Raw genomic sequence first — 70,917 nt, forward strand, 5'->3', positions numbered from 1 at the left:
CTCCCAGGTACTTGTAGACCTCCACAACTGCCACATCCTCTCCTAGAATGCACAGGGGCAGAGGAGGAGACGTCCTCACCCTCCTGAAATCAATGACCATCTCTCTGGTCTTGGCCACATTCAGAAGCAGATGATTTCTTCCAGTCCACTCAACAAAATCACCCACCAGCGCTCTGTACTCCTCCTCCCGTCCATCCCTTATACACCCTACCACTGCAGAGTCATCCGAAAACTTCTGCAGGTGGCATGACTCTGAGTTGTATAGAAAGTCAGAGGTGTACAAGGTGAACAGGAAAGGAGACAGCACAGTCCCCTGTGGGGCTCCAATACTACCAACCACCACATCAGACAGCACACTGCCCAGCCGGACGTACTGTGGTCTGTCCGTGAGGTAGTTGGTAATCCAGGAGATGGTGGACGAGTTTACCCTCATAGCCTGCAGCTTGTCACTCAGTAGCCGAGGCTGGATCGTGTTGAATGCACTGGAGAAATCAAAAAAGGTGATTCTCACAGTGCGACCCGATCCATTCAGGTATGAGTGTGCACGCTGCAGCAGGTAAATAATGGCATCGTCCACCCCCAGGTGAGGCTGGTAGGCAAATTGCAGAGGGTCTACACTGTAAAAACAGTTCCGATGGTGAAGTCAACAAAACTCAATTTATTAATGTAATTTACTTGCCCTAAATTAGTTTTTTTTCAATGTGCGTTTAAATAAGTAACACGTAAGCAACAATGAGAACATGTTTTAAGAACTCATTAATTTGTAAATTAACATCACATTTTCTGAACTTTCTTTAAAAATACGTTTTGGAAAACTTAATAAAAATGCTTTTGTCAACGCCACGGTCATGCCACGCCCTCAAACGAGAATACCGCGGTGTGAGACTTCCTGTTCCTCTTTGCAGCGGTTCTTCAGCAGTTGGACACGTGTTTGCGTTGGATCCTCCTCAAACCATCGTAAAACAAGTAAGCATGCCACCTGAGTTATTAATTACTGCTTTTTAACTAGCAAGTGTTATTTACTTTTCTTGTATTCACTGTTTTGAACGAAACATCGACATTTTAATGCATGCCAGCGCCATTACTGCTGTTAAAGTTAGACTCAGCCCTGTCGTGCTCATGTAGTCTATTTCTTCACGCAAAGTTGTTGGGCAAAGTTTGCATCAAGTGCTTACCGACGCAATTCTGTTAAAAGTGGTTAAGTTAAGAGTACGTATTAAGAATCAACTCCGCAAACTGTTCCCCTATGCCGCTCTAAGCGTTGGGCCGGGCACCGTGATGCGGCCGCGGGGCTCAGAGGCTCTCCTGCCGTGCGGTAAAATACCTCCGCCAAAGCTATTCCCTACTACTTTATAACCCAGCGGTTATGTAAGAGTAAGTTACTAATGCGCCTATTTGATATTAATTCCTCTATATGTATTTCGCCATTTGTTTTACTGTGAGCAATGAATTATCTTTCTACAATCTTAGTGTACCCAATTTAAACTCATAGTCTGCAGTTACAGCATCGAGTTGTTATTATACAAAATGAAGTGCAAACTATATTGTTCATGCTTATGCAACGCTATAGATGCATCTGCAGGAGAGTTAACGTTAGCCAGAGATGGAGTACTCGAGTCCTGGACTTGGACTCGAGTCGGACTCGAGTGCCGATTTTCGGGACTCGTGACTCGACTCGGACTCCCGCACTGATTGACGCGACTCGGACTCGTGAATTCTCGCGCACGATGACTTGGACTCGGACTCGGACTCGTGAATTATCGCGTACGCTGACTTGGACTCGGACTCGTGAATTTTTCCCCCCATGATGACTCGGACTCGACTTGTACATTGACGCTCCGACTTGGACTCGGACTCGAGCAAGTTTTCTATGGAGTCTGATGTCCTCTATCCTGGCGTGTGCACCGGCTGCGAGGCGAGTTCACGTACTGGGCCCCGCTATTCCAGTCTAAAGATGTCTAGAGACACACCCCGCATCGTGCTGTATGCTTTCACACATTCTGCTTCCACATTGGAAAAGAGCAGCGCAAAATGCTCTATGTGGAAACAATATTGAAGAGAAGGCTCCGTAACACATTACTCTAAACATCGAGTTCAGACATATAGGCTGTCTTGAACACTATCATCAGAGTAACGTCATCTAATCAATACATAAAGATTCAGCCGATAACACGAAAGCATATGGCTACTTAACATGCAGAATGACGTCATTTTGCATGCTAAGTAGCCATGTGCTTTCTGGGGCTAAATCTTTATCAGTAAACCGATTTAACCGGTAAAAGTTCCTTCAAAATAAGAGTCCCGATCTTATTACTATCAAAATAAAAGTGCAAAACGAAAACTTTACCATAGGAAAATATTGGCATACAAATATAATCACTTCTCTAAAAGGTAACTCATTTTAAACATAGTTTATATATAATAATAATAATATTAGTAATAAGCTTTATATTTGTATAGCACCTATTACAAGAATTGTAGCCAAACTCGCTTCACAGCAGTTCAATAGACAGATTAGTATAACATGACAGGATAAAAGCAATGTAGAGGAGCAGCTACATTTCAACACATATATCCATGAAGATTAATACATGAAGACTTGTGACTCGGACTTGACTTGGACTCTTCTTAGGTGACTCGGACTTGGACTCGGACTCGAACACAGGTAATGATGACTCGGACTTGACTCGGACACTCCTTGGGTGACTCGGACTTGGACTCGGACTCGAACACAGGTAATGATGACTCGGACTCGGACTCGACCACTCCTTGGGTGACTCGGACTTGGACTCGGACTCGACTACGACTCTCCCTTGGTGACTCGGACTTGGACTCGGACTCGAAGAGTGGTGACTCGAGAGTGACTTGGACTCGTGAATTGGTGACTTGACTACAACACTGACGTTAGCTCTCAGTAGAAAGTTAGACCCTCCAGAAAAACGTGATTATGCGATCGCATAATTTACCGCATAATCAGAAAAATGGCGCAGATTTTTAAAAGGGCACATTTATTAAAAGGTTGCATAATCCCCGCATTTTTCCACATGGGCCGGCAGCAACACACAGCAAAGGAGAATTATCGAAACAAAACAAAGTGTTTTTATTTAAATTATAACTACAATCCGAAAAAACAGGGGAAGCCTGGATTCCCTTGGCCTCCGGGAGAAAACGCCACTGGTCTCTTACAGTGCAAATAAGTAACTTACTCACACTAAAGTTATTTATTAGTAGTAAGTGTACACTACAGTTTACCTGTTTCTGACTAAAAACATCAGCCACTACTCTATACTTGCAAATATTATATTGTGTAGAAGGGACATTTCATATCTTCCTCTTGTCGCCCCCCGGCGGGCTTTCCTTGACATGTCCCTGACACAGCGGACTGCGGGTGTAGAGTGAGTGTAGCGTGCAATACTGTGTTTCACCACACATTAATTAAGAGGGGCGCTGTTTCAGTCTTTGTAAAATACTCACTGACAACAGCGGAGAGATGTTTTTTTATACAAATAAAAAATATAAAGAAATACCCAGCCTCCAGGAGAAAACGCCACTGGAGGCTGAGCAGAATCTCCCCTGTGCTTCTCTAGAAGTTGTCTTTATGGGTGAAGTTAATTCACTTAAAATTACCATACTGCTTATAATTTATATAAGGTGTGTATTAATGGGTTTAACTAGAAGATGATAGATGATGGCATTTAATTTAATCTGGCATAACATGATCAGTCAACATCAGGATGAATTTGTCTTTTTCTTATAATTACAGGAAGCGGGAATGAGCAGCAGGAATTTGTTAAAGTCCTAGCAATTTCATTTAAGAATGGAAAGGAAATTAAAAGAAAAATCTACAGTGTCCAAAGCACAAACCATCTCCTGGAAGTAACAGGTGAATTTGGATTTGTCCTTGATAGGATTTTAAAATACAACACAGACTTCCAAGAGTTTATAGATATTGATAGAAGTGAGAACATCAGTAACTTTGACAGATTCCAAGTGTACTTTTCTGAAGCACCTTCACTTCAGCCTGTCCTAGAGAAGTCTGTCAAACTCAGGTATATTTACCATGCTTGTTAAATTGTGTTTCAAAAAAATCCCACAGGCCAGAACTTTACTTTGTGCTTTGCTTGCTCTTATTGTTTTGTTCAGCCTACACAATAACTAGTTCTTCTGAATGGCCTAACTGATCTACTTAAGAAGAAAATTCCAGAAGTATTTGATGAACTGCAAACTAATGGCATTCTTACCGAGAAGACCAGGCTCAAACTTGTCAAAGTTTGCATCTCTGACTTGGTAGAGAGGCATGGGTTGTAAGTATGTGTATGTATATATGTATGTATGTGTATATATATAATAGAGTAGAGAGAGACAGACATAGAGAGGACAGAGATAGCATAGAAGTAGGAGAGTACAGAATAGAGAGAGAGTAGAGAGAGAGACAGAGAGAGACAGAGAGAGAGACATGAGAGAGATACGAGTAGAGGGAGGTGGGGAGGAGAGAGATATATACATATATGATGTTGTAGTATATATATATATATATACACATACATATATATATATTATATACATATACACTACATATATATATATATATCCATATACATATACTATACATAGATATGTACACATATACATATATACACATATACATATATATATATACATATACATATATATACATACACATATACATATATATACATATATATACATATACATATATATATACATATACATATACATATACATATACATATACATATACATATACATATACATATACATATACATATACATATATATATATATATATATACATACATATACATACATATATATATATATATATATATACATATACATACATATATATATATATATACATACATATATATATATATTATACTATACATTATACAACAATATATATATATATATATATATATATACATATACATACATATATATATATATATATATATATAGGTTGGGACACGTTTCCCCTTAATTCCATTGCCCAACATTTTCTGTTTCGGGCCTGAAATTGTTCTTGTCAATTTTTTACATTTAAGTTATTCATATTCATATTCTGTGAACAATGTATTTTATTTTGTTAATAAAGTCCCTATCTTTCAAATTGAAACTGCTCTGCTTGCTAATTTTTATTTGTTGATACCATACTTACTATAGGGATGACTACATCATTATTAAAGCTAATTAACTATAGATTCACTATAAGATCACCATAGCCAACTCTATAGTATTACTATAGTAATTTTCTATAGTGTGTTCCAAAAGACCATAGAAATAATATAGAAAGCACTATAGTGATACTACATAAAACTCAATAGTATAACTATAGTAATTTCCTATAGTGGCCGAAAAACCATAGAAATACTACAGGAAACACTATAGTATAACTGTAACTTCACTATAAGATCACCATAGCCAACTCTATAGTATTACTAAAGTAATTCTCTATAGTGTGTCCCAAAACACCATAGAAATACTATAGCAGTTTTTTGTGGTATTTCTATAGTAATTCTTAATAGTAATACTATAGTGTTTTTTCGTAAGGGTAGTTTGAACTAGCTAGCATTAGCAATACATAGCGGTATACAGTAGGTACCCTTTGAAGAGTACGGTCACATGTGACCATACTCTTCAAAGGGTTCACGAAATATGACTACTAATCTTACTGTTGAAACCAACGGTAACTAAAGTGACTGTGCTTGTACTCGCTGCCATAAATAAATTCCCCGTGCATTAACTTTACTTTACATTGAGCATGGCGACACAACAAAACAACTGCTTCACCTATCATACCGAAACTGCAAAGCACTTACCCTCGTCCCGCTACTCCCAAACAATCAGCCGCACTAAGCGACAACAGCTGTGCGTAGTCCGTCCCCAACCACGGACATCCATTCACCAAACGTTTTCCCAGGTTCAAAGCAACGAGCCCCCATGTGTTACGGTCCGGCTCAGGGGCTATACCATAAACCGGAGAGTCGAGACGAGGTTTGACAATGTAACAAACAAGTACTGATGTAACGAACGAAGCCAGCAACAGGTCCCCCGAGGCTGGCACGGAGAGAGTGCCCAGAGGAATGAGAGAGCCCCTCCCGAGACGCGATGGGCTGTCTCATAGCGGCTGCTCAGGTGCAGCTCGTCAGTCCTCAATCAATCAATCAATCACCCCACAGCACTGGAACCTGCAAACAGAGAGAGAGAGAGACCACGGAACGCCTAGTGGTGTGGAGGGGTCGTCACACAAGTAATACAAATAAAATAGTGAAATACAATTTTTTTTTTAGATTTCATAACAACACAATTTCCCGATTTTGGATCAACAAAGTACATCTTATTATCTTATACTAACAGAACTACGCAGATAATGCGTACAGCGCCCATAAACTATGGCGCACCCCCCCCCCCCCCCCCCCCCCCCCAAAAATCAAGTTGAACTGCTCCAGCCCCAGTAAAAACCAGAGGTTTATGTGAAATAGTAATTTTTTTGAGATTAAACACCTCACAGGCGGGTTTCTATTCGAGCCCCAAACAATACCTGGAATGAGACAAAACAGATGCATCGAAATTAAATAGGAAGAGATGAGGAGAGACAGGAAGGAATAAAGGGTTGAAGGGATGTGGCAAGGGATGTAGTGATGGAGGAATTAATAGATGAAGGGAAATGTGGAGGGAGCAGTGGCGACTGGTCATTAGGGGCAGGTGGGGCACAGCCCCACCTAGTGTCAGCAGAAAGTATTACAAATAATGATTACAAAAATGCAAAAAAAAAAATAAAAAAAAATATAAAATATATTTTAAGATCATGTTTGATTCTGATCTGATTCGTCTGTACATTGCTGTTTTAGTCTGTGTTCTTCTAATTAGTGTGTCTACAGTCACAGTGTGTGCCTATTGAGCTGTTTAGAGCCATGTGGGACAAAACCTGATTATGCCCCTTCCTCTCGCTGTGAAGTCAACGGTGACTGTAAAAACTTCACTGCGCATGCTCAGAGTATTTTGTAATGAAATGTGTGTGGCAAAAAAATAATGACCAGAGGGGCACGGAGCTACCATCCCCACCATACGTCATCTCAAATCATTCAGAGCTGATTGGCTGTAAGTACGTGTGCCGCGAAAAGTGTGCTGTGTGAAGAGGAGACGAGAGAGCTGCAGTGGCGCGTCCTAAAACCAGGAAGTAAGCACAAAAAAGCAATGAGATTTCTCCAGAGGATTTTAGAAAATAGCTCGAAATAAGATCTGTGGGAAACGTACCTGTTAGATAAATGCACGTTTTGATTAGCCGGATAACATCCACATGTCTACCCTACTTATATAATTTTTTTATCATAAATCTATGGATTAGATTTATGATAGACTTTTGAAACTACAAGAACATAAGGAGGACTTTTACAAAAAAGTAATAGAAATGTTTGTCCAGAAGGATAGGCAAATGGACTTCATCTTCAAGTCAAGGTAAGACCGCCATTTTATTGAAAATGGGATCTTACTAAGAGAGAACAATTCAATATTTAAATGATAAAATGACATTTTTTGGGTATCCTTTTGTTGAACTGTCTGTTTAAAATTAATCGAAGCATCAGACAAAAAAAGCTTTTGAAAATAATATTATATTTTGGTTTAGGTCAAAATATAATATTTGTAAACCTGAAGAGTCAGTGCCAGTGCCTCACCAGCCATGAACCTCACTGCACGTCACTGCAGAAGCTTATATATAGACATCTAAGTTTTTTGTGCCCCACCACTTTTGTACATATAAAAACGCCACTGGGAGGGAGGGTCTATTATGAATGGAATTAGAATAAGGAATTAGGGATGTAGGGAGGAAGGGATGAATGGAAGAAGGGTCAAAAGATGTAGGGAGGGAGGGAAAAAAGTGTTTCAGGCATTTGCAGTAGCGTGGCGTCGGGAAAAATTTAGGGGAAGCCCATTTTTTTGGGTTGGTTGGGGGGGGGTGGTCAATAACGTAACCAGATGAGTGATTACAGCGCCCGGTATCATTTTACACACATTTGTATCACACAGATGCAGGACTTGCACACGCCTGTTATCTAACCGACAGGTCCGCACGCACTCTCCAGCCGAAACTCTCGTTTTATTAATTTAAGCATTTTCTTATTAATTTATGCAGACACACCCCCCCCCCCCCCCCCCCCCAAAATGCAATACCAGCCGCTCAATGCGCAGTGCAGATTCGGTAATGAATAAAAAAGAAGCATTCATTCACAAAGTAAATCAGGAGACCTTTAAAGTTGTATGTACACATCAAAGTATCAGTAGGCGTGTATGAAACACATGAATTCAAAAACAATTATGTACAGAAACATTTGCATGCGAGAGTCCACCTTCTCTTCCCTTCCCTTTCTAACACACGGCAAGTGCAGCAACAGTCCTCGTCTCTGTAATTAGCTCAGTCCGTAGTCCAAAAGTAACTAACAAATATAAACAATCTCATCTATTCAGGTGAAATCGCCATCCGCTTCTGAAGGGATGATGAATTGGAAATGGGGGACCCTGATGTAAACAAGACGAAAGTCTTTCTCTGGTCTGCATCCCCTTAACAATTGTATGTTTTGAGCTGTACTGTACTGTACCCAATATACAAGCTGTTAATAAACTTTTCAATCAATCAAGGGAAGCCAGAGAAAGCTGGCTTCCCTTCGCATGGCCCTGACCAATCACAGGTTGGCAGGGGCATCACGTGGGCCTCATCTGATTGGTCAATCCCTCAATTTTTTTCACCAAGGGAAGCCTGATCCGACTGTCCTCCTCTCGCAACAGTGAATGCAATCTACTGTTTCACCATAACATCTAGAGGGGCGCTGTTTGTTTCACTCTTTGTAAAATACTCAATGAGAGTGGAGGAGAGACGGGCCGGCAGCAACACACAGCAAGGAGAATTATCGAAACAAAACAAAGTGTTTTTATTTATTTATTTAAATTATAACTACAATCCGAAAAAACAGGGGAAGCCTGGCTTCCCTTGGCCTCCGGGAGAAAACGCCACTGGGCATTTGGGGAAGGAGGGATGAAGAATGTAAGGGATGAACAGAGGGTCGTTATATATTACATCACTTCGTTACTCTCTACATAAAGTAACGCGTTACTTTACTCTCTGTTAGTAGTACGTGAGGCCATATGTACAGACATGTACATGGGACATGAAAACAGTGCATCTAATATAGACAAAAATAAACCTCGCTAACCGAGCTTTCCAAATCACTCTACAAATAAGCCGTTGTGATACACGTGTAGACAACGTCTGCAGAATCATAAATGATCATTACATTGGGGTCATTAAACCATTTTTTCGCTAAGATAAAAAACATTAAAGTTTTGGATTTTAGTGTAATTCACAAATGTTCCACCAGATGGTGCCACACACACCCAGGGGGAAAAGATGAAATATTAACCCAGGAATAAGTGGGCAAAATATGGGTACATTAGTGTTTAAAGTCGGGGGAACTGTTTTAATTCAGGACCAGGGTGAAAAGATAACACATTTACCCAGGAATAATTGTCTGAATCATGGGTATATTGGTGTTTTAAAGCCGTGGGAAATGTTTTAATTCAACAGGAGAGGGTAATTCAATTGTTACCCAGGGAACAGGGCTGCAAACATGGCTACATGAGTGTTAAAATGCTGTCAAACTGTTTTAATTCAGTCATAATTGTCGTTTTTAGACGGTGTACATTGGACTCAATAAACATACAGAGTTATGGACATAAATGTGTCAGTATAGACGGGATAATGTACATATTAATCATATTTAATTAGTTAAATGTACAATGAGCTAAAAACAGCAGAATCACTGCTGTTAGCAGGGTCTCAGAGACCCATAGACCCAAAGACCCAGGGTACAGCACCTCGCTGTCTTACCCAGAAAACAGGGCTCTGATCAGGGCTAAAGTCATGTTATAAACTGGTGAATCTGTTTAAATGCAGGAGACCTCCAGCATGAGTCCCTAACAGTGGCACTCCTCCATAACCTTGCACACCATGAGTCCCCGGGCCCCCGCAGTTAAGCACTCCCCCACGAACTAAACCCAGATATTCACACCCTCCAGAAACTCGTGCCCCTGGTAAGACTAACAAGGGGTGGATTTTGTGGTGGTCTACCGTCCGCCCTTAAGCATCCAACTGCGGACTCCTGACACTCAGACACTTTTCATATTTTTAGGTTACCAAGGGCACGCTTGTCTGGCAGTTATGCACATGGGGTTTTGTCCAAGGCAGTGTGCTTAAGTCAGGGGGCCTCATTTTAGTAACACATCATGGTCTGAGTTATATTCTTGTGAAGTAACAGCTGGTGGCAACGTGCAGACCTTCAGTCTTCAGTCCGCAGGTGAGAACATGTTGAGCCAATCAAAGTGACTTAATTAACTCATTTATTTGTACTTATTTAATTATTTGAAGTTTTAATATCACAATATAAATTGCCCATAAGACAGTTTGCAAGTGAAACATTTGTTGATCTTTGTTCATCTGTTCAGGTGAGGACACAGCAGCAGCAGCAGCAGTGAGGGACATCAGATCAGGTTTCACTAAGACAGCTTCTGTGATCACTGAAGATGCAAAAGGTTATTCTTTGTTTTCTTAATGGAAATTAGTTTAATTAACTCACTTTTATAACGACACTCGTCTTAAATTAAAGTAAATGCATATTGATGTATTGATTTATATATGAATATTGATTGATTACAAATATTTCTCTTAAATCAAATACTTTAAATTGGTTTGTCTTAAGCTGCTTTTTTTAAATGAGGAAATACATTTTCACGAGAAATAACATCACATCTTTGAACTGATTTGCGTTCAACGTGATTACATTTAGATAACGTTCAGCCTTCAGTCCTCAGGTGAGAACATGTTGAGCTACTAAAGATTTGTTGAGTTTTGTTAATCCGTTACACAAACACCTGAAAAACTGTATCATCAACAAAAAGTACTTTTTTATTCAAATCTCAATGTTATGATTTGAATTCCTCTTCCAGGTTGGTGGTGGTGGATCATCGTTGGGATCGTGGGGGTTGCAGCACTCATAATCATCATCACATTATCAACATCCCATCGTTTCAAAGTTTCACCCTCATTCCTTCAAGATTTATTCTCTTGCCTCTTCAGTACAGAGACCTCAGACGAATGAAAACATTGTAAGTTTTATGGATAAGAACACAAACGTTTTGACAGTAAACAGTTGAATCAGATCAAACTTAAATAGAAAGAGATGAGGGGAGACTGGGAGAGAGGATGAAGGGATGTTCAAAGAGAGGGACTAAGGGATGAAGGGAGAAGTTTTCAAATAATTGAGGGGTGGTTGAAGGGATGAAGGTATAGTGAGGGATAAAAGGAGGAAGGGACAAAGGGAATTAGGGATGAAAGGTTTGAAGGGATGAGGGGGTGGGATGAAGGGATTTAGGGAAATATGGATATAGGGAAGGAGGGAGGGATGAAGATTTGAAGGCATCAATGGATTACAGAGAGAAGGGATGAATGTATTAAGGGATTTAGAGAAGGAAGGATGAAGAATCTAAGCGATGTATAAAGGGATGAAAGATTGAAGGGATGTTTAAAGGGATGTCAGGAAGGAGGGATGTAGTGATAGACGGATGAATGGAAGAAGGGAAGTGGGCAATGAAGGATGAAGCGTTCAAGGGTTTTTGGGAGGAAGGGATGAACTGATGGTGCGTTCAGGGTCTGCTGACTAAACTGTAAACTGTGTTTACTTTTAAATCATTTTACGTGCTTAAACCAAGTCAGAGTTGTTGTTGTTTTCCTCAGGTGCGTTATGATGTAGATGGTGGTACAGTGAACTATGACAACATCAGACCTCCTGATGGAGTTTGAGCAACACTTCTGCCTCCATCAGACTCCACTGATCAACAACGTCTACATCTATCATCGTGTTTCACATCAGGAGTGGAAGATTATACAATCATTTTCAGTTATCTATTGTATAATTTATGACATTACGCAGCTGGATTTTAACTCAGTTTAACAGGAATGAGTTTTTAACGCTTGTTTACTTTCTTATGTTTCAGAGCTGATTTTAAGATGTATTGCTTGTTGTTGAAGCTACAGCAGATTTAGCTCAGTTTAATATTTCTGTGTGCAGAATAACTTATTTTAATCCACTTTCATTTAGCGTTGCTGTTAACATAACATATTAGTTTTCAGCATTAATTGAGTCTAATCTAATTGAGTCCTGTTTTCTATACTGTATATGTGCCAGTAAAGACATGTTTATCTTAGACCTACACTGTGTTCTGTGATTCCTTCATGTACTAACTAAGTTTTAAAAATAAATTATTACTATGAATATCATGCCTTTACTTATAAAACAACCTCCCTCCTCTTCTCCACTTCTAGTAGTGAGCCTTCCCTCTGTTGGATATAAAAGCAAAGCAAAGAAATGCACCAAAAGTGACACGAGAATGCACAGAAACATAACTCAGGTTACCCTTAGATGCCCGAGTGACTGGACCCTACACTCTTCCATAAGTGGGTCAAAAAGGACCCGTATTAGAATAATATGTGTTTTTATGCCACTTTTGTCATTTTGGTTAAGAAAAATCACTTGTATAATATTTAGTATTATATTTTGGTTCACACTAGAAATATTTAATTTTTAATTTTTCACTATTTATAATTTTAGACATTCTTTTTACATTTTGAAAAAAAAAAATCGAAATTCCATAGATAATGCATGCGGGTCATTTTTGACCCACTTATGGAAGCTTGGGGTAGTAATACAAAAACTTCAATTTCTTAAAGTGTACATTTAAAATGTGAATGTCATGATATCCAAAACATGTTTTTTGAGGAATAGCTGGAATATTAAATGATAAAAAAATGCAATTACAAAGATACTTCAAGAAAACCACCTCACCGGGTCAAAAAATACCCACTTATGGAAGCTTGGGGTAGTAATACGAAAACTACAATTTCTTAAAATGTATAGAATGTAAATTAAACATTTGAATGGCGTGATATCCAAAACATGTTTTTTGAGGAATAGCTGGAATATGAAATGATAAAAAAATGTAATTACAAAGATACTCTAAGAAAACCACCTCACCGGGTCAAAAAAGACACACTTATGCATCTAAGGGTTATCTCTTCTCCTGTCTGTTCATGTGTGCTGTAAAACACCCACATGAATCACGTCTAAATTGTAAATCAAGTTGCGTTACTGCAAACGGTAATCTTAGCTAACAATCTTCACACCTGCACCTTCCTCAGTCCTTTAGTTCTTTTTTTGTTGGTTTGACCAGCAGTGCATTGTCGGACTGGAAACATTTAAGACTCAAATTGAGCCTTAAAATACTTTGATTGTTTGGGGATTATATTCAATCTAGACGTTGAGAATTATAGAAAAAAAAGCTTTAAAAAGATGTTAGGCTGTTTGGAGATCAACAAGAAATGAAGGCAAACAAACATCCCAAATATTCTAAATGTAACAGTTGTAAATATGCAGTGGTGTTTGTGTTAAATATTTATTTATAAATCATTTAGTATAATCACACAAATTCTCTGTTTTGTATTTCCAAAATTCAGTCACTGTACACAGAAGATTATTTTTCATAGCGTGTCCCTCACGTTCTCCTCTTCCCTTTTTTGTGAATGTTCCACATGAGAAGAGTTGGTGAGAGGGAAAAAAACAATTTAATAACGACTGATTTTGTTTTATATTGTCAGGTACGTTCTACGTTTCCTCTTCCCTTTTTGTGAATGTGTTTCACGTGAGAGCAGTCAGTGTGAGGGATAACTAATTGAACACTAATTTGTTGTATATTGTCAGGTACGTTCTACGTTTCCTCTTCCCTTTTTGTGAATGTTCTGCGTGAGAGCAGTCATTGTGAGGGATAACTAATTGAACACTGACAGTATATTGTCAGTGACTAAACGGAGATCGCCTCGACTGTATGCTGGCTCGGGTCTCATCCATCAACAACATCAACACAACGCAGACACCGCTAATCAACACCGGTTACATAAATTCACTTTGAGGAGGAGGCATCATACTTAGCACAGGAAGGAGTTGCAGCATCTTTCAGCTAAAGCATTGTTTCAGGAACATTTCATCAACATTTCATCAGAACAAGAGATAGAGGAAGCAGAGAGACGGAGAATCACGATGGATGAGTTCCAACAGATTAAAATGTCTGTATTTCTCATTCTGCTGCTTCAGTTTACAGGTAAGGATTCCTACAACATGTACTGTATATGACATTTAGAAACAAAAAGGTAATTTATTCATCATTTATATTACTTTATTACCTAACCTCCTTTTAACCAAGACAGAGAAGTGGTCTGTTTGTCTTCCAACGAGGGGAAGGCAACTTTTAGACACATAGGGAAACTTTTGTTGTGTCTTAAATGAACATTTGTATTCCTCTGTATTCTTTATAATTACCTCTTGTTTATGCAGGAGCTGCAATTGGACATCATGTCCTCTACCTCTCTGTCAGAGTTGGAGATGAAGCAACTTTTCAGTGTAAGTATGTGGCACATGATCAGGATGAATGTGAGAGTACTACCCGGATTTTCAGAGATTCAGGAAGCTCAGTAATACTGGTTAGACATGGGCAGATTGGTGAAGAAGCTAGAGCTAAATCAGACAGACTGAGAGTTACAGAGAATTGTTCTCTGGTTGTAAAGAAGGTCACAGAGGAGGATGCTGGTAGTTACTACTGCATACAGATCAACAAAGCAAAGGTCCAGAGTCTCAGGTTGATCTGTCTGTTGTTACCAGTGAGTATTTACATCATAATGTTTCCAAACTTTCTCTGTAGAGCAAAATACTAAAACATTACAATTATTATTATTACAGTGGTGAAGTTAATTATTATCTTTCTCTCACATATCTCCATCTTCAGTGACTGAGCATCAGGTCAATGATGAGGTGACGTTACGCTGCTCTGTGTCGAGATATGGAGGGTGTAGACACAAAGTGAAGTGGCTGCTTCAGGGTCGAGATGTGGATAAAGACAACAATGATATAAGGACAACACAGTCTGTGTGCTCTGCTTCTCTGACATTTTGGACTTCTCATTTTAGTAACACACAAAGGTCTGAGTTATTTACTTGTGCAGTGATGACAGTTGGTGGCAAAGTGCAGACCTTCAGCCTTCAGTACTCAGGTGAGAACCAGCTGTTTAAACGTAATTCACTTATATCTTTTTACTTATTTAATGATTTGAAGTTGTATTATTACATCACAATATAAATTACCCATAAGACAGTTTGCTAGTGAAACATTTGTTGATCTTTGTTCATCTGTTCAGGTGAGGACACAGCAGCAACAACAGAGAGCGACACCAGATCAGGTTTCACTACGACAGCTTCTGTGATCACTGAAGATTCAGCAGGTTATTCTTTGTTTTCTTAATGGAAATTAGTTTAATTAACTCACTTTTGTAACGACACTAGTCTTAAATTAAAGTAAATGATTATTGATTTATATATGAATATTGATTGATTAAAAGTCTTTCTCTTAAATCAATTACTTTTAATTGGTTTGTCTTAAGCTGCTTTTTTTAAATGAGGAAATACATTTTCACGAGAAATAACATCACATCTTTGCACTGATTTGCGTTCAACGTGATTAAATGTAGATAACGTTCAGCCTTCAGTCCTCAGGTGAGAACATGTTGAGCCATTCAAAGTGACTTAATTAACTCATATATTTTTACTTATTTAATGATTTGAAGTTTTATTATTACATCACAATATATTTTACCCATGAAACAGTTTCAAGTGAAACTTTTGTTGATCTTTTTTCATTTGTTCAGGTGAGGACACAGCAGCAGCAACAACAGAGAGCGACTCCAGATCAGGTTTCACTAAGACAGCTTCTGTGATCACTGAAGATGCAACAGGTTATTCTTTGTTTTCTTAATGGAAATTAGTTTAATTAACTCGCTTTTATAACGACACTAGTCTTAAATTAAAGTAAATGCATATTGATGTATTTATTTATATATGAATATTGATTGATTAAAAATCTTTCTCTTAAATCAAAGACTTTTAATTGGTTTGTCTTAAGCTGCTTTTTTTAATGAAGAAATACATTTTCACGAGAAATAACATCACATCTTTGCACTGATTTGCATTCAACGTGATTACATTTAGATAACGTTCAGCCTTCAGTCCTCAGGTGAGAACATGTTTAGCTACTAAAGATTTGTTGAGTTTTGTTAATCCGTTACACAAACACCTGAAAAACTGAATCATCAACAAAAAATACTTTTTTATTAAATTCTAAATGTTATGATTTTAATTCCTCTTCCAGGTTGGTGGTGGTGGATCATCGTTGTGATCGTGGGTGTTGCAGCACTCACAATAATCACTGTGGCTGTCATCAGACGGAAGAGGACTCAATGTGAGGACATTCACACATTATACTTTACAAACAAGAAGCTTTTGATGAACTTGGATTTTAACTATGGAAGATTACATTGATGCTCTTTTGCCTCTGCAGGACAGAGACCTCAGACGGATGAAAACATTGTAAGTTTTATGGATAAGAAGACAAACGTTTTGACAGTAAACAGTTGAATCAGATCAAACTTAAATAGAAAGAGATGAGGGGAGACTGGGAGAGAGGATGAAGGGATGTTCAGAGAGAGGGATTAAGGGATGAAGGGATGTAGTGTAGGAGTCGGGAGGGCTGATCATTTATTCTGGCAAATTACTCAGACCTACTAATTGACCTAACAGAAGTCATTGATTCTATGTAAGTTTGCTGCTTGGCTCAGATCCACCAACGTCAGCAAGATCTCACCTCTATTAACTCCCTGAAGAACCAGGTTCAATTAACTGCTGTTTCAATTCAGACGACCCCCTAAATCTGTTTAAGCGATCCCGAAGGATTTTGATATCAGTAAATGAGGTGTGGCCCTACCTAATTGTGAGTGTGGCAGTGTGCAATCTTAACTTTGAAGCAGGAGAGGAGAGCGCAGATGTCTTTTAAGTTGTCCCAGTCCAAAAGGTGGGATCAGTTTATTTGAAGAAAAATGGTCCAAACTTATATAGGGTTTTTACCTTCTCTCCTTACAACATTATAATCATTCTAAACATATCATGCTGGGGTCATTTTCTAATCTAAAACCTTAATTCATAGTTTAGACATTAAAGTCTTCCGACATAATCCAAAGGAATTTCCTCACAGATCGCCGGGGTAACATCCACACCCTATGGCCTGACACATTCACTGGCAGTTCCTCAAAATGATCAGATTGAATTCCGACATAATCCAAAGGAATCTCCTCATGGATCGAAGGTTCTAACATCCACAACCTATAGCCTGACACATTAAGAGGGAGCTCCTCAGAATGATCAGTTAGAATTCTAGTTTTTTAAACTTTCATCCAACCATTCACTCAGCATTCAATACACAGAGATGTAAGCAATAGTTACCAAGTTTGAGAGAACCTTACCGAGGCGAAAACCCAGCTCTCCAGGGAGAGAGCTTACTGGGAGAGAGTATACCAGGGGAACCCCCGCCCCCCCCTCTCTCTCTCTCTCTCTCTCTCTCTCTCTCTCTCTCTCTCTCTCTCTCTCTCTCTCTCTCTCGTTTGCTCCCTCTCCACCAGTGTCTTTATGCTCAAAAACAGGATAGAAAAACCGAAAGACACCTCCTCCATACCCATATTTGTGGAAACTGGGCATGGCCTCTGATGTAAAGAACTGGACATGACCGGACATATTCTATGGCTATGGCATAAGAAACACCTTCCCATGTTTGTGTAAAAAGGTCATGACCCCTACTCTGCAGGACTTGCAAAATATTATTCTCGGCTATGACACAAACACCTTTTTGGGGCCTCAGTCTATTTCTCCTTAAGTCAGGAGCCCCCCTCCCTGTGTACTGCTGTGAGGTAAGAGGGAAGAAACTGCCTCTTCTCTCTTATCAGTGACACCCATAAACCATAATAGGCCTTACACACTCAATTTAACAAACCACTTGTGTTTTGTTTATACTGTAAATATAGAAAATCATAAAATATGAAGCATTTTCATTGTGGGTTATACAAGAATATAATTGATTATATTTGATTATAATTAACTTTCATTTTAATTATTCAACCTAATATGGAGATCTCAACAGTAGGGAGAAGTTTTCAAAGAATTGAGGGGTGGTTGAAGGGATGTAGGTATAGTGAGGGATAAAAGGATGAAGGGACAAAGGGAATTAGGGATGAAAGGTTTAAAGGGATGAGGGGTGGGATGAAGGGATGAAAGGATTTAGGGAAAGATGGATATAGGGAAGGAGGGAGGGATGAAGAGTCGAAGGTATGTAGGGAGGAAGGGTTGAAGGGATCAATGGATTACGGAGAGAATGGATGGATATAGAGAGAGGAGGGATGAAGAATCTAAGAGATGTTTAAAGGGATGAAGGGAAGGAAGGAATGTTTAAAGGGATGTCAGGAAGGAGGGATGTAGTGATAGACGGATGAATGGAAGAAGGGAAGTGGGCAATGAAGGATGAAGCGTTCAAGGGTTTTTGGGAGGAAGGGATGAACTGATGGTGCATTCAGGGTCTGCTGACTAAACTGTGAACTGTGTTTACTTTTAAATCATTTTACGTGCTTAAACCAAGTCAGAGTTGTTGTTGTTTTCCTCAGGTGCGTTATGATGTAGATAATGGTACAGTGAACTATGACAACATCAGACCTCCTGATGGAGTTTAAGCAACACTTCTTTCTCCATCAGACTCCACTGATCAACAACGTCTACATCTATCATCGTGTTTCACATCAGGAGTGGAAGATTATACAATCATTTTCAGTTATCTATTGTATAATTTATGACATTACGCAGCTGGATTTTAACTCAGTTTAACAGGAATGAGTTTTTAACGCTTGTTTACTTTCTTATATTGTCTTCCAGCTGAAAATGTCAGAGCTGATTTTAAGATGTATTGCTTGTTGTTGAAGCTACAGCAGATTTAGCTCAGTTTAATATTTCTGTGTGCAGAATAACTTACTTTAATCCACTTTCATTTAGCGTTGCTGTTAACATAACATATTAGTTGTCAGCATTAATTGAGTCCTAATTACTATACTGTATATGTGCAAATAAATAAATATTTTTCTTAGACCTACACTGTGTTCTGTGATTCCTTAACTAAGTTTTAAAGGAAAGTAAATACAATGAATATAGTGCCTCTACTTATAAAACAACCTCCTTCCTCTTCTCCACTTCTAGTAGTGAGCCTTCCCTCTGTTGGGTATAAAAGCTCTGTTGTCACCAAGCACTCAAATGTGTACGAATACAGACAGAAGTGCACCAGAAGTGACCCGAGAAAGCACAGAAACATTACTCAGGTTACTTTATCTCTTCTCCTGTCTGTTCATGTGTGCTGTAAAACACCCCCATGAATCACCTCTAAATTGTAAATCAAGTTGCTACTAACAATCTTCACACCTGCACCTTCCTCAGTCCTTTAGTTATTTTTTCGTTGGTTTGACCTGCAGTGCATTGTGGGACTGGAAACAGTGTAAACTTAAGACTCAAATTGAGCCTTAAAATAATTTGATTGTTTTGGGATTATATTGAATCTAGACGTTGGGAAACATTTGAATTATAGAAAAAACGCTTTTAAAAGGTGTTAGGCTGTTTGGAGATCGACAAGAAATGAAGACAAACATCCCAAATAGTCTAAATGTAACAGTTGTAAATATGCAGTGGTATTTAGTGTTAAATATTTCTTTATAAATTATTTAGTATAATCACACAAATTCTGTGTTTTGTATTTAATAATTCTGTGTTATTCATTTATTAAACGTTCAATACCTGACTGGTCTAGAATCAGTGGGCTGAACCTCCAAAATGCAGTCACTGTACACAGAAGATTATGTTTGTGGGGACTTCCCCCCCTTCATAGCGTGTCCCTCACGTTCTCCTCTTCCCTTTTTGTGAATGTTCCACATGAGAAGAGTTGGTGAGAGGGAAAAAAACAATTTAATAACGACTGATTTGGTTGTATATTGTCAGGTACGTTCTACGTTTCCTCTTCCCTTTTTGTGAATGTGTTTCACGTGAGAGCAGTCATTGTGAGGGATGACTAATTGAACACTAATTTGTTGTATATTGTCAGGTACGTTCTACGTTTCCTCTTCCCTTTTTGTGAATGTGTTTCACGTGAGAGCAGTCATTGTGAGGGATAACTAATTGAACACTGATGTGTTGAATATTGTCAGTGACTAAACGGAGATCGCCTCGACTGTATGCTGGCTCGGGTCTCATCCATCTACAACATCAACACAACGCAGACACCGCTAATCAACACCGGTTACATGAATTCACTTTGAGGAGGAGGCATCATACTTAACACAGGAAGGAGTTGCAGCATCTCTCAGCTAAAGCATTGTTTCAGGAACATTTCATCAACATTTCATCAGAACAAGAGATAGAGGAAGCAGAGAGATGGAGAATCACGATGGATGAGTTCAAACAGATTAAAATGTCTGTATTTCTCATTCTGCTGCTTCAGTTTACAGGTAAGGATTCCTATTAAGATTTCCAACATGTGTGTATGACTAACAAAAACATTTAAAAAAAACGAGTGTTCTATTATCATTACCATCACTTTATTTATAACTAACCCTCAGCAGACAGACTAGTAGTCTGTTTGTCTTCTAACGAGGGGAAGGCGACTTTACACCTACGAAAACTTTTGTTGTGTCTTTAATGATCTTCACACTTTGCATGTCTCTCTCATTTATTCAGGCGCTGCAACCGGACAGTTTTTCCTCTCCCGCTCGGTCAGAGTTGGTGATGAAGCCATTTTGTCGTGTAACTATGTGAAACCTTTTAAGCTCCAATGTTACGGTACTACTTGGACCTTTGCTGATTCAGCAAGCACTGTAGAGCTGGTTAAAGGTGGGCAGATCAGATCAGACAGACTGAGAGTTACAGAGAATTGTTCTCTGGTTATAAAGAAGGTCACAGAGGAGGATGCTGGTACTTACACCTGCAGACAGATTAGATCAGAGAAAGATGGTCCAAACTGTCAGGTTTATCTGTCTGTTGTTACCAGTGAGTATTCAAATCATAACGTTTTCAAACTCTATGGTTAGACGTATACACTGATTACACTGAAACATTACAATAATTATGATTACAGTGATGATGTTTTTTGGACTATTGTTGTCTTTCTCTCATTTGAAGTTTTATTATTATATCACAATATATTTTACCAATAAGACAGATTGCAAGTGAAACATTTGTTGAGTTTTTTTCATCTGTTCAGGTGAGGATACAACAGCAGCAGCAACAGAGAGCGACACCAGATCAGGTTTCACTACGACAGCTTCTGTGATCACTGAAGATGCAACAGGTTATTCTTTGTTTTCTTAATGGAAATTAGTTTAATTAACTCACTTTTATAACGACACTAGTCTTAAATTAAAGTAAATTAATATTGATTTATATATTTATATATGAATATTGATTGATTAAAAATCTTTCTCTTAAATCAAATACTTTAATTGGTTTGTCTTAAGCTGCTTTTTTTAAATGAGGAAATACATTTTCACGAGAAATAACATCACATCTTTGCACTAATTTGCGTTCAACGTGATTACATTTAGATAACGTTCAGCCTTCAGTCCTCAGGTGAGAACATGTTTAGCTACTAAAGATTTGTTGAGTTTTGTTAATCCGTTACACAAACACCTGAAAAACTGTATCATCAACAAAAAGTACTTTTTTATTAAATTCTAAATGTTATGATTTGAATTCCTCTTCCAGGTTGGTGGTGGTGGATCATCGTTGTGATCGTGGGTGTTGCAGCACTCACAATAATCACTGTGGCTGTCATCAGACGGAAGAGGACTCAAGGTGAGGACATTCACACATTATACTTTACAAACAAGAAGCTTTTGATGAACTTGGATTTTAACTATGGAAGATTACATTGATGCTCTTTTGCCTCTTCAGGACAGAGACCTCAGACGGATGAAAACATTGTAAGTTTTATGGATAAGAAGACAAACGTTTTGACAGTAAACAGTTGAATCAGATCAAACTTAAATAGAAAGAGATGAGGGGAGACTGGGAGAGAGGATGAAGGGATGTTCAGAGAGAGGGATTAAGGGATGAAGGGATGTAGTGTAGGAGTCGGGAGGGCTGATCATTTATTCTGGCAAATTACTCAGACCTACTAATTGACCTAACAGAAGTCATTGATTCTATGTAAGTTTGCTGCTTGTCTCAGATCCACCAACGTCAGCAAGATCTCACCTCTATTAACTCCCTGAAGAACCAGGTTCAATTAACTGCTGTTTCAATTCAGACGACCCGCTAAATCTGTTTAAGCGATCCCGAAGGATTTTGATATCAGTAAATGAGGTGTGGCCCTACCTAATTGTGAGTGTGGCAGTGTGCGATCTTACCTTTGAAGCAGCAGAGGAGAGCGTATGAAGGGATGTAGAGAGAGGGAGGGATGAAGAATCTAAGCAACCTGATCTCACCAGAATGCGCGACTCCACCACGACTCCTTAACACTGCATTGCGTGGTGGAGTCACGAACTTTGTTACATTTACGTGTCTGCACCACGCAAACAACGCCAATGTAAAGTGAATGAGGCTCCTTTGTCGTGGTGCACACACGCATTTCTACAACGTCCAGCAGTGAGCTTTTATTCTATAATACGTTTTTAAAATCTACTGTATAGCTTGTAGTAACTCACAGGAGGCTTCTTTTATTTTATTTGTATTCATAATAATTTTTATTTTTCGTCAGAATGTATTATGGTGCATTATTCACCAATGTTTGTTCTCAAAAAACAATGTATTGTAAGTAATACAACTGTGATTTTTATTAAATTAGTTCGTTTTTAAGGAAGGCCAGAGCTTCAGCTGTGTCAAAGAGATTGTTCCCTTTAGTTAACGTTATTTAAAAGATAATTATATTCCTATTTGATTAAGTACCCTTTATTGTATTACGGACCCAAAGAGCTGAGCGTCCATTCCCATTGGATAACAGAGCATTTTACACCCGGAAGTAAGTATTCTCCTTACTGTCCATTGATTTTATTTACAGTGATATCTGCACTACTCATCAACTCAAAAACACCAGATTATCCTTGTTAATTACACAACATTGATTGGTTTAAATTGTGTACAATGCTTTTGGATTTTCCCCTTTCGATTCGGAGAAAACAAATATGTTTTCGGAGTGTGTGGATGGTAGAAGACACTACACTACCCAGAATCCTCAGCTATTGTTCCGTTTTGCCTCAAGCTCTGTGATTGGTTGACCTCCAACTGCATTCCAATGAAAAAAACGTTTCGTCAAAGATCAAATCATACTTTATTCTGCAGTGCTTGCTTTACTCTTTGAAAGTCATCACATGAATGCATTGTAATGAATGGTTTGGCTGCATTTAAACATTACACATCTGTCGTAGTTCTTTATTTATCTACAGAGATCGGGCCTCAGAATGGACCGGAAACTATTCTTTTACCGTTCTATTTTAATTTCACAATAAAGTTAGTAGTAATAATTTGTTTTGATATTATTGTTTTTTATTAACTACTAGACCGCTGGGTCATGTTAAGACCATCTTTTCTGTGTTGCTGTGGGTTTTTTACATCGCTTTGTGTTACAAATATCAAAACAATAACAGAATATATCCGTCGTAAACTAAACCAGAAAACAGCAGTATATTTTATTTTGTTAACACTGTAAACTTGACCAGCTTTTTATACCCGCACCTCCTACTGGTTAAAGCACGTTATTACACGTTTAGAGTAATGCAATGCAGGTAGATTGGGTTGCTTTTTATTGACTGTTTTAAAATGCCTTTTTTCTTAATGTCTTTCATTTTTGTAAAGCACTTTTGAATGTGTTATATTTGATGAAAACATTTCAATATTAAGAGTACATACTCTTAATATAGTGGAAAGTGGAAGGTCAATGATATAAATAATATAGAATAGAAAATATCAAGAAGATACTGTAAGTGATCTCTACAATAAAACAGTTTAGTGCCTGATAGGAGGATGTGCAACACAGACAAACTTATAAGGCTTTATTTAAACATTAAAGAATACTTTAGGTTAAGGTCTTCTTTTAAATAAGAAAAAAGCTTTGGGGGTATCTACAGATATTAAGCCTGACAAAGTACTTAACGTTTAATATATTGCATGGTTTGTTTTGGAACTTGACAATCAACTTTCCTTCAATGTTAACTATGTTGAAGCACTTATTTTAACTGATATTATACATATTAATTATACTCTTATAAGATGTATGTAGATAGTATAAGAAATGTGCAGAATATGTTTAATGGTGGAGGTACACAGATATCGATAGATGTCTTGTGATGCACTGTTGATGAACCTGTGACCCAGTGTTTCATTCATTGCATAACTACACCGTAGTTGTGTATATGATATGTCAATAAACCTTAGAAAATCTTGAAATCTTGAAAGGGATGTGCAAATAGCCATTATATACAGTTTTTTAATGAACTATTAGTAGAGAATAACGAGTAATGAATATGCTTTAGGGATCTGCAGATACATATTTAGTCTTCTCAAGCACCCACTACCAATATCTCGCCTGATTGTTGGCTGAATTCACTGAATTTTACTCCGGTGTAACTAAAGTCTGATTTAAGGGTTGTTTATATTTCACATCATTAATCCAAATCTGTAAAGTAACTAAAATAAATGTAGTGGAGTAAAAATACCAGGTTAACCTTAAAGAAAGCCCCTCAGGATTATAAAAGACCCCCATCACCCCACAAACTGTTCTGTCTGCTGCCGTCTGGCAGGCGGGTACCGCAGCATCCGGACTAAAACCACCAGACTCAGGGACAGTTTCATCCCACAGGCCATAAGACTATTAAACACCTGAACTTAGAAACAACATCCATAACATTCATCTGGCTGCTACTTAGAAATTATTTATCTAATATATCATATTCCAATCACTTGTATATAGACTCTTATTGCACTATTTCACTTTTTACTATTTTACTATTTTTCTTTTTGTATTTACTTGCACTATTTGTTCTGTGTAGCCTATCTGTTTTATTGTGTTGCACTGAGGAGCCTGTGACCTAAGGGGGGGTAGGACACGTTCTAAGCACATGGTGTAGTCCTATAGCTGAGGATTCTGGGTAGTGTAGTGCCTTCTGCCATCCACACACTACGAACAAATATTTGTTTCTCCGAATCGAAAGGGGAAAATACAAAAGCATTGTACACAATTTAAACCAATCAATGTTGTGTAATTAACAAGGATAATCTGGTGTTTTGAGTTGATGAGTAGTGCAGATATCACTGTAAATAAAATCAATGGACAGTAAGGAGAATACTTACTTCCGGGTGTAAATGCTCTGTTATCCAATGGAATGGACGCTCAGCTCTTTGGGTCCGTAATACAATAAAGGGGACTTAATCAAATAGGAATATAATTATCTTTTAAATAACGTTAACTAAAGGGAACAATCTCTTTGACACAGCTGAAGCTCTGGCCTTCCTTAAAAACGAACTAATTTAATAAAAATCACAGTTGTATTACACACAATGCATTGTTTTTTTGAGAACAAACATTGGTGAATAATGAACCATAATACATTCTGACGAAAAATAAAAATGATTATGAATACAAATAAAATAAAAGAAGCCTCCTGTGAGTTACTACAAGCTATACAGTAGATTTTAAAAACGTTTTATAGAATAAAAGCTCACTGCTGGACGTTGTAGAAATGCGTGTGTGCACCACGACAAAGGAACCTCATTCACTTTACATTGGGGTTGTTTGCGTGGTGCAGACACGTAAATGTAGCAAAGTTCGTGACTCCACCACGCAATGCAGTGTTAAGGAGTCGTGGTGGAGTCACGCATTCTGGTGAGACCAGGTTGAATCTAAGGGATGTTTAAAGGGATGTCAGGAAGGCAGGATGTAGTGATAGACGGATGAATGGAAGAAGGGAAGTGGGCAATGAAGGATGAAGCGTGCAAGGGTTTTTGGGAGGAAGGGATGAACTGATGGTGCATTCAGGGTCTGCTGACTAAACTGTAAACTGTGTTTACTTTTAAATCATTTTACGTGCTTAAACCAAGTCAGAGTTGTTGTTGTTTTCCTCAGGTGCGTTATGATGTAGATGATGGTACAGTGAACTATGACAACATCAGACCTCCTGATGGAGTTTGAGCAACACTTCTGCCTCCATCAGACTCCACTGATCAACAACGTCTACATCTATCATCGTGTTTCACATCAGGAGTGGAAGATTATACAATCATTTTCAGTTATCTATTGTATAATTTATGACATTACGCAGCTGGATTTTATCTCAGTTTAACAGGAATGAGTTTTTAACGCTTGTTTACTTTCTTATATTGTCTTCCAGCTGAAAATGTCAGAGCTGATTTTAAGATGTATTGCTTGTTGTTGAAGCTACTGCAGATTTAGCTCAGTTTAATATTTCTGTGTGCAGAGTAACTTACTTTAATCCACTTTCATTTAGCGTTGCTGTTAACATAACATATGAGTTTTCAGCATGAATTGAGTCCTAATTACTATACTGTAAATGTGCAAATAAATAAATATTTTTCTTAGACCTACACTGTGTTCTGTGATTCCTTAACTAAGTTTTAAAGGAAAGTAAATACTATGAATATCATGCCTCTACTTATAAAACAACCTCCTTCCTCTTCTCCACTTCTAGTAGTGAGCCTTCCCTCTGTTGGGTATAAAAGCTCTGTTGTCACCAAGCACTCAAATGTGTACGAATACAGACAGAAGTGCACCAGAAGTGACCCGAGAAAGCACAGAAACATTACTCAGGTTACTTTATCTCTTCTCCTGTCTGTTCATGTGTGCTGTAAAACACCCCCATGAATCACCTCTAAATTGTAAATCAAGTTGCTACTAACAATCTTCACACCTGCACCTTCCTCAGTCCTTTAGTTATTTTTTCGTTGTTTGACCTGCAGTGCATTGTGGGACTGGAAACAGTGTAAACTTAAGACTCAAATTGAGCCTTAAAATAATTTGATTGTTTTGGGATTATATTGAATCTAGACGTTGAGAAACATTTGAATTATAGAAAAAACGCTTTAAAAGGTGTTAGGCTGTTTGGAGATCGACAAGAAATGAAGACAAACATCCCCAAATAGTCTAAATGTAACAGTTGTAAATATGCAGTGGTATTTAGTGTTAAATATTTCTTTATAAATCATTTAGTATAATCACACAAATTCTGTGTTTTGTATTTAATAATTCTGTGTTATTCATTTATTAAACGTTCAATACCTGACTGGTCTAGAATCAGTGGGCTGAACCTCCAAAATTCAGTCACTGTACACAGAAGATTATGTTTGTGGGGACTTCCCCCCCTTCATAGCGTGTCCCTCACGTTCTCCTCTTCCCTTTTTGTGAATGTTCCACATGAGAAGAGTTGGTGATGAACATTTTTTTTTTTAATAACGACTGATTTTGTTTTATATTGTCAGGTACGTTCTAAGTTTCTCTTCCCTTTTGTGAATGTGTTTCACGTGAGAGCAGTCAGTGTGAGGGATAACTAATTGAACACTAATTTGTTGTATATTGTCAGGTACGTTCTACGTTTCCTCTTCCCTTTTTGTGAATGTTCTGCGTGAGAGCAGTCATTGTGAGGGATAACTAATTTAACACTGACAGTATATTGTCAGTGACTAAACGGAGATCGCCTCGACTGTATGCTGGCTCGGGTCTCATCCATCTACAACATCAACACAACGCAGACACCGCTAATCGACACCGGTTACATAAATTCACTTTGAGGAGGAGGCATCATACTTAGCACAGGAAGGAGTTGCAGCATCTCTCAGCTAAAGCATTGTTTCAGGAACATTTCATCAACATTTCATCAGAACAAGAGATAGAGGAAGCAAAGAGACGGAGAATCACGATGGATGAGTTCAAACAGATTAAAATGTCTTGTATTCTCATTCTGCTGCTTCAGTTTACAGGTAAGGATTCCTATTAAGATTTCCAACATGTGTGTATGACTAACAAAAACATTTAAAAAAACGAGTGTTCTATTATCATTACCATCACTTTATTTATAACTAACCCTCAGCAGACAGACTAGTAGTCTGTTTGTCTTCTAACGAGGGGAAGGCGACTTTACACCTACGAAAACTTTTGTTGTGCCTTTAATGATCTTCACACTTTGCATGTCTCTCTCGTTTATTCAGGCGCTGCAACCGGACAGCGTTTCCTCTCCCTCTCCGTCAGAGTTGGTGATGAAGCCACTTTGCCTTGTAACGATGTGAAACATTTTAAGCGCCAATGTTACGATACTACTTGGAACTTTACTGATTCAGCAAGCACTGTAGAGCTGGTTAAAGGTGGGCAGATTGGTAAAAATGCTAAATCAGACAGACTGAGAGTTACAGAGAATTGTTCTCTGGTTATAAAGAAGGTCACAGAGGAGGATGCTGGAGATTACACCGGCAGACAGATCAGACCAGGACCAGAACAACAAGATTCAGTGTCTGTGGTTGTTCTGTCTGTTGTTACCAGTGAGTATTCCAATCATAATGTTTCCAAACTCTATGGTTAGACGTATACACTGATTACACTGAAACATTACAATAATTATGATTACAGTGATGATGTTTTTTGTACTCTTGTTGTCTTTCTCTCACAATATCTCCATCTTCAGTGACTGAAGATCAGGACAATGATGAGGTGACATTAAACTGCTCTGTGACGACACATAGACGGTGTGAACACTCAGTGAAGTGGCTGCTTCAGGGTCGAGATGTGGATAAAGATCAGAGAGATATAAAGACATCACAGTCTGTGACATTTCCGAGTTCTCATTTTAGTAACACATCATGGTCTGAGTTATATTCTTGTGAAGTAACAGCTGGTGGCAACGTGCAGACCTTCAGTCTTCAGTCCGCAGGTGAGAACATGTTGAGCCAATCAAAGTGACTTAATTAACTCATTTATTTGTACTTATTTAATTATTTGAAGTTTTAATATCACAATATAAATTGCCCATAAGACAGTTTGCAAGTGAAACATTTGTTGATCTTTGTTCATCTGTTCAGGTGAGGACACAGCAGCAGCAGCAGCAGTGAGGGACACCAGATCAGGTTTCACTAAGACAGCTTCTGTGATCACTGAAGATGCAAAAGGTTATTCTTTGTTTTCTTAATGGAAATTAGTTTAATTAACTCACTTTTATAACGACACTAGTCTTAAATTAAAGTAAATGCATATTGATGTATTGATTTATATATGAATATTGATTGATTACAAATATTTCTCTTAAATCAAATACTTTAAATTGGTTTGTCTTAAGCTGCTTTTTTTAAATGAGGAAATACATTTTCACGAGAAATAACATCACATCTTTGCACTGATTTGCGTTCAACGTGATTACATTTAGATAACGTTCAGCCTTCAGTCCTCAGGTGAGAACATGTTGAGCTACTAAAGATTTGTTGAGTTTTGTTAATCCGTTACACAAACACCTGAAAAACTGTATCATCAACAAAAAGTACTCTTTTATTCAAATCTAAATGTTATGATTTGAATTCCTCTTCCAGGTTGGTGGTGGTGGATCATCGTTGGGATCGTGGGGGTTGCAGCACTCATAATCATCATCACATTATACACATCCCATCGTTTCAAAGTTTCACCCTCATTCCTTCAAGATTTATTCTCTTGCCTCTTCAGTACAGAGACCTCAGACGAATGAAAACATTGTAAGTTTTATGGATAAGAACACAAACGTTTTGACAGTAAACAGTTGAATCAGATCAAACTTAAATAGAAAGAGATGAGGGGAGACTGGGAGAGAGGATGAAGGGATGTTCAGAGAGAGGGACTAAGGGATGTAGGGATGAAGGGGTGAAGGGATGAAGGGATGTAGGGAGGGATGGATGTTCAGAGAGAGGGACTAAGGGATGAAGGGAGGAGTTTTCAAATAATTGAGGGGTGGTTGAAGGGATGAAGGTATAGTGAGGGATAAAATGATGAAGGGACAAAGGGAATTAGGGATGAAAGGTTTGAAGGGATGAGGGGGTGGGATGAAGGGATTTAAGGAAAGATGGATATAGGGAAGGAGAGAGGGATGAAGAGTTGAAGGCATCAATGGATTACAGAGAGAAGGGATGAATGTATTAAGGGATTTAGAGAAGGAAGGATGAAGAATCTAAGCGATGTATAAAGGGATGAAAGATTGAAGGGATGTTTAAAGGGATGTCAGGAAGGAGGGATGTAGTGATAGACGGATGAATGGAAGAAGGGAAGTGGGCAATGAAGGATGAAGCGTTCAAGGGTTTTTGGGAGGAAGGGATGAACTGATGGTGCGTTCAGGGTCTGCTGACTAAACTGTAAACTGTGTTTACTTTAAAATCATTTTACGTGCTTAAACCAAGTCAGAGTTGTTGTTGTTTTCCTCAGGTGCGTTATGATGTAGATGGTGGTACAGTGAACTATGACAACATCAGACCTCCTGATGGAGTTTGAGCAACACTTCTGCCTCCATCAGACTCCACTGATCAACAACGTCTACATCTATCATCGTGTTTCACATCAGGAGTGGAAGATTATACAATCATTTTCAGTTATCTATTGTATAAATTATGACATTACGCAGCTGGATTTTAACTCAGTTTAACAGGAATGAGTTTTTAACGCTTGTTTACTTTCTTATGTTTCAGAGCTGATTTTAAGATGTATTGCTTGTTGTTGAAGCTACAGCAGATTTAGCTCAGTTTAATATTTCTGTGTGCAGAATAACTTATTTTAGTCCACTTTCATTTAGCGTTGCTGTTAACATAACATATTAGTTTTCAGCATTAATTGAGTCTAATCTAATTGAGTCCTGTTTTCTATACTGTATATGTGCCAATAAAGACATGTTTATCTTAGACCTACACTGTGTTCTGTGATTCCTTCATGTACTAACTAAGTTTTAAAACTATATTATTACTATGAATATCATGCTTTTACTTATAAAACAACCTCCCTCCTCTTCTAGTAGTGAGCCTTCCCTCTGTTGGGTATAAAAGCCAAGCAAAGAAATGCACCAAAAGTGACACGAGAATGCACAGAAACATAACTCAGGTAACCCTTAGATGCCCGAGTGACTGGACCCTACACTCTTCCATAAGTGGGTCAAAAAGGAACCGTATTAGAATAATATGTGTTTTTATGCCACTTTTGTCATTTTGGTTAAGAAAAATCACTTGTATAATATTTAGTATTATATTTTGGTTCACACTAGAAATATTCTATATTTAATTTTTCACTATTTATAATTTTAGACATTTTCTTTACATTTTGAAAAAAAAACGAAATTCCATAGAAAATGCATGCGGGTCATTTTTGACCCACTTGTGGAAGCTTGGGGTAGTAATACAAAAACTACAATTTCTTAAAGTGTACATTTAAAATTCTAACGGCGTGATATCCAAAACATGTTTTTTGAGGAATAGCTGGAATATGAAATGATAAAAAAATGTAATTACAAAGATACTCTAAGAAAACCACCTCACCGGGTCAAAAAAGACACACTTATGCATCTAAGGGTTATCTCTTCTCCTGTCTGTTCATGTGTGCTGTAAAACACCCACATGAATCACGTCTAAATTGTAAATCAAGTTGCGTTACCGCAAACGGTAATCTTAGCTAAAAATCTTCACACCTGCACCTTCCTCAGTCCTTTAGTTCTTTTTTTGTTGGTTTGACCAGCAGTGCATTGTGGGACTGGAAACATTTAAGACTCAAATTGAGCCTTAAAATACTTTGATTGTTATTGAATCTAGACGTTGAGAATTATAGAAAAAAAAGCTTTAAAAATATGTTAGGCTGTTTGGAGATCAACAAGAAATGAAGACAAACAAACATCCCAAATAGTCTAAATGTAACAGTTGTAAATATGCAGTGGTGTTTGTGTTAAATATTTATTTATAAATCATTTAGTATAATCACACAAATTCTCTGTTTTGTATTTAATAATTCTGTGTTCTTTATTTATTAAACGTTGGTGGGCGGGACATCCAAAATGCAGTCACTGTACACAGAAGATTATTTTTCATATCGTGTCCCTCACGTTCTCCTCTTCCCTTTTTTGTGAATGTTCCACATGAGAAGAGTTGGTGAGAGGAAAAAAAACAATTTAATACGACTGATTTTGTTTTATATTGTCAGGTACGTTCTACGTTTCCTCTTCCCTTTTTGTGAATGTGTTTCACGTGAGAGCAGTCATTGTGAGGGATGACTAATTGAACACTAATTTGTTGTATATTGTCAGGTACGTTCTACATTTCCTCTTCCCTTTTTGTGAATGTTCTGCGTGAGAGCAGTCATTGTGAGGGATAACTAATTTAACACTGACAGTATATTGTCAGTGACTAAACGGAGATCGCCTCGACTGTATGCTGGCTCGGGTCTCATCCTTCAACAACATCAACACAACGCAGACACCGCTAATCGACACCGGTTCCATAAATTCACTTTGAGGAGGAGGCATCATACTTAACACAGGAAGGAGTTGCAGCATCTCTCAGCTAAAGCATTGTTTCAGGAACATTTCATCAACATTTCATCAGAACAAGAGATAGAGGAAGCAGAGAGACGGAGAATCACGATGGATGAGTTCCAACAGATTAAATTCTGTATTTCTCATTCTGCTGCTTCAGTTTACTGGTAAGGATTCTATTAAGATTTCCAACATGTGTGTATGACTAACAAAACATTTTAAAAAACGAGGTTCTATTATCATTACATCACTTTATTTATAAACTAACCCTCAGCAGACAGACTAGTAGTCTGTTTGTCTTCTAACGAGGGGAAGGCGACTTTACACATATGAACACTTTTGTTGTATCTTTAATGATCTTCACACTTTGCATGTCTCTCTCGTTTATTCAGGCGCTGCAACCGGACAGTTTTTACTCTCCCGCTCGGTCAGATTTGGTGATGAAGCCATTTTGTCGTGTAACTATGTGAAACCTTTTAAGCTCCAATGTTACGGTACTACTTGGACCTTTGCTGATTCAGCAAGCACTGTAGAGCTGGTTAAAGGTGGGCAGATTTGTAAAAATGCTAAATCAGACAGACTGAGAGTTACAGAGAATTGTTCTCTGGTTATAAAGAAGGTCACAGAGGAGGATGCTGGTTATTACACCTGCAGACAGATCAGATCAGAAAAAGATGGTCCAAACTGTCAGGTTTATCTGTCTGTTGTTACCAGTGAGTATTCAAATCATAACGTTTCCAAACTCTATGGTTAGACGTATACACTGATTACACTGAAACATTACAATAATTATGATTACAGTGATGATGTTTTTTGGACTATTGTTGTCTTTCTCTCACAATATCTCCATCTTCAGTGACTGAACATCAGGACAATGATGAGGTGACGTTAAACTGCTCTGTGGTGCCATGTAGATGGTGGAAACACACAGTGAAGTGGCTGCTTCCGGTTCAAGATGTGTATAAAGAAAACAAATATTTAAAGACATCACAGTCTTCCTGCTCTGCCTCTGTGACATTTCTGAGTTCTGTCTTTAGTTACACAACAAGGCTCAAGTTTTTCACTTGCGAAGTAACTGAATCCAAAACAGGAGAAGTGCAGGTGTTTCCCTTCAGGCCTCAGTCCTCAGGTGAGAACATGTTGATCCATTCAAAGTGACTTAATTAACTCATATATTTTTACTTATTTAATGATTTGAAGTTTTATTATTACATCACAATATAAATTACCCATAAGACAGTTTGCAAGTAAAAAATGTGTTGATCTTTGTTGATCTGTTCAGGTGAGGACACAACAGCAGCAACAACAGAGAGCGACACCACGTCAGGTTTCACTACGACAGCTTCTGTGATCACTGAAGATTGCAACAGGTATTCTTTGTTTTCTTAATGGAAATTAGTTTAATTAACTCACTTTTATAACAACACTAGTCTGAAATTAAAGTAAATGATTATTGATTTGTATATTTATATATGAATATTGATTGATTCAAAATCTTTCTCTTAAAGGTGGGGGTAGGTAATTTTTGGAGAAACCGGCTCGAAGATCGCTAGAATTTGAAAATACACAGCCGGAAAAAAATCTGCCACTTCCTTACAGAGCCCCTCCTCCAACACACACGAACGCACCCATGACCAATGAGGGCACAAGATAAGTTTGTGCACAGATGGAAGGCTGAACAGGCAGGTAGGCCATCCAGTCATTTTAGCCGGGCCGGCTCAGATGGATTGGTCGTGCTTTTTACAGTACTACGGCTTCCACAGATGATATTTTTAATGGATTTTTTGTCAAAGCACTTAAGATATTCATTGCTATCGGGATGTTAAGAGCATTCCATTGGAATATAACAAAAAGTGTATCTCGAGCCCGGTTTCTCAAACTTACCTACCCCACCTTTTGAATCAAATACTTTTAATTTGTTTGTCTTAAGCTGCCTTTTAAAAATGAGAAATACATTTCACGAGAAATAACATCACATCTTTGCACTGATTTGCGTTCAACGTGATTTAAATGAAGATAACGTTCAGGCCTTCAGTCCTCAGGTGAGAACATGTTGAGCCATTCAAAGTGACTTAATTAACTCATATATTTTTACTTATTTAATTATTTGAAGTTTTATTATTACATCACAATATAAATTACCCATGAAACAGTTTGCAAGTGAAATATTTGTTGATCTTTGTTGATCTGTTCAGGTGAGGACACAGCAGCAACAGAGAGCGACACCAGATCAGGTTTCACTAAGACAGCTTCTGTGATCACTGAAGATGCAAAAAGGTTATTCTTTGGTTTTCTTAATGGAAATTAGTTTAATTAACTCACTTTTACTAACGACACTAGTCTTAAATTAAAGTAAATGCATATTGATGTATTGATTTATATATGAATATTGATTGATTAAAAATCTTTCTCTTAAATCAAAGACTTTTAATTGGTTTGTCTTAAGCTGCTTTTTTAAAATGAGGAAATACATTTTCACGAGAAATAACATCACATCTTTGAACTGATTTGCGTTCAACGTGATTACATTAGATACGTTCAGCCTTCAGTCCTCAGGTGGAGAACATGTTTAGCTACTAAAGATTTGTGAGTTTTGTTAATCCGTTACACAAACACCTGAAAACTGTATCATCAACAAAAAGTACTTTTTTATTCAATTCTAAATGTTATGATTTTAATTCCTTGTCCAGGTGGTGGTGGTGGATCATCGTTGTGATCGTGGGGGTGTTGCAGCACTCACAATAATCACTGTGGCGGTCATCAGATGGAAGAGGACTCAAGGTTGAGGACATTCACACATTATAATTTACAAACAAGAAGCTTTTGATGAACTTGGATTTTAACTATGGAAGATTACATTGATGCTCTTTTGCCTCTGCAGGACAGAGACCTCAGACGGATGAAAACATTGTAAGTTTTATGGATAAGAAGACAAACGTTTTGACAGTAAACAGTTGAATCAGATCAACTTAAATAGAAAGAGATGAGGGGAGACTGGGAGGAGGGATGAAGGGATGTTCAGAGAGAGGGATTAAGGGATGAAGGGATGTAGTTGTAGAGTCGGGAGGGCTGATCATTTATTCTGGCAAATTACTCAGACCTACTAATTGACCTAACAGAAGTCATTGATTCATGTAAGTTTGCTGCTTGGCTCAGATCCACCAACGTCAGCAAGATCTCACCTCTATTAACTCCCTGAAGAACCAGGTTCAATTAACTGCTATTTCAATTCAGACGACCCGCTAAATCTGTTTTAAGCGATCCCGAAGGATTTTGATATCGTAAATGAGGTGTGGCCCTACCTAATTGTGAGTGGGGCAGTGTGCAATCTTACCTTTCAAGCAGGAGAGGAGGAGCGCGCAGATGTCTTTTGAAGTTGTCCCAGTCCAAAAGGTTGGGATCAGTTTATTTGAAGAAAAATGGTCCAAACTTATATAGGGTTTTTACCTTCTCTCGTTACAACATTATAATCATTATAAACATATCATGCTGGGGTCATTTTCTAATCTAAAACCTTAATTCATAGTTTAGACATTAAAGTCTTCCGACATAATCCAAAGGAATTTCCTCACAGATCGCCAGGGTAACATCCACACCCTATGGCCTGACACATTCAGAAGCAGTTCCTCAAAATGATCAGATTGAATTCCGACAGAATCCAAAGGAATCTCCTCACGGATCGAAGGTTCTAACATCCACAACCTATAGCCTGACACATTTAAGAGGCAGCTCCTCAGAATAATCAGTTAGAATTCCGACATAATCCCAAAGGAATCTCCTCACGGATCGAAGGTGCTAACATCCACACCTATAGCCTGACACATTAAGAGCAGCTCCTCAGAATGATCAGTTAGAAGTTCTAGTTTTTAAACTTTCATCCAACCATTCACTCAGCATTCAATACACAGACGATTTAAGCAATAGTTACCAAGTTTTGAGAGAACCTTACCGAGGCGAAAAACCCGCTCTCCAGGGAGAGAGCTTTACCGGGAGAGAGTATACCAGGGGAACCCCCCCCCCCCCCCCCCTCTCTCCTCTCTCTCTCGTCTCTCCTCTCTCTCTTCTCTCTCATTTGCCTCCCATCTCCGCCAGTGTCTTTATTGCTCAAAAACAGGATAGAAAAACCTAAAGACACCTCCTCCATACCCATATTTGTGGAAACTGGGCATGGCCTCTGATGTTACAGGACTGGACATGACCGGACATAGGTCTATGGCTATTGCATAAGACACACCTTCCCTGTTTGTGTAGAAGGTCATGAGCCCTACTCTGCAGGACTTGCAAAATATATTCTCGGCTATGACACAAACACCTTTTGGGGCCTCAGTCCTAGTTCTCCTTAAGTCAGGAGCCCCCCTCCCTGTGTACTGCTGTGAGGGAAGAGGGAAGAAACTGTCTCTCCTCTCTTATCAGTGACTCCATAAACCATAATAGGCCTTACACACTCAATTTAACAAACCACTTGTGTTTTGTTTATAACTGTACATATAGAAAATCATAAAAATATGAAGCATTTTCATTGTTGGGTTATCCAAGAATATAATTGATTATATTTGATTATAATTAACTTTCATTTTAATTATTCAACCTAATATGGAGATCTCAACAGTAGGGAGAAGTTTCCAAAGAATTGAGGGGTGGTTGAAGGGATGTAGGTATAGTGAGGTTTAAAAGGATGAAGGGACAAAGGGAATTAGGGATGAAAGGTTTAAAGGGATGAGGGGGTGGGATGAAGGGATTTAGGGAAAGATAGATATAGGGAAGGAGGGAGGGATGAAGAGTCGAAGGTATGTAGGGAGGAAGGGTTGAAGGGATCAATGGATTACAGAGAGAAGGGATCAATGGATTACAGAGAGAAGGGATGAATGTATGAAGAGATGTAGAGAGAGGAGGGATTAAGAATCTAAGAGATGTTTAAAGGGATGAAAGATTGAAGCAGTGGCGAGCCGTCAGGGCCCTCTAGGCCCTCTGTGAGGGCCTAAGATATTCCAAAAATAATATTTAAAAACATTAAAAAAATATATATTTTTTTTAAATATATATTTTTTTAATATTATTTTTGTTATATTTTTCATTAGTTTTACCGAAAAAAAACTTGATTTAATAAAATAACATTTCCAAAGAAATAAATCCTTCGAATCTGCCTGTTCAGTCTCTGTTTGAATGTGGGTTACTATAGCGGGCCTCTCTGCGATTCACAGAGGGCCCGCTATAGTAACTGAACGAGAGTAATGTCAAATGACAGTACAATTGACCAATCATATCTTCCCTCTAAATGGGTGGGTTTTATTATCGCGGACTTTATGACGAGTTCCGCCCGCTGTGAAACTTTTCTTGTTTCCATAGCAACAACAACTTCCTGTCAACAGCGTGAACTTGCCTTCAAAATAAAAGCATGCCAAATTACACTTAAGACATACAACTGCAACGAAAGTAACAAACACAATGCAATATCATTTTCAATGTCAAAGAACACAAATTGGGTTCACAAGTGTTGTTTTGTGTGGTAGAGGGTCGCTGTCATTGATGCGTTTTGCACCCTGGGCCGTTGTTTTGATATTCCGCTGAAGTATACGCTGTGACGTAATAACTCTTTTTTTTTCTTTTTTTCGAGGGAAGGGGTGGGGGTCAGAGGGCCTAGGTATAAAGCTCACGGCTCGCCACTGGATTGAAGGGATGTTTAAAGGGATGTCAGGAAGGAGTGATGTAGTGATAGACGGATGAATGGAAGAAGGGAAGTGGGCAATGAAGGATGAAGCGTGCAAGGGTTTTTGGGAGGAAGGGATGAACTGATGGTGCGTTCAGGGTCTGCTGACTAAACTGTGAACTGTGTTTACTTTTAAATCATTTTACGTGCTTAAACCAAGTCAGAGTTGTTGTTGTTTTCCTCAGGTGCGTTATGATGTAGATGATGGTACAGTGAAGTATGACAACATCAGACCTCCTGATGGAGTTTGAGCAACACTTCTGCCTCCATCAGACTCCACTGATCAACAACGTCTACATCTTATCATCGTGTTTCACATCAGGAGTGGAAGATTATACAATCATTTTCAGTTATCTATTGTACAAATTATGACATTACGCAGCTGGATTTTAACTCAGTTTAACAGGAATGAGTTTTTAACGCTTGTTTACTTTCTTATATTGTCTTCCAGCTGAAAATGTCAGAGCTGATTTTAAGATGTATTGCTTGTTGTTGAAGCTACTGCAGATTTAGCTCAGTTTAATATCTTTGTGTGCAGAATAACTTATTTTAATCCACTTTCATTTAGCGTTGCTGTTAACATAACATATGAGTTTTCAGCATGAATTGAGTCCTAATTACTATACTGTAAATGTGCAAATAAATAAATATTTTTCTTAGACCTACACTGTGTTCTGTGATTCCTTAACTAAGTTTTAAAGGAAAGTAAATACTATGAATATCATGCCTCTACTTATAAAACAACCTCCTTCCTCTTCTCCACTTCTAGTAGTGAGCCTTCCCTCTGTTGGGTATAAAAGCTCTGTTGTCACCAAGCACTCAAATGTGTACGAATACAGACAGAAGTGCACCAAAAGTGACCCGAGAAAGCACAGAAACATTACTCAGGTTACTTTATCTCTTCTCCTGTCTGTTCATGTGTGCTGTAAAACACCCCCATGAATCACCTCTAAATTGTAAATCAAGTTGCTACTAACAATCTTCACACCTGCACCTTCCTCAGTCCATTAGTTATTTTTTCGTTGGTTTGACCTGCAGTGCATTGTGGGACTGGAAACAGTGTAAACTTAAGACTCAAATTGAGCCTTAAAATAATTTGATTGTTTTGGGATTATATTGAATCTAGACGTTGGGAAACATTTGAATTATAGAAAAAACGCTTTAAAAGGTGTTAGGCTGTTTGGAGATCGACAAGAAATGAAGACAAACATCCCAAATAGTCTAAATGTAACAGTTGTAAATATGCAGTGGTATTTAGTGTTAAATATTTCTTTATAAATCATTTAGTATAATCACACAAATTCTGTGTTTTGTATTTAATAATTCTGTGTTATTCATTTATTAAACGTTCAATACCTGACTGGTCTAGAATCAGTGGGCTGAACCTCCAAAATTCAGTCACTGTACACAGAAGATTATGTTTGTGGGGACTTCCCCCCCTTCATAGCGTGTCCCTCACGTTCTCTTCTTCCCTTTTTGTGAATGTTCCACATGAGAAGAGTTGGTGAGAGGGACATTTTTTTTTTTAATAACGACTGATTTTGTTTTATATTGTCAGGTACATTCTAAGTTTCCTCTTCCCTTTTTGTGAATGTGTTTCACGTGAGAGCAGTCATTGTGAGGGATAACTAATTGAACACTAATTTGTTGTATATTGTCAGGTACGTTCTACGTTTCCTCTTCCCTTTTTGTGAATGTGTTTCACGTGAGAGCAGTCAGTGTGAGGGATAACTAATTGAACACTAATTTGTTGTATATTGTCAGGTACGTTCTACGTTTCCTCTTCCCTTTTTGTGAATGTGTTTCACGTGAGAGCAGTCATTGTGAGGGATGACTAATTGAACACTAATTTGTTGTATATTGTCAGGTACGTTCTACGTTTCCTCTTCCCTTTTTGTGAATGTTCTGCGTGAGAGCAGTCATTGTGAGGGATAACTAATTTAACACTGACAGTATATTGTCAGTGACTAAACAGAGATCGCCTCGACTGTATGCTGGCTCGGGTCTCATCCATCTACAACATCAACACAACGCAGACACCGCTAATCGACACCGGTTACATAAATTCACTTTGAGGAGGAGGCATCATACTTAGCACAGGAAGGAGTTGCAGCATCTCTCAGCTAAAGCATTGTTTCAGGAACATTTCATCAACATTTCATCAGAACAAGAGATAGAGGAAGCAGAGAGACGGAGAATCACGATGGATGAGTTCAAACAGATTAAAATGTCTGTATTTCTCATTCTGCTGCTTCAGTTTACAGGTAAGGATTCCTATTAAGATTTCCAACATGTGTGTATGACTAACAAAAACATTTAAAAAAACGAGTGTTCTATTATCATTACCATCACTTTATTTATAACTAACCCTCAACAGACAGACTAGTAGTCTGTTTGTCTTCTAACGAGGGGAAGGCGACTTTACACATATGAAAACTTTTGTTACATCTTTAATGATCTTCACACTTTGCATGTCTCTCTCGTTTATTCAGGCGCTGCAACCAGACAGCGTTTCCTCTCCCTCTCTGTCAGAGTTGGTGATGAAGCCATTTTGCCTTGTAACGATGTGAAACCTTTAAAACTCCAATGTTACGATACTACTTGGACCTTTGCTGATTCAGCAAGCACTGTAGAGCTGGTTAAAGGTGGGCAGATTGGTAAAAATGCTAAATCAGACAGATTGATTGTCTCAGGGAATTGTTCTCTGGTTGTAAAGAAGGTCACAGATGAGGATGCTGGTACTTACACCTGCAGACAGATCAGACCAGAGATTGATGTTCCAAACTCTCTGGTTCTTCTGCCTGTTGTTACCAGTGAGTATTCAAATCATAATGTTTCCAAATCCAAACTCTATGGTTAGACGTATACACTGATTACACTGAAACATTACAATAATTATGATTACAGTGATGACGTTTTTTGTACTATTGTTGTCTTTCTCTTACAATATCTCCATCTTCAGTGACTGAACATCAGGACGATGATGAGGTGACGTTACGCTGCTCTCTGGCGATATATGGACCGTGTATACTCAAAGTGAAGTGGCATCAGGGTCAAGATGTGGATAAAGAGAACAGATATTTAAAGACATCACAGACTTCCTGCTCTGCCTCTGTGACATATCGGAGTTCTCTCTTTAGTTACACAACAAGGTTCAAGTTTTTCACTTGCGAAGTAACTGAATCCAAAACAGGAGAAGTGCAGGTGTTTCCCTTCAGCCTTCAGTCCTCAGGTGAGAACATGTTGATCCATTCAAAGTGACTTAATTAACTCATATATTTTTACTTATTTAATGATTTGAAGTTTTATTATTACATCACAATATAAATTACCCATAAGACAGTTTGCAAGTAAAAAATGTGTTGATCTTTGTTGATCTATTCAGGTGAGGACACAGCAGCAGCAACAACAGAGAGCGACACCAGATCAGGTTTCACTACGACAGCTTCTGTGATCACTGAAGATGCAACAGGTTATTCTTTGTTTTCTTAATGGAAATGAGTTTAATTAACTCACTTTTATAACAACACTAGTCTGAAATTGAAGTAAATGATTATTGATTTGTATATTTATATATGAATATTGATTGATTAAAAATCTTTCTCTTAAAGGTTGGGTAGGTAATTTTGGAGAAACCGGCTCGAGATCGCTAGAATTAGAAAATACATAGCCGGAGAAAATCTGCCACTTCCTTACAGAGCCCCTCCTCCAACACACACGAACGCGCACATGACCAATGAGGGCACAAGATAAGTTTGTGCACAGATGGAAGGCTGACAGGCAGGTAGGCCATCCAGTTATTTTAGCCGGGCCGGCTCAGATGATTGGTCGTACTTTTTACAGTACTACAGCTTCCACAGATGACATTTTTTAATGGATTTTTTGTCAAAGCACTTAAGATATTCATTGCTATCGGGATGTTAAGAGCATTCCATGGAATATAACGAAAAGTGTATCTCAAGCCGGTTTCTCAAACTTACCTACCCCACCTTTAAATCAAATACTTTTAATTTGTTTGTCTTAAGCTGCCTTTTAAAAATGAGGAAATACGTTTTCACGAGAAATAACATCACATCTTTGCACTGATTTGCGTTCAACGTGATTAATGTAGATAACGTATCAGCTTTCAGTCCTCAGGTGAGAAACATGTTGATCCATTCAAAGTGACTTAATTAACTCATATATTTTTACTTATTTAATGATTTGAAGTTTTATTATTACATCACAATATAAATTACCCATGAAACAGTTTGCAAGTGAATTATTTGTGATCTTTGTTCATCTGTTCAGGTGAGGACACAGCAGCAACAGAGAGCGACACCAGATCAGGTTTCACTAAGACAGCTTCTGTGATCACTGAAGATGCAAAAGGTTATTCTTTGTTTTCTTAATGGAAATTAGTTTAATTAACTCACTTTTATAACGACACTAGTCTTAAATTAAAGTAAATGCATTTGATGTATTGATTTATATATGAATATTGATTGATTAAAAATCTTTCTCTTAAATCAAAGACTTTTAATTGGTTTGTCTTAAGCTGCTTTTTTAAAATGAGGAAATACATTTTCACGAGAAATAACATCACATCTTTGAACTGATTTGCGTTCAACGTGATTACATTTAGATAACGTTCAGCCTTCAGTCCTCAGGTGAGAACATGTTTAGCTACTAAAGATTTGTTGAGTTTTGTTAATCCGTTACACAAACACCTGAAAAAACTGAATCATCAACAAAAAGTACTTTTTTATTAATTCTAAATGTTATGATTTGAATTCCTTGTCCAGGTTGGTGGTGGTGGATCATCGTTGTGATCGTGGGGGTTGCAGCACTCACAATAATCACTGTGGCTGTCATCAGACGGAAGAGGACTCAATGTGAGGACATTCACACATTATACTTTACAAACAAGAAGCTTTTGATGAACTTGGATTTTAACTATGGAAGATTACATTGATGCTCTTTTGCCTCTGCAGGACAGAGACCTCAGACGGATGAAAACATTGTAAGTTTTATGGATAAGAAGACAAACGTTTTGACAGTAAACAGTTGAATCAGATCAAACTTAAATAGAAAGAGATGAGGGGAGACTGGGAGAGAGGATGAAGGGATGTTCAGAGAGAGGGATTAAGGGATGAAGGGATGTAGTGTAGGAGTCGGGAGGGCTGATAATTTATTCTGGCAATTACTCAGACCTACTAATTGACCTAACAGAAGTCATTGATTCTATGTAAGTTTGCTTGCTTGGCTCAGATCCACCAACGTCAGCAAGATCTCACCTCTATTAACTCCCTGAAGAACCAGGTTCAATTAACTGCTATTTCAATTCAGACGACCCGCTAAAATCTGTTTAAGCGATCCCGAAGGATTTTGATATCAGTTAAAATGAGGTGTGGCCCTACCTAATTGTGAGTGTGGCAGTGGTGCAATCTTACCTTTCAAGCAGGAGAGGAGAGCGCAGATGTCTTTTAAGTTGTCCCAGTCCAAAAGGTGGGATCAGTTTATTTGAAGAAAAATGGTCCAAACTTATACAGGGTTTTTTACCTTCTTCTCGTTACAACATTATATCATTCTAAACATATCATGCTGGGGTCATTTTCTAATCTAAAACCTTAATTCATAGTTTAGACATTAAAGGTCTTCCGACATAATCCAAAGGAATTTCCTCACAGATCGCCGGGGTAACATCCACACCCTATAGCCTGACACATTCAGAGGCAGCTCCTCAGAATAATCAGTTTAGAATTCCCCTCAAAATGATCAGTTTGAATTCCGACAGAATCCAAAGGAATCTCCTCACGGATCGAAGGTGCTAACATCCACAGCCTATAGCCTGACACATTAAGAGGCAGCTCCTCAGAATGATCAGTTCGATTTCTAGTTTTTTAAACGTTCATCCAACCATTCACTCAGCATTCAATACACAGAGATTTAAGCAATAGTTACCAAGTTTGAGAGAACCTTACCGAGGCGAAAACCCAGCTCTCCAGGGAGAGAGCTTACCGGGAGAGGGTATACCAGGGAACCCCCCCCCCCCCCCCTCTCTCTCTCTCTCTCTCTCTCTCTCTCTCTCTCTCTCTCGTTTGCTCCCTCTCCGCCAGTGTCTTTATGCTCAAAAACAGGATAGAAAAACCTAAAGACACCTCCTCCATACCCATATTTGTGGAAACTGGGCATGGCCTCTGATGTACAGGACTGGACATCACCGGACATAGTCTATGGCTATGGCATAAGACACACCTTCCCATGTTTGTGTAAAAAGGTCATGACCCCTACTCTGCAGGACTTGCAAAATATTATTCTCGGCTATGACACAAACACCTTTTTGGGGCCTCAGTCTATTTCTCCTTAAGTCAGGAGCCCCCCTCCCTGTGTACTGCTGTGAGGGAAGAGGGAAGAAACTGTCTCTCCTCTCTTATCAGTGACACCCATAAACCATAATAGGCCTTACACACTCAATTTAACAAACCACTTGTGTTTTGTTTATACTGTAAATATAGAAAATCATAAAATATGAAGCATTTTCATTGTGGGTTATCCAAGAATATAATTGATTATATTTGATTATAATTAACTTTCATTTTAATTATTCAACCTAATATGGAGATCTCAACAGTAGGGAGAAGTTTTCAAAGAATTGAGGGGTGGTTGAAGGGATGTAGGTATAGTGAGGGATAAAAGGATGAAGGGACAAAGGGAATTAGGGATGAAAGGTTTAAAGGGATGAGGGGTGGGATGAAAGGGATGAAGAGGATTTAGGGAAAGATGGATATAGGGAAGGAGGAGGGATGAAGGGTCGAAGGTATGTAGGGAGGAAGGGTTGCAAGGGATCAATGGATTACAGAGAGAATGGATGGATCTAGAGAGAGGAGGGATGAAGAATCTAAGAGCATTTTTAAAGGGATGTCAGGAAGGAGGGATGTAGTGATAGACGGATGAATGGAAGAAGGGAAGTGTGCAATGAAGGATGAGCGTGCAAGGGTTTTTGGAGGAAGGAAGGGATGCACTGATGGTACGTTCAGGGTCTGCTGACTAAACTGTGAACTGTGTTACTTTTAAATCATTTTACGTGCTTAAACCAAGTCAGAGTGGTTGTTGTTTTTCCTCAGGTGCGTTATGATGTAGATGATGGTACAGTGAACTATGACAACATCAGACCTCCTGATGGAGTTTGAGCAACACTTCTGCCTCCATCAGACTCCACTGATCAACAACGTCTACATCTATCATCATGTTTCACATCAGGAGTGGAAGATTATATAATCATTTTCAGTTATCTATTGTATAATTTATGACATTACACAGCTGGATTTTGACTCAGTTTAACAGGAATGATTGTTTAACGCTTGTTTACTTTCTCATATTGTCTTCCAGCTGAAGGTTTCAGAGCTGATTTTAAGATGTATTGCTTGTTGTTGAAGCTACTGCAGATTTAGCTCAGTTTAATATATCTGTGTGCAGAATAACTTATTTTAGTCCACTTTCATTTAGCGTTGCTGTTAACATAACATATGAGTTTTCAGCATTAATTGAGTCCTAATTACTATAGTGTATATGTGCAAATAAATAAATGTTTATCTTAGACCTACACTGTGTTCTGTGATTCCTTAACTAAGTTTTAAAGGAAAGTAAATACAATGAATATCGTGCCTCTACTTATAAAACAACCTCCTTCCTCTTCTCCACTTCTAGTAGTGAGCCTTCCCTCTGTTGGGTATAAAAGCTCTGTTGTCACCAAGCACTCAAATGTGTACGAATAAAGACAGAAGTGCACCAAAAGTGACCCGAGAAAGCACAGAAACATTACTCAGGTTACTTTATCTCTTCTCCTGTCTGTTCATGTGTGCTGTAAAACACCCCCATGAATCACCTCTAAATTGTAAATCAAGTTGCTACTAACAATCTTCACACCTGCAACTTCCTCAGTCCATTAGTTATTTTTTCGTTGGTTTGACCTGCAGTGCATTGTGGGACTGGAAACAGTGTAAACTTAAGACTGAAATTGAGCCTTAAAATAGTTTGATTGTTTCAGGATTATATTGAATCTAGACGTTGAGAAACATTTGAATTATAGAAAAAAACACTTTCAAAAGATGTTAGGCTGTTTGGAGATCGACAAGAAATGAAGAAAACAAACATCCCAAATAGTCTAAATGTAACAGTTGTAAATATGCAGTGGTATTTAGTGTTACATATTTCTTTATAAATCATTTAGTATAATCACACAAATTCTTTGTTTTGTATTTAATAATTCTGTGTTATTCATTTATTAAACGTTCAATACCTGACTGGTCTAGAATCAGTGGGCTGAACCTCCAAAATTCAGTCACTGTACACAGAAGATTATTTTTGTGGGGACTTCCCCCCCTTCATATCGTGTCCCTCACGTTCTCCTCTTCCCTTTTTGTGAATGTGTTTTACGTGAGAGCAGTCATTGTGAGGGATAACTAATTGAACACTAATTTGTTGTATATTGTCAGGTACGTTCTATGTTTCCTCTTCCCTTTTTGTGAATGTTCTACGTGAGAGCAGTCATTGTGAGGGATAACTAATTGAATACTGATGTGTTGTATATTGTCAGTGACTAAACGGAGACTGTATGCTGGCTCGGGTCTCATCCTTCAACAACATCAACACAACGCAGACACCGCTAATCAACACCGGTTACATGAATTCACTTTGAGGAGGAGGCATCATACTTAACACAGGAAGGAGTTGCAGCATCTCTCAGCTAAAGCATTGTTTCAGGAACATTTCATCAACATTTCATCAGAACAAGAGATAGAGGAAGCAGAGAGACGGAGAATCACGATGGATGAGTTCCAACAGATTAAAATGTCTGTATTTCTCATTCTGCTGCTTCAGTTTACAGGTAAGGATTCCTACAACATGTATATGACATTTAGAAACACAGAGGTAATTTATTCATCATTTATATTACTTTATTACCTAACCTCCTTTTAACCAAGACAGAGAAGTGGTCTGTTTGTCTTCCAACGAGGGGAAGGCAACTTTTAGACACATAGGGAAACTTTTGTTGTGTGTATTTCTCTGTATTCTTTATATTTCTCTCTTGTTTATGCAGGAGCTGCATTTGGACAGCGATACCTCTATCTCACTGTCAGAGTTGGAGATGAAGCCACTTTGCCGTGTAACTATGTGGCACATGATCAGGATGAATGTGATGGTACTACCTGGATCTTCAGATATTCAGGAAGTGCAGTAATGCTGGTTAAAGGTGGGCAGATTGGTAACCATGCTAAATCAGACAGACTGAGAGTTACAGAGAAATGTTCTCTGGTTATAAAGAAGGTCACAGAGGAGGATGCTGGTCAATACACCTGCAGACAGATCAGATCAGGACAACAAGTTCCAGACTCTTTGGTTGAGCTGTCTGTTGTTACCAGTGAGTATTTACATCATAATGTTTCCAAACTGTCTGGTAAAACATATACTCTGATTACACTAAAACATAACAATAATTATTATTACAGTGCTGAAGTTAATGTTACTCTTGATGTCTTTCTCTCACAATATCTCCATCTTCAGTGACTGAACATCAGGACAATGATGAGGTGACGTTACTCTGCTCTGTGGCGACATATGGACGGTGTAGACACACAGTGAAGTGGCTTCAGGGTCGAGATGTGGATAAAGAAAAAAGATATATAAAGACATCAAAGTCTTTTTGCTATGCCTCTGTGACATTTCTGACTTCTCATTTTAGTAACACATCAAGGTCTGAGTTATTTTCTTGTGAAGTAACAGCTGGTGGCAAAGTGCAGACCTTCAGGCCTCAGTCCTCAGGTGAGAACATGTTGAGCCAATCAAAGTGACTTAATTAACTCATATATTTGTACTTATTTAATTATTTGAAGTTGTATTATTACATCACAATATAAATTACCCATAAGACAGTTTGCTAGTTAAACATTTGTTGATCTTTGTTCATCTGTTCAGGTGAGGACACAGCAGCAGCAACAGAGAGCGACACCAGATCAGGTTTCACTACGACAACTTCTGTAATCAATGAAGATGCAACAGGTTATTCTTTGTTTTCTTAATGGAAATTAGTTTAATTAACTCACTTTTATAACGACACTAGTCTTAAATTCAAGTAAATGATTATTGATTTATATATTTATATATGAATATTGATTGATTAAAAATCTTTCTCTTAAATCAAGGACTTTAAATTGGTTTGTCTTAAAGGTAGGGTAGGTAAGTTTGAGAAACCGGCTCGAGATCGCTAGAATTTGAAAATACACAACCGGAGAAAATCTGCCACTTCCTTATAGAGCACCTCCTCCAACACACACGAACGTGCACATGACCAATGAGGGCACGAGATAAGTTTGTGCACAGATGGAAGGCTGACAGGCAGGTAGGCCATCCAGTTATTTTAGCCGGGCCGGCTAAAATGATTGGTCGTGCTTTTTACAGTACTACGGCTTCCACAGATGACATTTTTGTATGGATTTTTTGTCAAAGCACTTAAAATATTCATTGCTATCGGGATGTTAAGAGCATTCCATGGAATATAACAAAAAGTGTATCTCGAGCCGGTTTCTCAAACTTACCTACCCCACCTTTAAGCTGCTTTTTAAAAATGATGAAACACATTTTCACGAGAAATAACATCACATCTTTGCACTGATTTGCGTTCAACGTGATTAAATGTAGATAATGTTCAGTTTACAGGTAAGGATTCCTATTAAGATTTCCAACATGTGTGTATGACTAACAAAAACATTAAAAAAAAACGAGTGTTCTATTATCATTACCATCACTTTATTTATAAGTAACCCTCAGCAGACAGACTAGTAGTCTGTTTGTCTTCTAACGAGGGGAAGGCGACTTTACACACACAAAATATTTTGTTGTATCTTTAATGATCTTCACACTTTGCATGTCTCTTTCGTTTATTCAGGCGCTGCAACTAGACTCGTCCTCTCTGTCAGAGTTGGTGATGAAGCCATGTTGTTGTGTAACTATGTGAAACTTTTTCCAGTCCTATGTTACGATACTACTTGGACCTTTGCTGCTTCAGCAAGCACTGTAGAGCTAGTAAAAGGTGGGCAGATTGGTACAAATGCTAAATCAGACCGATTGATTGTCTCAGGGAATTGTTCTCTGGTTATAAAGAAGGTCACAGAGGAGGATGCTGGTACTTACACCTGCAGACAGATCAGATCTGAGAAAGATGGTCCAAACTCTCTGGTTATTCTGTCTGTTGTTACCAGTGAGTATTCAAATCATAACGTTTCCAAACTCTATGGTTAGACGTCTACACTGAAACATTACAATAATTATGATTACAGTGATGACGTTTTTTGTACTATTGTTGTCTTTCTCTCACAATATCTCCATCTTCAGTGACTGAACATCAGGACAATGATGAGGTGACGTTACTCTGCTCTGTGACGACATATGGAGGGTGTATACACAAAGTGAAGTGGCTTCTTCTGGGTCAAGATGTTGATAAAGAAAACAGAGATATAAAGACATCACAGTCTATCTGCTCTGCCTCTGTGACATTTCTGACTTCTCTCTTTAGAGAAGTCAGAAGTGGTTTAGGTTTAAGTTTTTTCACTTGCAAAATAACTGAATCCAAAACAGGACAAGTGCAGTTGTTTCCCTTCAGGCCTCAGTCCTCAGGTGAGAACAAGTTGATTCTAACTGACATGAATAATTACCCAAAATAGATGATTCATTTTCTGACAAAGTGATACTGACCTTTCATTGTAGATGAGAGTAAAACATGGAAAGAGGTCTAGGTAATCCTTATTGATGTATATATTTGAACAATGCAAGAGTACAAGTAATTCCCTCAAGTCAAATACTTTTAAGAAGATATTTTTTTAATCTGCTTGTCTTCGTCTTAAAATCTCCTTTTTTGAAACTTAAAATCTTCAACAAAATATTTGTTATGCTTTTATTATTTTCCAGGTTGGTGGAGGCCCTTCATCGTGTCTGTGGGTTTAGCAGCTCTCATAATAATTGTTGTGGCGGTCAACATATGGACAAGAACTAAAGGTGAGAACATTCACAGATCAAACTTAAGAATTTACTTTGAATAAAACTGGATTTTTTATTGTAGAAACTCAAGTCGACTATTTGTTTTATCTTTTCAGAGAAGAAAACACAGATGGATGAAATCACTGTGAGTTTTTACAACCAAATACTGAACTGTTTTTACTCTCTCTTAATTATAAACTGTAGATATAGAAGAAGACATAAATAAACAGCAAAAGTGAAGTGGATGCAAAAGTTTGATAAACATGGATACACAATATAATGCAGTTCATTACAGACACAAACTACAGCCTCCAAAGATACCATAGATCTGAATCAACACCTCTTTGACAGTGTCAGTAACAACTGAACATGAATTCAGATTAAAGGACTAATTCCCCTACATTACATCATAATGTACTGGATTTTCTCACTTTACCTATAGTGGTTTTAAGTCATATTTGTCAAATATGACAAATGTAGTTTTGACATGTGGGGTTCCTCAAGGCTCCATCCTGGGGCCTCTTCTCTTTAACTGCAGCACTGTTTCGTAATGCTCCTGATGTTTTTCATTTTTATAAACCACTTTGGATTACCTTGTGTTGAAATGTGCTGTATAAATGAACTTGCCTTGCCTTCCCAAAGCAATGCTGATAGTTTTGAAATAACGTCCCTATTACCGTGACTAATTTGCAGAATAAAATGTAGTTCCAAAGCAAACTGTCCAGAAGTCAGTCAGATTAAATCAGATCAGACGGTAACTGATGGTGCGTTCAGGGTCTGCTGATTAAACTGTGAACTGTGTTTTCTTCCTTTGTAACCAACTCAGAGTCGTTATGATTTTCCACAGGTGCGTTATGATGTAGATGATGGTACAGTGATCTATGAAAACATCAGACCTCCTGATGGAGTTTGAGCAACACTTCTGCCTCCATCAGACTCCACTGATCAACAACGTCTACCTCTATCATCATGTTTCACCTCAGGAGTGGAAGATTATACAATCATTCTGAATTACATATTATTTCATTTTAGTCTTGATCTAATAAACCACTGGATGTCACTGTAAAGAGCTTTTAACTCTTGTTTCCTTTCTTATATTGTCTTCCAGCTGAAAGTCTCAGAGCTGATTTTAAAATGTATTGATTGTTATTGAAACTACAGCAGCTTGAGCTCATTTGAATATCTATGTGTTCAGAATTATCATTTTGATCCTTTTCATTCTGTTAACATGTGTTTTGATGTCCATGTGATTGAATGGGTTTTCAGCATTAATGTAGAAAGTACGTTTTATCTTTGTTATATCTGATACAACAATATAATCTGCAAATAAATAAATGTTAATCTTAATTCTACACTGTGTTCTGTGGTTCCTGCTAACAGTGTCTTTATCATGATCTTGCTCTTTGTATTTCCTGTTTTATTTTGTAAAACACTGTCCTTGTGTCATCTCTGACGTCACTTCCTGTCTTTGTGTTTTCCCGCCTTTTTGTGATTGTTGGATATTTCATCTACAGCAATGCATCATATTCTATAATATCATCATGTTTGTAGCTTTGTCCTTTGACAACCATGTACTGTAACTCTAAACAGTCAAGTTTGTCATGAGTTTAAAACAAATATATCACCAATAATGAAATACGTGTTTTCCACTGGACAGGAAGGAGATGTGATTTCTAATCTGGTACAAGTGAATTACAAGTACCTTTAATGTGATTTACTAAATATTCTTGGTATCATCCCTCCGCTGGTAAAACGATATAGATGAAAATGTGCTGATATGGTTATGTTTTTAATATGAATGTTATTACAGTAAACCCACAGGAAGTGACATGCGCTCATCTTGACTGAGTCGATGCTGAGAGTCGAATTAATAATAAACGTAGAAGAGAAAAGAAGACGCAGCTACTTTGAGGAAGTGACACATTTTTAATATTAGGAAGTACATTCAACATTTCTCTTTAAGAGGCAGCCAGTCTAGAGACTTACACGAATACAAGAGACACGATGGCCGAGTTAAAACGGATTAAAATGTCTTCACTTCTTATTCTGCTGCTTCAGTTTACAGGTAAGGATTCCTAAAACATGTATATATTTAGAAACATTAAAAAATGTAATTTAGTCATCATGAATGTTACTTTATTACCTAACCTCCTTTTAACCAAGACAGAGAAGTGGTCTGTTTGTCTTCCAACGAGGGGAAGGCAACTTTTAGACACATAGGGAAACTTTTGTTGTATCTTAAATGAACATTTTTATTTCTCTTTATTCTTTATATTTCTCTCTCGTTTATTCAGGGGCTGCAATTGGACAGAGATTCCGATCCCTCTCTGTCAGAGGTGGAGATGAAGCCACTTTGCCGTGTAACAGTGTTGCACATGATCTGGATGAATGTGATGGTACTACCTGGTTCTTAAGTGATTCAGGAAGAGCAGTAGTGCTGGTTAGTGGTGGGCAGATTGGTAACCATGCTAAATCAGACAGACTGAGAGTTACAGAGAATTGTTCTCTGGTTATAAAGAAGGTCACAGAGGAGGATGCTGGTCAATACACCTGCAGACAGTACAACAAAGTAAATCAACAGCAAGGTTCAGACTTTCAGGTTCCTTTGTCTGTTGTTACCAGTGAGTATTTACATCATAATGTTTCCAAACTTTCTCTGTAGAGCAAAATACTAAAACATTACAATAATTATGATTACAGTGATGAAGTTAATGTTACTCTTGTTTTCTTTCTCTCACAATATCTCCATCTTCAGTGACTGAGCATCCGAACAATGATGAGGTGACACTAGACTGCTCTGTGTTGATATATGGAGGGTGTAGACACACAGTGAAGTGGCTGCTTCAGGGTCGAGATGTGGATGAAGATAACAGAGATATAAAGACATCAAAGTCTTTCTGCTCTGCCTCTGTGACATTTCTGACTTCTCATTTTAGTTACACATCAAGTTCTAAGATGTTTACTTGTGCAGTAACAGATGGTGACAAAGTGCAGACCTTCAGTCTTCAGTCCTCAGGTGGGAATCAGCTGTTTAAACGTCATTCACTTATATATTTTTACTTATTTAATGATTTGAAGCTTTATTATGACAACACAATATATTTTACCCATAAGACAGTTTGCTAGTGAAACATTTGTTGATCTTTTTTCATCTGTTCAGGTGAGGACACAACAACAACAACAACAGAGAGCAACTCCAGATCAGGTTTCACTACGACAGCTTCTGTGATCACTGAAGATTCAGCAAAACTACAAGGTAGAGTCTCAGCATCTGTACGTTATCTGTTTCTAGAACCTCTTTGTCTTCTGTCCCCCATACACATGGAAAACATTTAAAAGTTGAATTACCTCACTTTTTTAAACAAAACCATTCATTAAAGTTAAAAGCAAAACATTTAAAGTGGTGTAGTTATTATTGGTTTATTTATATATGAATATTGCTTGATTAAAAATCTTTCTCTTAAATCAAAGACTATTAATTGGTTTGTTTTAAGCTGTTTTTTTTATTTAAATGACACATCTTTGCACTAATTGGCATGCAACGTGATAAAATGTGTTTGTGTCCGGGGAGAGGCTACAGGTGGTCTCACAGTACAAATACCTGGGGGTCTTAATTGATTCAAGACTCAATTTTAAGGCTCAGGTGAAAAAGGTTTGCAACAGGGTCAAATTCAGTCTGTCAAATTTGAGGTTTACCAGAGACTGCATGTCAACAGATGTACATGCACTCTATGGTTCTATCTCACATCACATACTGCCTGCTCACATGCCGGTACAACCACTCTTAAACCCCTGGAATCATTATGCAAACAAACACTTAAAATAGTAGATAAGAAATCAGTTTATTCTCATCATTGCCCAATACTCACAAAATACAACTTGTTGAGCTGGGAAAATGTAATTAGATATGCAAATGCTTGCCTCATGTACAAAATAATACACGGCCTTACCTCACCTCCGCTCAGACATTTTATCACCATACACACACCTGTAACTAGGTCAACAAGAGCTGCAACAAGAGGAGACTGCGTTGTTCCATTAAGGAAGAGTTCATTCAGCCAATCTTCTTTTTCTTTTTAAAGCTGCACAACAGTGGAACTCAATCCCAGTAACGATTAGAGAACAAAACACCTGCAGTTTATTTAAATCTAACTTAAAAACATGGTTAGGGGGGTGACGTAGGAGCAGCGACATGTGAGGACGCAGTTTTCTGAGCTCTGCTTGGAAAGAACATTTAAAAAGTTATTTTCGCCTCTTTTCTCGCTCCCGTGGGGCAAATGTGTCTCTAAAGTGTTCAGCTATCTAAAAGTGACCGTGTTTTGATTTGGTTGTACATAAAACTCTCAAAAAATGCCGAAGAGCCAAAGATCGAAGCCAGGCCCAAACGCCACGGACTCGCCTGAGAAAGTCACGGCCGGGTCGGCGGAGCCGCTGTCGGATACACAGACAATCATGGTCGCCCTAAAGCAGACTGAGCAGTGTGTGCTAACTAACATCGACTCAACGGTGACGGCGGCTGTAGGTGAATTGCACACCAAAATAGACAACTTGTCGAGGGACTTAAGATCAGAAATTTGCAATGTGCGCACAGAGTTTGCTAAGGTTGTTGAAGATGTTAAGAAGGAGAACGCAACTTTCGTAACGCGCATTGAAGACCTTGAGGAGGGGGCTAATTGCTATGCTAACCGGGTAGTGGAACTCGAGGCTAAAGTTACTACGCTGTCCTCACAAGTAAACAGGTTGGTGGACAAAACCGAAGATCTAGAGTCTCGACAACGGAGAGATAATTGTCGACTAATCGGTGTGGCGGAAGGGACTGGAAATATTCGACCAGAGAAAGCCATAGCTCAACTACTGCAGGATGCTCTGAGCCTGGACTACACACCGACGCTTGACCGTGCACATAGGGGCTTACAGCCGAAACCAGCTGATGGGGATGCCCCAAGGCCGATCATCATTAAATTCCACTACTTTCAGGAGAAAGCAGATATTATACGGAAAGCCATGTGAGCGGGGCCCATCTTCCACAACGGCAAGCGTTTCTACATCTACCCGGACTACACGCTCTCGGTGAGGAAAAGGAGGGCGGCCTTTACTGAGGTCCGGGGGCTGCTGCGCAGATGCCCTGGTGTGAAGTATGGTCTTGTGTATCCAGCCACACTTAAAATCACAACCTCAGCTGGTGAGCAAAAGTCATTTGAAGACCCAACCAAGGCAAAGCACTACATTGAGACGGATTTGCACCCGCGGGACCCGGAGGGAGAGTGATAATCAATATTGGGGCCATGACAGGTACTGTTGGAGCTGCAGGATAATGTCACAGCCTGTGTCACAGTGACTAAATGTTTGACTGTTAATTACACTACAGTTGGTTGCGCTTTATGTGTGGACTATGGACAATGATGAGTCAGGGAAATGACAACAATGCAGATTTTCTTAAGTTATAGCTGTTTGTGTATCCCAACTGTAGGTATTTAAGGCTGTTTCAAGTTATGACCACATAAGTGCAGCAATGTCGGTGCTATGAGAGGGGCCATGTTTCATTTAAATTCATATTGTTCTGCCCTTGCACAGTTCAGTTGAGAGTTTAGGCTAGTCTTGACGTGTTATATGCCTAAGAGTAGGATGAGTGTTTGTAGGGCAGTCTCAGGTTTTAAGAAGACCAGCCCAGGGATCCAGGATGGTAAGAGTTTATTTGTTACCTTTTTAGCTTTTGTCTGTTTTATGGTATTTTTTTGTTTTTCTATTGTTTCATGCCTTAACCCAAGATTGCACATATGTGTTCAGATTTTGCCAGCTTTCAAGTCCAGACCATGTATCCAGTGGCAGAGTTATGGCTCCTGATGCTGTAGACAAACAACAAGGTGCATTCTCTTTCATCAGCTGGAATGTCAAAGGCCTAAATAACATGGTGAAACAGAGTAAAATATTTGCCCATTTAAAATCATTGAAGCCGGATGTGATGTTTCTGCAGGAAACACATCTGAATATTAACTCCCAAAAGAGACTAAGATGCAGTTGGATTGGACAAGTGTATCATTCACGTTTTGATTACAAAACCAGGGGCACAGCAATTTTAATTAGAAAGGGGATATCTTTTGAACTCTCTGAAATAATATCTGATCCCAACGGTAGATATATTGTTGCAGTTGGCAGGTTGTTTAATACTCCTTTAATATTGGCTAACATCTATGGACCGAATTGGGATGACTCATAGTTTTTCATAAACTTCTTTTCAGCTCTCCCTGACCTCAATACCTATAAATTGGTATTGGGTGGTGATTTTAACTGCGTTCTCCATGCCCACCTTGACAGATCCAACCCTAGACCTAATAGTACCCTGTCAACATCTGCGATAGCTATAAACTCCTTCCTGCGCTCCTGTGGCCTATCTGACCCGTGGCGGGCAAAACATCCTAATACTAAACAATTTTCGTTTTTCTCCCCTGTCCACCATAGCTATTCCAGGATTGATTATTTCATTGTAGATGACCAATTACTTCCCTTAATCCCCAGGAGCCAGTACCACAGCATTGTGTTATCAGACCATGGTCCAGTACAAATGGATATGATGTTTCCTGGTAATATAGCACCCCAACGCACCTGGCGTCTAGACCCCCATTTGCTTTCATATGAACACTTTAAAACTTACCTCAGTGACCAGATTGACTTTTTTCTAGAAATGAATGACACCAAGGATATTTCGAGGAGTGTTCTATGGGAATCCCTGAAAGCTTACATCAGGGGAAAGGCTATTTCATACACTGCACATAAAACCAAAGAGCGATCTAAGAAACTTAAAGAACTGACACACAGCATTGCAGATGTTGATAAACGGTATGCTCTCTTGCCCACGGCAGATCTTTTTAAAGAAAAAGTACTGCTTCAATCTGAATTTAACACACTTTCGACGTGGAGAGCTGAAAAAAATATTTAAAAAACTAAACAGGTTTACTATGAACATGGGGACAGAGCAGGAAGACTCCTTGCACTTCAGCTTAAGCAGCAGGCGGCTGGACAGACGATCCCAAGGATCAATACAGGCGCCGATTCGGCTTCGCATAATCCCCAAATAATTAATGACCAGTTTAAGAAATACTATTCTACTTTATATCAATCAGAGGTAGATGTTAACTCGTCTGGAATTCAGTCGTTTCTGGATTCCTTACATATCCCAAAACTTTCACCAGACTCCCAGTGCTCCTTGGAACAGCCATTAACGGTTGGAGAAATAGAAAACGCAATCAAACTGTCTAGTACAGGGAAGGCACCAGGCCCGGATGGGTTTCCCATCGAGTTTTATAAGGAATACTCCTCAAAACTTGTGCCGGTTTTAAAATCGGTATATGAAGAATCACTGGTTAATGGTAAATTGCCACCAACACTCTCTCAAGCGACAATTTCAGTGATATTGAAAAAAGACAAGGATCCCTCACAGTGTAGTTCCTATAGACCAATCAGCCTTCTTTGCTGTGATTATAAAATATTAACTAAAGTCCTAGCGCAGCGATTAGAAGCCTTTATTCCTACCATTATTGATAAAGACCAAACAGGTTTCATCTCTGGGCGACATTCATTTTTTAATGTACGGCGGTTATTTAATTTATTATTGTCCCCTAAATCCACAGTGCGGCCTGAAATTATCCTGAGCCTTGATGCTGAAAAGGCGTTTGATAGCATCGAGTGGAACTATCTTTTTGCTGCCTTGGAAACATTTGGACTGGGACCTGTTTTTTGTAAATGGATTAAGACAATATATTCAGCCCCTACAGCCGCTGTTAAAACAAACAGTCTTATTTCTGAGTATTTTATGCTCTACAGAGGAACAAGGCATGGATGCTGCCTGTCACCCTATTTATTCGACATTGCAATTGAACCCTTAGCAATTGCTATCAGAACGGACAATAGGATTAAGGGCGTTTCCAGGGGCAGCACAGTGCATAAAACATCTCTATATGCGGATGACCTACTTCTGCAAGTATCAGACCCAATAGAAAGCATGCCATATGTTCTCTTCTTGCTGAAGACATTTGGGAGCATTTCAGGTTACAAAATTAATTTGTCAAAATCTTTACTGTTTCCTCTCAATGACTTGGCAAGGCTGGAGGATTATGGTCATCTGCCCTTTAGGATTGAAAATGAAAAATGTACTTACTTGGGTATTGAGATGGCAGGCTCGGTTAAGACTGTTTTTAAGTAGAATTACAAATCTATCTTGGAACGCACCAAGAATGATCTAGATAGGTGGTCAAAGCTGCCTGTCACACTAGCAGGGCGGATAAACGCTGTGAAAATGACAATATTGCCCAGATATTTGTACCTGTTTCAGATGATTCCGCTTTTCATCCCAAAATCCTTTTTTGCCCAACTAGACAGCCTTATCTCTGCGTTTATATGGAATAAGAAGCCTGCACGCACAAAGAAGGCAAATCTGGAGAGGGTCAAATCTGAAGGTGGTTTGGGTCTACCTAATTTCCTATTTTATTACTGGGCAGCTAACATTGCTAAACTCACATACTGGATTACCACATTGCAGACAAGGAGGGCCCAATATGGGCTACAATGGAGTTGGAGTCCACACTCCCAATTTCCCCAATCTCATTTTTAACTGCCCCCCTTCCATTGAATGTTAAAGTAAGTGAGTTTAACTCAAACTTAGTGGTCCAAAACTCAATTAAGATCTGGGGTCAATTTAGGAAACATATGAATCTGAAAAGCATATGCAGTTTCTCGCCAATAATGTCCAATAATAATAATCACCTTTTTACACCATCCCGTTTGGACATGGCATTTGCTGTTTGGCATAGAAGTGGCTTAGTCTTTTTTCAAGATCTTTTTAGTGACGACAGTTTTGCATCCTTTACACACTTGTGTAGGGATCACAACATACCAAAATCTCACTTTTTTAGATATCTCCAGGCTCGGTCTTTTGCGTCAAAACATTTTCCAGGATATCCATGTCCACCCTCTAAAGATCTAGCTCACTCGGTTCTTAATGTGAATCCATTTAATAAAGGGGCTGTGTCCAAAATATATACATTGATTCTGAATAACTGCCCTCCCACATGGGACAAAATTAAAAAAGCATGGGAAGGAGATATTGGTGATTCTATTTCAGAGGAAGCCTGGGAAAGCATTGTTTGCAACTTTTTGTCATAAATATTGGACATACTGTATTTGTGAAAAACTGAAAAATAAAGTTGTTAAAAAAAAACAAAAAAAAAACATGGTTAGTGTAAAATCAGCTCCGTCAACACTGACACAATCTGTACTTTACAACGCTCTGTTTGTACATGTGCCTTGACCTGTTACTATCTGTCTGCTTTGTGAATATGTATTTTAGTTTAGTTTTTATGTTTTTATATATGCTTTTATCATAATATAAGCATCTATGTTGAATGTTGTTTTACTGATTGTATTTACCTGTCATTTGAAGTGAATTTTTTTTTTAGGATGACTTTCAACATCTGTCCAGGGACTGCAGATGAAAAATAGCCTGTTGGCTAACTCTGGCGCATTAACAGAAATGTCAATCAATGTGCACTGTCCCTGTCAAATAAATAAATAAAAAAATAAAAATGTAGATACATTTCAAAACATCTCAATATATATATCTTTAAAACAATTATATTGTCTTTCCAGGTCTCTTGAGGCACATCCTCGTGTCTGTGGGTTTAGCAGCTCTCATAATGATTGTTGTGGTGGTCAACATATGGACAAGATCTAAAGGTGAGAACATTCACAGATGAAACTTAAACGTTTTTTGGAATTGTGGAAAGTAAAGTCAACTTTTTCTTCTTTCTTCTCAGAGAAGCAAACACAGATGGATGAAATCAATGTGAGTTTTACATCAAAATACTGAACTGTTTTGACTCTCTCTTCATTATAAACTGATAAACACAGACACAAAGTACAGCCTCCAAAGAGACCATAGATCTGAATCAACAGCTCTTTGAACCTGTCAGTAACAACTGAACATGATGAGTTCAGATTAAAGGACTGATTCCCCTGAATTACATCACAGAGGATTTCCCCACCTTCACACTAGTGGCTTTTAGCAATGCTAATAGTTTAGTTGTATTGGAAAACAATGTGTATGTTACTGTGAATAATGTGCAGGATTAAATCTAGTTTCAAAGCAAACTGTCCAGAAGTCAGTAGATTCAATCAGATCAGACGGTAACTGATGGTGCGTTCAGGGTCTGCTGATTAAACTGTAAACTGTGTTTTCTTCCTTTGTAACCAACTCAGTGTTGTTGTTGTTTTCCTCAGGTGCGTTATGATGTAGATGATGGTACAGTGAACTATGAAAACATCAGACCTCCTGATGGAGTTTGAGCAACACTTCTGCCTCCATCAGACTCCACTGATCAACAACGTCTACATCTATCATCGTGTTTCACATCAGGAATGGAAGATTTTACAATCATTCTGAATTACATATTATTTCATTTTAGTCTTGATCTAATAAACCACTGGATGTCACTGTAAAGAGCTTTTAACTCTTGTTTCCGTCCTTATATTGTCTTCATGCTGAAAGTCTCAGAGCTGATTTCAAGATGTCCTGATTGTTTTTGAACAACAGCTTGAGCTCATTTTAATATCTCTGTGTTCAGAGTTATTACTTTAATTTAGCCTTGCTTTGTGTTTTGATGTCCATTTGATTGAATGGATTTTCAGCCTTAATGTAGAAAGTAAGTTTTCTCTTTGTTATATCTGTCGACATTAGAATCTGCAAATAAAAAAAAAAGTTTGACTATTTTTGGAAATAGTCTAAAGTCACTTTGAGAAGTTGACATCATACTTATGAGAGGAAGTAGAAGCATCACTTCTCAGCTAACACACTATTTTGGAAACATTTCATCAGAACAACAGATAGAGGAAGCAGAGAGACGCTTATATTATCTTCCAGCTGAAAGTCTCAGAGCTTTTTTAAGATGTACTGATTGCTATTAGAGCTAAAGCAGCTTGAGCTCATTTGAATATCTCTGTGTATAAAATCATTATTTTAATCCACTTTCATTTAGCTTAGCTGTTAAAACATGCGTTTTGATGTCCATGTGATTGAATGGGTTTTCAGCCTTAATGTAGAAAGTAAGTTTTCTCTTTGTTATTCCTGATACAACAATATAATCTGCAAATAAATAAATGTTAATCTTGATTCTACGCTGTGTTCTGTGGTTCCTACTAACAGTGTCTTTATCGTGATCTTGCTCTTTGTACTTCCTGTTTTATTTTGTAAAAACACTGTCCTTGTGTCATCTCTGACTTCACTTCCTGGCTTTGTTTTTTCCGCCTTTTTGTGATTGTTGGATATTTAATCTACACAGTGTTGCCAACTTGGGGACTTTCTCGCTAAATCGGGCGACTTTCCAAACCCTCCCGCTACTTTCTTTTGTGAAAAGCGACTAGAGACAAATTCAGCTACATTTTCTGGTGTTATTGGAGACTTTCTGGTGTTTGGAGAATCTGACGTGATAGCATGTAATTGTTACGCAGTTACTTTCCTCAACGAGCAGCGGGTGCTGAGCCCCTCCGCCGTCTCATAGCTCACAGGCAGCCTCGCGCGGCAGCTGCACTCGAGCAGAGAGGTGGCAAAGTGACGCAAAAGAGACACACTACGCGTCCAGACTGAATATTAATCGTGGATTAATTTGTAATCTGGAAGTGAATTACTATTAACTTTTAACCTGATTACTTCACAAAATGTATTTGGTATCATTCGTCCGCTGGTATCTAATGTGCTTATATTGGGTTATAGTGGGTTGTGTTTTTTATATGAATGTTACAGTAAACCCACAGGAAGCGACATGTGCTCATCTTGACTGAGTCGATGCTGAGAGGCAAATTAACGAGAAATGTATATATAAGAAAAAAGAAGACGCAGCTACTTTGAGGAAGTGACACATTTTTAATATTAGGAAGTACATTCAACATTTCTCTTTAAGAGGCAGCCACTCTAGAGCCTAACACGAATACAAGAGACACGATGGACGAGTTAAAACGGATTAAAATGTCTTCACTTCTTATTCTGCTGCTTCAGTTTACAGGTAAGGATTCCTACAACATGTATATATTTAGAAACAAAAAGGTAATTTAGTCATCACTTATGTTACTTTATTACCTAACCTCCTTTTAACCAAGACAGAGAAGTGGTCTGTTTGTCTTCCAACGAGGGGAAGGCAACTTTTAGACACATCGGGAAACTTTAGTTGTATCTTAAATGAACATTTTTATTTCTCTGTATTCTTTATAATTACCTCTTGTTTATTCAGGGACTGCAATTGGACAGCGATACCTCTACCTCTCTGTCAGAGTTGGAGATGAAGCCAATCTGCCGTGTAACAATGTGACCAATGATCAGGATGAATGTAACAGTACTACCTGGCTCTTCACTGATTCAAGAAGCTCAGTAATTCTGGTTGAAAATGGGCAGATTGATAACCATGCTAAATCAGACAGACTGAGAGTTACAGAGAATTGTTCTCTGGTTGTAAAGAAGGTCACAGAGGAGGATGCTGGTCAATACACCTACAGACAGTACAACAAAGCAAATCAACAACAAGGTTCAGACTCTGATGTTTATCTGTCTGTTGTTACCAGTGAGTATTTACATTATGATGTTTCCAAACTTTCTCTGTAGAGCAAAATACTAAAACATTACAATTATTATTATTACAGTGGTGAAGTTAATTATTATCTTTCTCTCACAATATCTCCATCTTCAGTGACTGAGCATCAGGACAATGATGAGGTGACGTTACGCTGCTCTGTGTCGAGATATGGAGGGTGTAGACACAAAGTGAAGTGGCTGCTTCAGGGTCGAGATGTGGATGAAGATAACAACGATATAAGGACATCAGCGTCTAACTGCTCTGCTTCTGTGACATTTCTGACTTCTCATTTTAGTTACACACCAAGGTCTACGTTTTTTACTTGTGCAGTAACAGATGCTTACAACGTGCAGACCTTCAGGCCTCAGTCCTCAGGTGAGAACATTTTTGATCAGCCTGTTTAAAGTCACTTCAAAGTTACGCGAAAAATTACATAAAAAGGGTGTTTATCTGATTGAATTAAGTTTAAACATTACGTCACAATATATGGTAAACATATTACTTCTGAAGAGTTGTGTTCATCTTGTTCAGATGAGGACCAACAAGCAGCAACACCAACAACAACAACAACAACAATTACATCAGGTTACAACCCTAACCCAGGTAAAAACTAGACAGTTTCAGCAATCTTAAACAAAACTACTGTATGGTACCTCAAATATTTCGTATGTTTTTGTGGCGCTTCACATCTCCTCTTTGAGCTGCGGTGGAAATATCTGGAGAGAATTATTAGTATTTGGTTCTTTAAATAAGTGATTTTGGTTTATTTTGTGAAACTAGTTGCAGATTACAAGTTTTTGGGACGCAGTTTTTGTCCCAAAAGTAACTTTGATTTGGTATAAAGTAACAAATACATCTTTTAACATCTACATGTAATGTAAGTATCTCCGCTATTAACCTCATCTCAAATGTTGCCCATTTATTATAGTTTCAGATTGGTGGTTGTACATAGTTGTGGCTTTGCTTCTCGTAGCACTTCTAACAACCATTGTGGCTTTCATCACATGGAGGAAAATGAAAGGTGAGAAAACATATATGACACTTTTTGTAAACAATCATTTATTTCATAAAACCAAATGTAGAATGTGGAAATTAAAGTCAACCCCCTTTTGTTTGTCTTTTCAGGGAAAGAAGCACGGAAAAGTGACAGTGTTGTGAGTTCTTAAATATCTTTTTCTATTTAAAGTTGAAAAAAAGCAAGTGTTTCATAACCATTAGTGACTGTGCTGTCATTAAACAAAGGGATTGCATTCGCTAAGGCAAAGGAAGTGATTAGGAGGGAAAGCAAAAAGGGCCGTAAACTAATGTTTGGGATTTGCTTATTTAACATGAGCCCCTTACATTAAACCCTCATAAATGAATACAGGACATCATAATCATCTTTTCCTGTAGTGTGGTATATAGGATTTAGTGCATGTAAATGGTCTGCAAAGGCTAAAATCCCTGTGTTCCGTGAGGGAAAAAAAAAACTCCCTCCAGAGGGAGTTTTTTGCCCACACACCTCACCTCACTATATAACACATGCGCTACTATTGGCCAGCGCTCGAATACATTTTACGTGATAGGCTAAGGGGCGGGACATCTCTAAGCGGTTGACCAATCACAACAGAGCCGACCAGCTAACAGCTAACCAATCAGAGCAGACTGGGCTCTGGTTTCAGACAGAGGGTGAAAAGAGGTGCTGCAGCACAGGCAGTATGAGACAAATAAAGAGCTTTTTGAACATTAAACCATGGAGACATGTAGAGACACTACATACTGATATACACCTGAACATCAGCAGGAGAGGACTCTTTAAAGTAGAGACACTACATACTGATATACACCTGAACATCAGCAGGAGAGGACTCTTTAAAGTAGAGACACTACATACTGATATACACCTGAACATCAGCAGGAGAGGACTCTTTAAAGTAGAGACACTACATACTGATATATACCTGAACATCAGCAGGAGAGGACTCTTTAAAGTAGAGACACTACATACTGATATACACCTGAACATCAGCAGGAGAGGACTCTTTAAAGTAGAGACACTACATACTGATATACACCTGAACATCAGCAGGAGAGGACTCTTTAAAGTAGAGACACTACATACTGATATACACCTGAACATCAGCAGGAGAGGACTCTTTAAAGTAGAGACACTACATACTGATATACACCTGAACATCAGCAGGAGAGTACTCTTTAAAGTAGAGACACTACATACTGATATACACCTGAACATCAGCAGGAGAGGACTCTTTAAAGTAGAGACACTACATACTGATATACACCTGAACATCAGCAGGAGAGGACTCTTTAAAGTAGAGACACTACATACTGATATATACCTGAACATCAGCAGGAGAGGACTCTTTAAAGTAGAGACACTACATACTGATATACACCTGAACATCAGCAGGAGAGTACTCTTTAAAGTAGAGACACTACATACTAATATGAACCTGAAAATGAACAGAGTTAGTCCTCTGAAACGTTCAAAGATATATTGAATATGTTAAACTGATGGTGTTTGTATTATTCCACGATGTGAATTAACTGAAGTGTTTAATGCTTGTTGTCCAGGGACAGACCTCAAACCCTGCAGTGAATTCTCCAGAGACCAACCCGGCCACAGTGAGTTCACTCACTGAAACAAGTCTTTCTTTCTCCAAATCATAATTATCTTTCAGGTTGTTCGGCCTTATGGGTGTGAGAATGTGCAATAAAGATGAATAAGGGAATTTAGACGGTGTAGCTGCACTGCACAGGAAGAGCAAATGAGTGTAAAACCAGAAGTGGGAAGTCAAATCAACAACAAAAATGTGCTGTAATATCTTACTGAATACTTATTATCTTGTCCTTTCTGTGTAGGCTGATCCTGAAGAAGGAGTTTCTTACGCCTCCATCAGCTACACCAAGAATACCAACAAAAAAGCTGAGGTACGCTGTCTGTAAAGAAACATAACACATTGTTTTTGTTGTGCTTTATTACATTGTGCACTGTGTGTGTCATGTTGTCTGTTTTACTGTAGCCTATCAATGATGTTTCTTCGTACTGTTGTCTTCTAGAGTCCTGCAGTCATTTATATTGTGCTATTTCCTTCCAGGTTAAGATTGAGAACGATGCAGATGAAGGTGACGCAGTGACTTATTCGACTGTGAAAGCTTCCACCAATGATCCCAACAGCCTCTACGACACCATCTCCTAACCACAATCACGCCATCACACCTTTTCTAATCTCTGTTAATGGTTTTATGATCATTTTCAGGATGGATTCTTATAAAAAGCTTGATTTTGGTGTACCGTTTGACTAGTGGTGCAATGTAAGAAAAAAGGGGAAGTTATACTTAGCATGTTTGGGTGGTTGCTTTATATATAAATGACCTCAATATGTGACAGATAGACTTCTTGTACAATCGTTTTGTGCTCACTGATGGATTTGCAAATCTTTTGCTATCGTATGTATTTTTATATTGTTATTTTTGATTCTGTAATTATGTTATATGCAAAGAAATCTGTTCTTTAGTTTCATCTGTAATTGTTTGATATGCAATAATTTGATCATGTATGTTTTATTTAGCTTTCCCTATATTGTTATTAAAGTATTTAATGATGTAAAATGACCTATTATTCAGCTGGATGCGTGCAAACTGTGGAAAGTAACTTTGATTGAAGGTACCATGTTATGGCCATTTCTACTGATCATAATTCCATTGTTGAGGTCTACTAAAATAGATTTATATTGTGCAATTTTCCAAAATCGCATTGGTTTCTCATACAGCATCTCTCTATAGTATGTGTATTCACTCTCTGTCCTAAACGGCTTGTTGGAGCTCCTGCCCCCCCCCCCTCCCTATGAGCCCAGTGGCCGTCTGCGAGACAGCGAGACACAGCGAAATCCAGCCCGAACACACACACACACACACGCAGCCTGGCTGGGAGTTTGTGTGTGTGCTCACACACCGACTCACAGCCTCGCCGCGTCCCGCCGTCTCAGGGATTAGAAATCGGCGGAGCTGCAGCTCAGAAAAGATTGAGTGTGTGTGTGTGAGGAAGTCCGCGGATTGGTCAATTTGGAGCATTCAACGGGAGCACTAGAAAACGTAATTATAGGACGTATTAAGCACTTGAACAAACGACATATTTGGTCGTAATAAGGGCCTGAACAATCGGCCCATTTGGTCGTATGAGTTGGAGGACTTGTTGCATTGTGCACCTAAATGTAACTCTTGACATCATATAGATATAGTATAGGTGCAGAGAGGAGTTGGTTTATTGTGCCAAACCAACATTTGATAATAGGTACAGACGGAGGGGAATAATTAGGGTCTGAGACCTAGAAGACCCTATTGAAATCGGTCGCGCAGCGACCGATAAACCTTTGACCCCCGCAACATATGTGAAAACTCACCAAATGTTGCACGCGCGTCAGAAGTGGTGCAACTTCAGATGTGTAATTGGTTCCGGAACTTTGCGTCAAAAATTGCGTAGGCCATGCCCACTTCCGTTTTTAACGTAAACTCCCCCCACTTTAACTTTCACGTAAACGAACGAAACTCGCTACGCATATCTAGGGTGCGGAGACAAACCAAAAAGCCTCTTGGAGGGGTATAAAATAACGTACAGGAAGCCGGCCATTTTGAATTTCGCGTCGGAAAAACGCGATTTATCGCGTTTTTTGTCCTTCGCACGAAATCTATCTTCTCCCAGGGACTTTATCCGTACGACTCGAAATTCGTCACGTAGCGTCTCGAGACATGGGCAATTCAAAGTTATCGCGGAAGTTTTTTTCTTTCGCACGGCGTAGCCGTGATTTTTGGCGCCAAAGTTCGCGTTCGCTCGATGCTAGGCGATCCCTCTTCATGGAACACGATGATGTCATAACGCCAACTGACATACTCAGAACGCCGCCAAACTTCACATGATGGTTAACACTGCGGCCCTGAACAGCTCTACGTCAAATGTGATGTTACTTAATATGGCGTTACCATGGCAACGCATCCCTCGCCATAAAACACGGTGTCGCTGTAACTCCAATGGACACGGTCCCATCGTCCCCCAATCTTCACTTTTATATCACCGGTCCATGCCTCAACAGCTCTACGTGAAATCTGAGATCTCACCGTATGCCGTTTCCATGGCAACGAATCACTCGCCATAAAACACGATGTTGTCTTAATTCAATGGAATATCGTCCAAATGGCACCAGACGTCAGATGATGGCTAATGGTCTGGCCCTCAACAGCTCTACGCCAATTATGGGATGTCATCATATGCCGTTGCCATGGCGACAGATCCCTCGCCATAAAACACGGTGTCGCTGTTACTCCTATGAAAATGGTCCAAACGGCACCATACTTCATATGATGGCTAATGGTCCGGCCCTGAATAGCTCTAAGTCCATTATGGGGTGTCATCATCTGCCGTTGCCATGGCGACACATCCCTCGCCAAAAAACACGGTGTTGTCCTAACTCGATGGAAAATCGTTCAAACGGCACCAGATTTCATATGATGGCTAACCGTCAAGCCCTCGACACATTTATGTGTCAGTTTTTAGATTTCGTCAAATGTCGTTGCTTTGGTAACAAAATGGTCGCCGTGAAACACGGTTTTCTCATAACTCCAGTTAACATGCTCCAAACGGCCCACAACTTTACAGGTTTAATAACGATGCAGCCCTCAACACATCTAAGCGTATTATGGGGTGTCATCAAATGCCGTTGCCATGGTGATAGATCACTCGCCGTCAAACACAATGTTTATGATACTGCTGTAACTCCTAAATACGTTGTCCGATTGGCCTGAAACTTCCCACGTTTGCCAACGGCCGAGTCCTCGAGACACCTACACACCTCGACGTGCGGACAACAGCCTGCGGAGCGTCGAATACCCGCTCAACGCTGCTTGCAGCTTTAATTATTTTTAATTTTATACTTGTATCAATAATGACACTTTTTTTTTTCTTAGGTTTCACTGGAACATCTTCAAGTGAAGAGGACAGTGTGGTCCATGTCAATTTGCTATCTGGAGACAGTCCTCTTTCTGACACCTTGGTCAGTTTGGATTTATTGTGGCATTCATTCTTAATTAAAGTGAATTTATTTTTATTTCAGTCAGTCATTTGTGTGTATGCAGGTGTGGGACATTCCAAATGTTCCAAAAGTGAGTACTCCAAGAATCAACAACAGTTTGCAAGGTTAAAATAAAACATTGTCAACATATTATTTTGTGCCACAAGAAGCAGAATGTTTTAACAGTACAGTAATTTGAATATATTTGTTGTTTACCTTTATCAGACCTCTCAGGCACCCACAACAAGCGTCTGATCGGATAAGACTAATTCAAAATGTAATTATACCATGTAGGTTTGAATTTGTGAACATGAAATCAATAAATACCTTTGTGTGCTAATGACACTGTCATTAGATCAACTGCACTTATTTCCTGGGTAAGAATAGGATGGAGCACCAACCCCATTCCAGGAAGAGGTCCAATCTGCCCCGGGTCAGAACAACTTCTATAGGTAAACGATGTTGACAGTTGCATCGTGACACAGTAGTTTGGTGTGTATCTTTATTTGTACATTTGTTTGTTTGTATAGCCTCCAATCACAGTGGGTAACATTGCCAGGAAGCAGAACAATTATACTTTTATACATTTCCAAATGACACCCACAACATCTGACCTCTTAGTGAAGACGATACAAAAAACACCCACAAATATTTTTCAAAGATCAGATATTGTTTCTTGCATCCATTTCAAATGTTTACAAGGATTGTGCTGGAGTATGCCAAACGTGCTGTTGTCAGTTTAGAACCCAATGTATTAAAAAAAAAACAGGAAGAGGATCGACATCCTTTTGTAAATATAACTGTCATGCATATATTATGTATTTGAAAGTAATTATTCAACTGTCTTCTCACTGTAGCAACTACACCAATGTGTATGCACCTATCATTATTGATAGCCAGTCTGAGCCAGAAGACAAAATGGAGGAAAGGTATTAATTGCTACTATTACCACTTAATTGTTCTATTCTATACTGTAAATGTTATTACTAGCTTCATCATTTAATATTACAATACATCACTTTGTCTTTCCCAGCACAGAATACCTGACTGCGGCAGACATTGTTGCAGAACTCTCTGCAAAAATAACAAATACATCTTGCAGCAGGTTCAATATTAATAGAGCCAACGTATGGGATGGAGCAATCCGCGGCTTCAAAGGTGCCTCATTCGACCCCTCTCATTCGACGTCAGTTAAGTTCACTGATGATGAGGGACAAACTGAGGATGGAGTGGACACTGGTGGTCCCAAGCGTGAGTTCCTGACCCTCCTTATGGAATGCCTGAGAATGCGAAGAAAACATCATGTCATAGCAACTGTTTGTGCCCCATGGCGATGTGACTTTCCCAGCCGCTCACTGTCTCAAAATCTGATTCTAAATGTATGATTTTCTCTATAAAGATAGAACTAATACACAATTATTAATGTATAATATAAGCTGTTTTGTTTATTTAATGCATTGGTCTACAATTTAATGATGGCTTCTACATATTTCACATAAACAGACAATGAAAAAGTGTGTCCTTCATGCTGATAACTAGTGTATGCATCTGCCAATTAGTATTCTAAACAGAGTAGTGTGTTGAATCCTTATTTCTTGCATTTGAAACAGATACAATACAAAAAAAGTGAACTTACTGTTGTGTTCAACTTCTACCAAAAACCTTAAATGTTTGCCACAGGAGCCACAGAACACTTGAACTGTCCCCAGATGTTGGCCACAGAAAGGACAAAACATGGCAGCATGAAAAGACACAAATACATATATATAAACAAACTGCGAAGAGTCTCTCTCTCTCTCTTTTCAAATGTTTCCGCGGTACTCACTATGGCCCGTGTTATTTACCTGCACTCACTTTATCTTCTCTTCACGTGAAGCTCTCCTCTCCTCAGCTGGTGTAGTAGTTACTGTAGGGACGCTAACGCTAGCTGCGTAAATATGACGCTCTTTGTATCAAAACTAAAATAAACGTA

At 38.5% G+C, this 70,917-nt stretch overlaps 5 protein-coding genes and 1 long non-coding RNA gene across 19 annotated transcripts in view; all 6 read left to right on the top strand.

The window, feature by feature from the left end:
• Nucleotides 1-10,283: 10,283 nt before the first annotated feature.
• On the top strand, nt 10,284-12,207 carry LOC117482513. The gene is made up of 4 exons (XR_004555891.1): nt 10,284-10,373; nt 10,522-10,608; nt 11,023-11,181; nt 11,810-12,207. It is a non-coding gene; the product is annotated as an uncharacterized LOC117482513 (long non-coding RNA).
• A 1,733-nt stretch (nt 12,208-13,940) lies between these two features.
• On the top strand, nt 13,941-19,081 carry LOC117482512. Of its 3 annotated transcripts, XM_034130616.1 has the most exons (8): nt 13,941-14,226; nt 14,460-14,525; nt 14,908-15,171; nt 15,316-15,399; nt 15,823-15,909; nt 16,323-16,412; nt 16,512-16,540; nt 18,658-19,081. In XM_034130616.1, coding segments are annotated over exons 1-7 (654 nt in total). In that variant the 5' UTR covers nt 13,941-14,165; the 3' UTR covers nt 16,514-16,540; nt 18,658-19,081. The 3 variants fall into 3 exon arrangements, with proteins under 3 accessions (XP_033986507.1, XP_033986504.1, XP_033986505.1); XM_034130613.1 differs by having other exon boundaries at nt 16,323-16,540; XM_034130614.1 differs by lacking the exon at nt 18,658-19,081 and having other exon boundaries at nt 16,323-16,818.
• A 1,145-nt stretch (nt 19,082-20,226) lies between these two features.
• On the top strand, nt 20,227-38,901 carry LOC117482511. Of its 6 annotated transcripts, none has more exons than XM_034130610.1 (6): nt 20,227-20,535; nt 20,765-20,917; nt 33,090-33,257; nt 33,401-33,673; nt 33,827-33,914; nt 34,740-34,789. In XM_034130610.1, exons 1-6 carry the CDS (start codon nt 20,475-20,477, stop codon nt 34,741-34,743), a joined length of 747 nt encoding a protein of 248 aa, XP_033986501.1. In that variant the 5' UTR covers nt 20,227-20,474; the 3' UTR covers nt 34,744-34,789. The 6 variants fall into 6 exon arrangements, with proteins under 6 accessions (XP_033986501.1, XP_033986502.1, XP_033986500.1 ...); XM_034130611.1 differs by lacking the exons at nt 33,090-33,257; nt 33,401-33,673; nt 33,827-33,914; nt 34,740-34,789 and adding exons at nt 21,288-21,374; nt 21,788-21,877; nt 21,977-22,005; nt 26,142-26,605 and having other exon boundaries at nt 20,765-21,073; XM_034130608.1 differs by lacking the exons at nt 20,765-20,917; nt 33,090-33,257; nt 33,401-33,673; nt 33,827-33,914; nt 34,740-34,789 and adding exons at nt 28,238-28,564; nt 28,708-28,953; nt 29,102-29,188; nt 29,603-29,761; nt 38,437-38,901 and having other exon boundaries at nt 20,232-20,535.
• Nucleotides 38,902-40,233: 1,332 nt separating this feature from the next.
• On the top strand, nt 40,234-45,836 carry LOC117482509. 3 transcript variants are annotated; one of them, XM_034130601.1, is made up of 8 exons: nt 40,234-40,515; nt 40,744-41,064; nt 41,214-41,483; nt 41,637-41,723; nt 42,542-42,622; nt 43,036-43,125; nt 43,225-43,253; nt 45,358-45,836. In XM_034130601.1, coding segments are annotated over exons 1-7 (912 nt in total). In that variant the 5' UTR covers nt 40,234-40,454; the 3' UTR covers nt 43,227-43,253; nt 45,358-45,836. The 3 variants fall into 3 exon arrangements, with proteins under 3 accessions (XP_033986492.1, XP_033986493.1, XP_033986494.1); XM_034130602.1 differs by lacking the exon at nt 42,542-42,622; XM_034130603.1 differs by lacking the exons at nt 43,036-43,125; nt 43,225-43,253.
• A 1,038-nt stretch (nt 45,837-46,874) lies between these two features.
• On the top strand, nt 46,875-60,869 carry LOC117482506. 2 transcript variants are annotated; one of them, XM_034130592.1, is made up of 9 exons: nt 46,875-47,120; nt 47,334-47,654; nt 47,798-48,055; nt 48,209-48,292; nt 49,179-49,490; nt 49,625-49,906; nt 50,198-50,284; nt 60,076-60,104; nt 60,539-60,869. In XM_034130592.1, exons 1-9 carry the CDS (start codon nt 47,060-47,062, stop codon nt 60,602-60,604), a joined length of 1,500 nt encoding a protein of 499 aa, XP_033986483.1. In that variant the 5' UTR covers nt 46,875-47,059; the 3' UTR covers nt 60,605-60,869. The 2 variants fall into 2 exon arrangements, with proteins under 2 accessions (XP_033986483.1, XP_033986484.1); XM_034130593.1 differs by lacking the exons at nt 60,076-60,104; nt 60,539-60,869 and adding exons at nt 50,383-50,411; nt 51,114-51,618.
• Nucleotides 60,870-62,195: 1,326 nt separating this feature from the next.
• LOC117482507 overlaps nt 62,196-70,917 on the top strand; it is a 51,399-nt gene continuing 42,677 nt past the window's right edge. Inside the window, exons 1-9 of one of the 4 annotated variants that reach the window (XM_034130597.1) lie at nt 62,196-62,316; nt 62,542-62,868; nt 62,995-63,255; nt 63,412-63,483; nt 63,809-63,901; nt 64,006-64,034; nt 65,455-65,505; nt 65,743-65,811; nt 65,979-66,521. In XM_034130597.1, coding sequence (XP_033986488.1) covers nt 62,256-62,316; nt 62,542-62,868; nt 62,995-63,255; nt 63,412-63,483; nt 63,809-63,901; nt 64,006-64,034; nt 65,455-65,505; nt 65,743-65,811; nt 65,979-66,080 — 1,065 coding nt within the window. In that variant the 5' untranslated portion in view covers nt 62,196-62,255 and the 3' untranslated portion in view covers nt 66,081-66,521. Of the gene's footprint in view, nt 62,317-62,541; nt 62,869-62,994; nt 63,256-63,411; nt 63,484-63,808; nt 63,902-64,005; nt 64,035-65,454; nt 65,506-65,742; nt 65,812-65,978; nt 66,522-70,917 lie in introns of those variants that run through there. The other 3 variants (XM_034130594.1, XM_034130595.1, XM_034130598.1) reach the window with 3 other exon arrangements.

Source organism: Trematomus bernacchii, unplaced genomic scaffold, assembly GCF_902827165.1.
Source record: "Trematomus bernacchii unplaced genomic scaffold, fTreBer1.1, whole genome shotgun sequence".
Taxonomy (NCBI): Eukaryota; Metazoa; Chordata; class Actinopteri; order Perciformes; family Nototheniidae; genus Trematomus; species Trematomus bernacchii.

Bases quoted from the DNA above. Each gene is read 5' to 3' on its own strand.
- LOC117482512 (XM_034130613.1), top strand. From the start codon at position 14,166: ATGGATGAGTTCCAACAGATTAAAATGTCTGTATTTCTCATTCTGCTG. The intron at 15,400-15,822 runs GTTATTCTTTGT...TCATTTGTTCAG, and splicing joins GATCACTGAAGATTCAGCAG to GTGAGGACACAGCAGCAGCA. The intron at 15,910-16,322 runs GTTATTCTTTGT...TTCCTCTTCCAG, and splicing joins GATCACTGAAGATGCAACAG to GTTGGTGGTGGTGGATCATC.
- LOC117482511 (XM_034130608.1), top strand. From the start codon at position 20,475: ATGGATGAGTTCAAACAGATTAAAATGTCTGTATTTCTCATTCTGCTG. The intron at 28,565-28,707 runs GTGAGTATTCCA...CTCCATCTTCAG, and splicing joins TGTTCTGTCTGTTGTTACCA to TGACTGAAGATCAGGACAAT. The intron at 29,189-29,602 runs GTTATTCTTTGT...TTCCTCTTCCAG, and splicing joins GATCACTGAAGATGCAAAAG to GTTGGTGGTGGTGGATCATC.
- LOC117482509 (XM_034130601.1), top strand. From the start codon at position 40,455: ATGGATGAGTTCAAACAGATTAAAATGTCTGTATTTCTCATTCTGCTG. The intron at 40,516-40,743 runs GTAAGGATTCCT...TCGTTTATTCAG, and splicing joins TCTGCTGCTTCAGTTTACAG to GCGCTGCAACCAGACAGCGT. The intron at 41,484-41,636 runs GTGAGAACATGT...TGATCTATTCAG, and splicing joins CTTCAGCCTTCAGTCCTCAG to GTGAGGACACAGCAGCAGCA.
- LOC117482506 (XM_034130592.1), top strand. From the start codon at position 47,060: ATGGATGAGTTCCAACAGATTAAAATGTCTGTATTTCTCATTCTGCTG. The intron at 47,121-47,333 runs GTAAGGATTCCT...TTGTTTATGCAG, and splicing joins TCTGCTGCTTCAGTTTACAG to GAGCTGCATTTGGACAGCGA. The intron at 50,285-60,075 runs GTGAGAACATTC...CTTTCTTCTCAG, and splicing joins CATATGGACAAGAACTAAAG to AGAAGCAAACACAGATGGAT.